This window comes from Pyrus communis, chromosome 4 (assembly GCF_963583255.1).
Source record: "Pyrus communis chromosome 4, drPyrComm1.1, whole genome shotgun sequence".
NCBI lineage: Eukaryota > Viridiplantae > Streptophyta > Magnoliopsida > Rosales > Rosaceae > Pyrus > Pyrus communis.
The window spans coordinates 23,833,097-23,905,185 of NC_084806.1; the positions used below are offsets into that span (position 1 = coordinate 23,833,097).

General features: G+C 38.9%; 1 protein-coding gene and 1 pseudogene across 1 annotated transcript; both read left to right on the forward strand.

Moving 5' to 3' along the window:
- The first annotated feature begins 3,188 nt into the window (after positions 1–3,188).
- Positions 3,189–12,137, forward strand: LOC137732853 (beta-amyrin 28-monooxygenase-like; annotated as a pseudogene).
- A 13,892-nt stretch (positions 12,138–26,029) lies between these two features.
- LOC137730635 (protein REDUCED CHLOROPLAST COVERAGE 2) lies at positions 26,030–51,669 on the forward strand. The gene is made up of 22 exons (XM_068469611.1): positions 26,030–26,619; positions 26,954–27,015; positions 27,502–27,594; positions 28,054–28,126; positions 43,997–44,308; positions 44,399–44,463; positions 44,546–44,677; positions 44,788–44,829; positions 44,926–45,450; positions 45,538–45,695; positions 45,890–46,403; positions 46,489–46,551; positions 46,649–46,750; positions 47,054–47,374; positions 47,489–47,581; positions 47,663–47,764; positions 47,858–48,096; positions 48,179–48,362; positions 48,450–48,581; positions 48,679–48,791; positions 48,953–49,028; positions 49,123–51,669. Exons 1-22 carry the CDS (start codon positions 26,550–26,552, stop codon positions 51,214–51,216), a joined length of 5,565 nt encoding a protein of 1,854 aa, XP_068325712.1. The 5' UTR covers positions 26,030–26,549; the 3' UTR covers positions 51,217–51,669.
- The last annotated feature ends 20,420 nt before the right edge of the window (positions 51,670–72,089 follow it).

The following is a 72,089-nucleotide window of genomic DNA, read 5'->3' on the forward strand; positions in this document are numbered from 1 at the left end:
AATAAAAATCTCAAAATTAGAAAGCTAAATTTTAAATTGTAATGCCAAAAACGAATAATAAAGTAATATCATATCATAAAATACCTTGTGCAGTTGTGTAAGACAAATCCAACCAATAAAATTCTTAGACTCTTAATCCTAGAGTAGACTATACTAATATGCCTAATAACTAATCCAACCAACAATTCAATTAACCAATACCAATAAGCATTCAAATTATTCAACAAATATAAATTTAATTCAATTCGTCATATGAATAAATGTATACCCATATTCATAGAATTCATAATTTCATTCATCAATAATCATAGAATTCATATACGAAACAATAATTTCATAATTTTTACCCTAAACAATAATTTCATTCATCAATAATCATAGAATTCATATCAATAACCAATAACCATATTAGTGCATTACCATATGATTCTATACCAATTAAACAAAAAAATGTCTTAAATAATTAATTAGGGATAGGGATTATAGATTTAGGAATTAAAAAATTTACCTAATATATATATGCCGGCTAGAGAGTGGCTGCACTGGACTGGCTGGGAACAACACCTTTGCTCCTGTTCCATTCCGTTTCAAGCTACTGGGAATTTGGGGGCAGAGCAACACCACGCTGCTCTCTGATTAGCAAAGGCAAAAAAAAAAAAAAAAGGAACAGAGATAGAATTGGTGGCGCGGGGGGGGGGGGGGGGGGGGGGGGACTACATACTTTTTCTTTTTTTTTTGAAACATATACGAAACGATGCCATTTCGTTTACTTTTTTTTTTTTTTTACCAGGACCAAAACGATGTCGTTTTGGCTTGGATTTAAAAAGATATAAAATATGACCCAACTCTGCGTAGCAGAACCATATCAATTTGATTAGAAAAGACAATTTTTTTAAGTTATTTAACTAGTGTTACTCATAGGGAATTGGAATGCATACAGTTTTTTAAAAATTTAAAAAATTCTCAATGGGGGCATCCTACCCCCCCCCCCCCCCCGCCCTAAGCCCACTGTAGCTCTGCCATTGGGTATTTGAACGGAAAAAGATGTACTTCACCAAAAAAGATTCATGTCAAAACCGTTCCTTTCCAATTGCTTGATTTTATTGCAAATCGTCATGTCTCATCCCCTTATTGTCCAAAAGATACAAACCATCTATTTAAGTTGTCTTCTTAAGGGTTTGTGTTTTATTTGAAAACCACAATTTCTTGAAACCAAACCACCTCTATGCCTACACAAAGTCAAAATCCCAGGTTCTTCAACCCAAAAGGCACAAGTTCTTGTCCAAAAGATGAAGAAAGCCAAAACCACCTCAATGCCCATACAATATCTTCCCAACGAACTTCTTCTCCAAAAACTTACAAAGGTTACTTCCTAGTCTTTTAAATACCTGTTTTTAGCAAATATGTTGTGCAAGAAGTTCAACGAAGTCGGCTAAGACGACTGCATATTTGAATACATCAACATTAGGGAATTTGAAGGTTTCAACCCCCTTACTTCATGGACCAATAAGGAAGATGTCTCCCAGTTCTTGAAACGGTGCAAGGAGCGTGACAATTCCAACACCTTGTACATGCTAGGGATAACATACTTCTTCCAAGACAATATGAAAGAAGCCAGAATTGAGGGTATAAAGATGACGATCTCAAATGGTCATGAAGTAGCAACGTACGTCTACAATGTCATCTTGGTGTACTACGGGGGGATTCAAAGCATGAATGCCTTAAGCTTCTATATTCTCTCAATCCTCCCAAACCAGGACAGTTGAGTGTAATGTAATATCGAGAGATAGTTCTCTGGTCTTTGTCGAGTCTTTGGGTGGACAGGGAAGTGATAAGTGACATTCTACAATTTCATGATCACAATGCTACCATGCAAGCATGCAGCAATTGTGGAAGTCCACAAGGTCCTTTCACAATCCGGTAGCATTGGGATTTCTTTGACCATGAAAATTTCAACAACTGTAATTCCTACAAATGGCATCAAGAAGTTAATATTTTTTGTGATAAATTGTGTTAAAGATAGGTAGACTTTATTTTGGTTTCATTTTGTTGTAATAGTTGCGTTTAAATTGCAACACAAAGTTTTCATTTCCTCAACTTTTCTAATGTACTAATTTACTTCCTAATTATATGGCCTTTCTATTTTTCATTTGTTGACAAAAACCATCAAGAACCCTACAAAAAGAAGTCGTCATTGCAAAAAACCATCAATTTATGATAGTAATAGATGACACTCAATGTGTCATCATTACCATGCAAGTTTCGAAATCGAATCTCATCCACTTATTAAGACCCAATATCTACCTTGTCTTATCACTAACCCTATAATCTACCTTGTCTTATCACTAAGTCTCTATGGAGTCATTTTGGCACCAAGTGTTTAAGAGATTCCCTAGGTGGAAATTGTGGAGAAATTGTATGTATCATGTGTATATGTTGTGCATACAACGTGTATCACATGAATGACGTGCATATAATGTGCATGTCAAATTTTGGTAAACCCAATGGTAGGGTTTAGGGGGCAATCCTGACTAATGGTGTGCTTGCATGGTTTGGTTTTTTAAATTATTTCTTTTGGTTATTGTGCCACTTTGTGGTCATGATGAGCCACTCTTATTTTTATTTTGTTAAAATTAAACCCTATTTATATGACAAGACTAAGAATTTGAAAGGCCTAATTTCACATATACGTACGTACTCCAATATGAACCCCTAGTTTCTTGATAATTATTTAATTACGAATTTATGGACAAAATGTACATATTATGAGCATGCCTTTTGTATGACGGACATATAATATGCATATTGTGTGCATGTATGTGTATATAGTAATTTGAAAAGGGACTTTTGGGACATGTTTATGTCATGCACAAGACCTGCACAACATCTGCACTTATCTTGTCAAGGAATCAAAAAAGTACAAATGGATGAGTGTGCTAGGTTTGGTGGTTGGGTTGGTTTCTCTAGGGTTGTGCTAATTATGAAAAGAGGGTTATTGGTTTCTCTAAGGAATAAAAAAAAGTAAAAATAATAGTCAACGTCTATACACAATATGCACTTGTCTTGCTTGGGTGAATTTTAATTAATTCATTTGGTTATTGTGCATGGATGACATTTGTATTACATGAGAGGTGGTGTATTTATTCATGATTCTCAAAGCACAAAACACCTCATCGAGTTGTAGAACGATGAAGAGAGGGACAAGTATGAAGAAAACCAAAGCGATTGATCAAGGCACAACAACCCCAAGTTTCATAGAAGCACTTCCGGATGAGCTTCTTCAAGAACTATTGACGAAGGTAGCTTCCCGGTCATTTCATGACCTCAGTTTAGCCAAAATGGTGTGCAAGAAGTTTAATCATATGGGGCAACACAATCGCATCTTCGAAGAAATCAATATTTGGACATTTGAAAGGGTAAACCCGCTAAGTTCATACAGCATAAATGAATAACTATCCAGGTTCTTCAAATGGTGCAAGAAGTGCAACAATTTCGAGGCACTCTACACCTAAGCCATGGAATGCTACTTCCAAAAATAAAATCCTAAACTTGGAATTGAGTATTTTCAAATGCCGACCTCCAAGGGTCATCAACCATCGACATACGTCTACGATGTGTTCATGGTTTGCCAAGGGGGGATGAAAAACCGAAAGGGCTTGAGCTTTTGCATTCTCTGAACTGTCAGAAATTGGTGACGGTAAATGCAATGTAGGGAAAGAGCTCGTCGATCTTTACACTTAATTTGGATGGACAGGGATGTTAGAGAAAGAGTAATAAAACTGCACAAGGACAATGATGCCGTCAAACCATGCACCGACTGTAGAAGTGCATAGGGTCTATTCACACTCCAATCCCATTGGGATTACTGCCACCACGACAAATTCAATACCTGCAATTCGTACAGATGGCACCAGGAAATGAACACTTTCTTGAGATATGTTAAATGGTTCTAATAGGGACTAAATTTTCTTGATTTCCTTTACTTTTCTTCAAATTAAGTTCTAATGTACTTTTTTGTTAATGAATGGAAAAGGGACAAGTTTTTGTTAACATTAACAATGTTCGCTTTCTCCAAAGCCCGATGTCATAAGTTCAAATCTTACAGCATGCGATTTTATGTTGTTAATCGCGTTAGTTTAAAATTAGACTAAAATAATTGAGTACAAACCAAATTTGACCTTTTTAAAAGCGCAAAACATGATCAAGCAATGCACATAAAATGCACATAACATGCACATAGCATGTACACACCATGCTCACATTATGCGCATAGTATGCACATTTGAGATGTACAAAAATAACACTTTGAAATAACCGAGTAGCAAATTTACAAAATGCTCAACACATGCACATGATAAGCACACTGCATACTCAAAGCATGCACATGGTGAGACAAAATTACACTGCATACTCAAAGCATGCACATGGTGAGACAAAATTAATCTGCTAAGTACTAAAATTATGATAACATTTAAATGAATAAACTGCGAAGTGTATGAAACTTAAAACAAACCGAATTGCAAAATTTAACCAAAAGAATGCAATCAAATAAATGTTATCCAATTTTAGTTAGGACAATTATTGAACGATAGCTCAAGAACAAATCTGTTTCCCTAAAAATCAACTAATGCAACAACAACTACTGATAGTTGTAGGAGTAAAAATATAGCACGAAAGGACTCATGTTGGCACATCCTTGTGCTGGTACATATTCCCATAGGCCTGATAAAACCTACCCTTCTAACTTCTTCAGTCTTCCATCAATTCATCATCAAATTCAAGACTTCGTATAGACAATAGTCAAAGCATTAAACAAAATATTATTAGGGAAAAAAACTAAACTAAGCTTTGATTGGTTCAACATCTTTCTCGTAGTTTTCATCGAAAATGATCTCTCACTTGTTTAATGGCCCATTTGCAGTTACATTTTCAAGAGGCAAAATAGATAATATCACATCACATGGACATGGAGTTGAAATAACAAATTGTACAGAAAAACTGACTCAACAAGAGATGCACTTATAGCAAAGCCAAAAAGGAAGTGGATTAAAATGGTGCAAGACTACATGATGACATAATGATATTCGATTCCACTACCTCGATAAAGGTTGAAATTGGGTTTATTTGAGCTTAGGTTGTTTTTGTAGCTTCTACAGGAATAGACAAGAATAAACTTAGTGAACCATTCGGATAGGGATACAAAGGTGAAGTCCGAGCCTAGTTTTCATCTCGTGAAATGGTTTACACTTACAACTCTCAATGATTCAAAATCATCATAAGTCCATATTGATGAACTATTTTTGTCAAGCAACCATCTTGTTCTAAACAAGATTACAACCTTTCAAGAGTTCTTCAAGGAAACTCTCATTTCTTCACACAACAATTTGTAAGTGAAGAATCATGGCACATAAAGTCTCCATGTCGTTGTGCCTACTTCTCAAGTTCTTTGTTCACTTAACAAAGAAAAAAGCACTAGTGTTTGTGTTAACTAAGAGTTGTTCAAAGCAACTCTTATTTCTTCGTACAACGATTTGTAAGTAAAGAATTATGGCACTTAAAGTATCCATGTCTTTGTGGTAATCTTCTCAAGTTCCTTTGTTCATTCATGTTTGGGCCCAAATTTGCACTATCAGCCCGTGCAATCAAGACTATTGAGTAAGCATAGCTCCACACTATCGGATAAAAAGTGAAGATAATTTTGTTATTGTTAAAGGATAATATTATGATTTTTTATCATAATATTATATATATATATATATATATAATGAATTATCTTGTACAAGATAAATGGGATGCAATGAGATGCAAATCATATCTCCAACTTAAAAGCAAACAGTACGGTTCAGAATGGTCTGGCATATTCGGCATATGGGTGTATAGATTGGAATGATTGAGGTTTTGCTAATAGTGTCTAGCGGTAATACAACTACAAAAGGATTAATTTCATGAGATTAATGCATGCATAGATAGATCATGAAGAAGCCTAGATAGGCTAGGCTTTTGGTGATGATGTGATAAGCCTAGGATTTGATGGCCTTGGATAATGATGAGATAAGAAGCCTAGGTAGGCTAGGCCTTTTTTGCATGGTGATGGGTGTTGTCAAATGAGTTTGAAGTGATAAGAATTGATGATGGGATCACAATATGCATGCTGTGTGAAAGGGTACTTCGAGATTTCAAAAGGACACCTGTTGTTCCTCTTGTAAAAGTCTATATGCATAAGTAGAGTGGGGAGATTTTTGCTGAAATATATTAAGGATAATATCAGTTATTTTGATATTGTCTTTGGGAGTATATTCGAAAAAGGTCTCTATTGGATTGGCGATCAAGGAGACTTACTATAAATTCAAAGCTGCAAATAACAAAAGTCCCTTTAAATCAACACACAAATTGCCCTGCGCAAAGCTTCTCAACAAGCCTAAGATTTTTTTCCTCTCCCTCTTTCTTCCCGCCGACACATCTTCAGCTTGAATAAACAGCACTATGAAGGCAACCGGCAACATCTTTAGTTTGGATAAACAGCATTGGAGCTGTAGAATCAGCCGATGAAGAAGCACCTTCAGTTTGGATAAATAGCACTGCTTCGAGAAACCGACTAGTTATGTATCCAAGTCTTAGTCAACAAGGATTTCTGAGTCCTTGTTGGTAGAGGTCATCTCATCAGCCTTCTCGGTGAGGTGAGGTGTTACCAGGTTACTACATTCGGTACATTGACAGCTGAATTTGATATTGAACTTTATAGAACTAGCAACCTTGTCTTCAGGCTCTAGAACTCGAAGGCCTAGATGTGTTCCTCCCTCGGACATAGTCGCAAGATCAAAAAGTCAGCAACGCGCTTAACACCACATTAACATATTTTACTCCCTGGCCGACGAGTTGGCACGCCCCGCACACAACCGAAATACGTAGTTAACTTATTAGTTACCCGGCCTACACCCCACATAGGCTTGATAGTTTTTAGGGTCAACAATTCAACAAAGGAATAAGAACATGTTGTTTGTGTTGTCCTTTTTATGATAGACTTATCTAACATGTTCTGCCAATGATACATTATCAATAGGAAGATTGTGCGAGTGAGACTATTTAGGTACATATACAATCCATTCAAGACAATCTATGGGATTGTGATACCAAGTACGGACACTAAAGTCTTCGGCTTTTTTTGTCAAGTTTTGGAGCGTTTGCAAATTTATCGGTAAACAAATACATAACGAATATAAATTGATTGATTTTAAGGTCATTTGATCCGGTCTTTAATCAAATAGCATCACCCACTCTTTTGACAAATTTCATATCCCCCCAAGGAATTCGAGAGTTTTGGAGGAAACTCTTTATAAGGTATGGGAGACTCACTATTACCAAGCCCATCTCAGAAGAATATCATATTGGCCTGCTTTAATAATAATGAAAGAGTGCACTTACTCATTTACATCTCATGTAAGTACTTATCATATTTGGCCTCTAGAGAATGATGTCTCAGAAGAATGTTATATTGTTATCATTGCACTTATTTAAATTATTCCCACCATGCCAGTTCGTATAAAGGTTCAAAAATGCTCTCAAAAAAAAAATCATATTGGCCATACTCGCTGCCCACCACCACAATATAAGCCAAAAGGTTGGTACAGTTGTGAAATCTCCCAGACATGCATGAAACAACAGCCCTGACATGAATACATATATTGATTCTCTTGCTTGTTTGTTATATCAAAAGAAAATTGATAGAATAAAGGATAAAACGTGTTGACATATTAAATTAGGATTCTTTTTTTTTTTTTTATGGTTAAAAAATTAGGAACATTATACACACGCATATAGGTGTGCAATTGAGACTGGACTGTTTTTGTTCCAGTTGGCAAATAACAAAATAAAATAATAATAATAATAATAATAATAATAATAATAATAATAATAATAATTCGAAGTGTAACTTCACATTCATCATCATGCCCAAATATGCCTTCTAGCTATCTCACCGAATTCAGAAATTTTTCAATGTATTCGGAATACGGAATGGTGCATCATGTATTACTATACAAGTGATAAAATACTTGTATTAAAAAATTAACAACTTAGAAAATAAAATTTTCCTCATTTATGTATTGACATATAGTGTATCACCCATATTCCCAACCTAATGAAAATTTTCTACACCAAAACATGATTCGATATGTAAGAGCCAGCTTAATTTGACTTTGATATAGCCACTCCCTCTCTCTGTTTCTCTCTCTCTCTCTCCACGCAATTCCCACATTACAAGAAATCTACCTATATAAACGGGCCACAACACATCCAGCTCCATCAATCAAACAAACAAACTCAAGGCAGGTTCCTCACTTCTTAAACAACAAAACGGAGCACAGTACTTCTATCTGACCTTCCTCTTGGGGTTTGTCTCCTTCTTCACTCTCTCTCTCTCCGTGCTCTTTTACTGGCACAAAGCGCAATTCGTCGGCACCAACCTGCCGCCTGGCAAAGCTGGCTACCTAGTGATCGGCGAGACCTACCAGTTCCTAGCCACAGGATGGAAAGGTCACCCGGGCAAGTTCATCTTCGACCTCATGACCAAATACTCCTCCAAAGTGTTCAAGACCTCCCTTATCGGCGGGAAGGCCGCCATCTTCTGCGGTGCAGCCTACAACAAGTTTTTATTCTCTAACGAGAACAAGCTCGTCGCTGGATGGTGGCCCAGCTCCGTGAACAAGCTCTTCCCTTCTTCTATGCAGGGCTGGCGCTGAGGGGTGCAAGTGGTGCTACCGCACAGGCCCTCTAAATCGGAAGGGCCCCCAATTTTTCAATTTTGCATGCATTTACGTATATATAGTAGTATGTGTAGAATATTACAAACATGAGTCTTTAGTGCAAATGGAATTATTACTTCTTTACATTGGCTTAGGGATGGGTTCAAAACTCATCTCCACCATTTTTGCAGTTTATATTTTTATTAAATGCATAAGCTTCCACAAAATAATATAAAAATTCCACATAATAACACGAAAATTCGAACCCTGACGCTCTAAATAGTTAAGGAAAAACAATACACCACATTTCCATTTGTTGATTTGTTATATTTTTATTAAATGCATAAGCTTCCACAAAATAATATAAAAATTCTAAATAATAACATGAAAATTTGAACTTGACCCTCTAAATAGTTAAGGAAAAACAATACATCATCTTTCTATTTGTTGATTTGTTAAATTTGTTTTTGTTATCAGTTTATATTTTTATTAAATGCATAAGCTTCCACAAAATAATATAAAAATTCCACACAATAACATGAAAATTCGAACCCTAACCCTCTAAATAGTTAAAGAAAAACAATACACCACCTTTCCATTTGTTGATTTGTTAAATTTGTTTGTGCTATTAGAATTTATAGAAGCTCAATTGAAAACTAAAATTATTATTTTGAACAAAAAAATTAAATTCTTAGTACTTTTTAAGGCCTCCAATTCACTTTTGCACACGATCCTTGAAATCTCAGGACCGGCTTTGCTTCTATGGAGACTTCCTCCGAGGAGGAGGCCAAGAAGATGAGAAAAGAAGAAGGAAGTTGAGGTTTTTCCCAAGCTCTCCAGCGATACATCGGCATCATGGACACCGTCGCCCAACGCCACTTCGCTGACGGCTGGGAAAAGAAGAAGCAAGTTGAAGTTTTGCCCTTCCCAAGAAGTAAGTTCCCGTCTACTATTTTATTATTAGAAAAGCGATTTATGTTAACATACGTAATGCACCACTATATATTAATTCTGATCACATATGGATATGTTATATCTATATGTTTGAACAAACAGCTACACCTTTCGGCTTGCTGCACGGTCATTTGTGAGCCTGGAGGACTCGGTTGAGATCGCCAAGCTAGGTGATCCGTTCGCCGTTTTGGCCTCGGGAATCATATCGATCCCTCTGGATTTCCCGGGGACTCCGTTTCACAAAGCGATCAAGGCGTCAAACTTCATCAAGGAGGAGCTGACGAAGATCATCAAGCAGAGGAAGATAGACTTGGCGGAGGGCAAAGCGTCGCCGACGCAAGACATATTGTGTCACATGTTGATATTGTGCGACGAGCACAGAAGTCACTTGAAGGAACACGATATCGCCGATAAGATTTTGGGGCAGCTGATCGGTGGCCATGACACCACCAGCGCTACCAGCAATTTTGTTGTCAAGTATCTTGCCGACCTTCCTCACGAAAATTTTTCCAAAGTTCCGGGCTAGCTGACTGAAGTTCCACCAAACCTTGAATTGACACCTATACACATTTTAAAACCAACCCACTGTTTAAAGATATAAAAAATAAAACATATTGGGGTTTGGACCCACTCCTTCCTATATCCTTTCTTTGAGAAACTGATCGGCTTTTTATGAATTGAACACCGGCCAACCTTCTCTCTTCCTTTCCCTTTGCCGTCTCCATGCACCCCGGCAACCAAGCAATCTTCGACAAAAACATTCAAGATTTTTGCATTTACATTATTCAAAATTATAAATCAACAATTAATTTCAAAAATTATGCCGACTCTTTTAAAATCATATTTCAGTTGGGAAAAACTATAGAAGAAGAAGATGGTATCAAATTCATATTTCAGTTGGGTGATAAAGGCTGTAGTTTCGGGTGGGTGTTCATAGTGGTGGGCATGATGTGATTTTTGGGTGGAGGGCATAAACATCGAGTAGCAGACGTTCGGATGCAGGTGGTGGTGAAGCTTTGGTCAGAGATTGCTTGGTTGCCAATGTGCATAGAGACGGCGATGGAGAGGGAAGAGAGAAGGCCGGTGCTGTAGAGATGAAAAGGCCTTTCCCGAATAAGGGAGATAGGAAGAAGAGACTAGTGGGGCCCAAACCCCAATATGTTTTATTTTTTAATTCTTAAACGACATGTTCTGTAAAAATGTTTACAGGTGTCAAGTCATTATAGGTGGAACTCCAGATCAGCTAATGAGCCGAGACCATGGAAAAATTTATCCTTCCTCACATTTATGACAAAGTCTACAAGGGTAATTATTAATTAACCCCCTAACCCTATCTAATTAGGTTTTTTTTCTTTCTTTGTGGGGTAATGAAGATACTTTTTTACCTAATAAATTAATAATTATTAAGGCCTGCAGGTTAAAATTGAGATTTAGCTGACAAACCCTACACTAAATATTGTACATTCAAGTCACCAGCCTTTATGTTATATATTTTCTGATACATTATTTTGTTGTTAGCACATGGGGATCTATAATTGACTAAACATACTTTAATAGATTAACCTATACACTTTAGTAGATTAACCAATATATTACGTAATTAATCTATCATTACCACATATCAAAAGTGTTATCTAGGTATCTTGGTATCTAAGAAATGTACGATCATTCATTATTAAATTGGTTTATTTCTTAAAAGGTGAAAATTTAATAGTCGCCTCCGGCAATTACCTATTTACCCTTGTTAGTTTCAATAACTACTAATATTAGTGTTTTCATTGGATTTTATCTGCCACTGATTACAAGGGATGATAATATCAATTAATTAATATAATGAACAGAGCAAATGGAGATCCTAAGCACAAAATCCCCAGGGGAGTTGCTGAACTGGGATGACCTACATAAGATGAAATACTCATGGAACGTAGCTCAAGAAGTTCTCAGATTGGCTCCACCTCTTCAAGGAGCTTTCAGGGAAGCCTTGTCTGACTTTGTCTTCAATGGTTTCACCATTCAAAAGGGCTGGAAGTTATGCATGTATAATATTTTTTTTTCTTTTCTTATTCAACGAGTGTTGTTCGTGAGATTTGAACTGAAATTTAATATTTAATTTTGTATGGCGTATTGCAGTTATATTGGAGCACAAACTCGACAAACAAGAACGCAGGTTACTTCCCAGAACCATTCAAATTCGACCCTACAAGGTTTAAAGGAAATGGCCCGGCAGCATACACGTTTGTGCCCTTTGGAGGAGGTCCTAGGATGTGCCCCGGCAAAGAGTACGCCCGATTGGAAATCCTAGTGTTCATGCACAACTTGGTGAAGAGGTTCAAATGGGAGAAAGTTCTTCCCAACGAGCAGATCGTAGTTGACCCAATGCCCATGCCCGCCAAGGAACTTCCCGTTTGCCTTTTTCCTCATCCTAAGACCACCGCACCTTAATTTTCTAGCTACGCTTGTACTTAAAACCAAAAAAAACCATCAAACAAGGCTTAATTTGTATTTTTTTTTTTTTTTTAATAAACGATATTGTCTACACTAAGGGAGAGAAGGAATGGGCTAAGCTTTTGGTCTAGCCATAATAATGTGGTTCAAATTTGATTTTGAACAGAATCGAACCTAAGATCTCGCACTTACAAGTGAAGAGGAATACCACTATACCATAATACTAAGTGGCCACTGTTTTTTCTTTGTTATTTATGGGTTATTGTATTCGTTCTTCGTGTTCACTATATGCCCTTATTTTTTTTAATGCAATTGCTTCTTTTGTAACCAAATCTAGACATGTACGTGGCCACATGAAGATCTTGTCTTGAAACATGAGCAAATACACCACGTGTTATAATTCAAATAAGTATATATATAAGAAAAACTTGAAGATAGGAATTAGTTATTAATCTTATCTTTAATTCTCTTATCTTATCTACTTGCCATGGGCAGGGGAGATTGGAGAAATCATAGTCAACATCTATGGTCTTCAAGAGGGTTGAACTGCACATGGAATTTAAGAAGGGCATTCTTGTCAGTTGTAGATAAAAGTCCACGTATTAGCTCTAAGATTTTCCGAATTATTTTTTGTTCCACAATGTCATCTTAGCACATGCATGAGCAAAAAAATCAATAATCAAATTCGGCACTAGAACGGACAACTGTTGCATGCTTTTAGAACACAAGAATATAAGGTTTGTGCCAAGATGTTTTAGTATGTCCTAAAAACCAATCATATGATATAATATTTTAGAATTATTCATTATGTTAAACTTTTATTTTAGTTTAATCAAATGACAAAGTTTATTGTTATTCACCATTAGTTTGATTATGTGAAAAAACAATAATAGACTCAAAAGAATATAATCAGCCTAAGAGACAAGAGGGAATGTCTAAACCGAGGACACAATGAGTTGAAAAGAATAATTATAAGCACCAAGGTAATTTGCCATTGACAAAAGTATAGACTCCTTAATTTCCATATGAAACTAGTTTGAAGCAATGACCACCGAATTAACCCTGAGGGCATGTTTTAAGAATTCAAGCAAAAATCATTCTTGTAGAAAAATTAGCCAAATTCTCTAGGATAACGAAAGAACACATGAGGGGAAGTTAAACAGTCGGTTTCTTGAAACGCAAACTTCTATGTATTATATTCTATGGGCCAAAATATAATTATATAAAATATTTATACCATATCATATCTGAATATGCATTTGTAGCCCACCGTATTTGTGACATCACGTTCCAAATTTAATATTATTTTACTCCTTAACCTCAGAAAATTACAAAAATACCCTAACGGGTGGAAATCCTTTGTGGACACTTGTGTCCATGTCATTATCTGTTTCTTTTCACATTTTGCTAGGTAGTACATGTCCTTACACAGTCACATGAGCGCGAACAAGGCATAAATTAGACGATTTATACACGTTTCCCAATGTGGGGCACAATGGTAATTTTGCACTCTTGGAAACTTATTACTTGTTTATCGAAACAACAATGAGTTGTTGGTATTGCAGACTGTAGACTATAATATCGATGACTTATTCGTTAGGTTCGTTAAGCAAGTAGGCAAGTGGGCAAGTAGGCCAGTTTACGTTAGTATATTATTAATTAGGTCTTGTAGCTAATTAATTATTGGGATTAACCCAAAGGCGCACACACATATTCTTCTAAGTACTCGATGAAACGAACATGTGGGTGCAAGCAGAATCGAATTCGGACCATGTGGGGCCCACCACCCCCTTCTCCGCATCTTTCTCCTCCTACGTAAGATCACCACCTCCAGCCACATATCAACATGGCCACTCTGACAAGTCCTCTAACCACCATCAACCTCATGGTGTGTCACCACCATGAACATGGACCTAGGCCGAAAACCTCACACCCTGCAGTGGCTTACACCACTATTCACCATCGTCCCCAAATGAAATCCAACGAGTTCTTGACTTTTCCAACTAGGGTAAGCCTAGGGAACCCACTATCTCTTACGTTTTCATTGCCTATGAAGGATCTTAAGGTTTTAGACTTGTTTTGGTAGGGTTTAGAGGCAAAAAAGATGCGGGGGAAGAAATTCCTCGATTTTCTAGCAACAAAAGCTGTAGCCGTCGGGCCACTTTCAGGCCTTTTATTTTTTATTTATTTATTTTTTTTCCGGCCAATGGCAACCATGACTTGACCTTACCTTGGTATGGATTTGTTCCTCTCATGCCAAGCTTTCCATATAAATTATGTTGATTTTGGTGGAGAATCGAGCTCGAAATGAGCTCTGAAAGTTGGAGGAAAAACACGAAAAAATTTGGAAAGCTTGCAAAGAAGGCGCGTGGGTGTCAACGCTTGTAGCATGTGACAATTTGGACAACCATCTTGTGGTGACGCGTGGTAGCAGTGCATGGCGAATCCAAATCCGCCATCCGTTTTCTGAAATTTGGCCGTTTGAAAATAATTTCTATATTGACCGTACTTTGTACGAAAACACGTATTTACGTTAGTACGTTATATATTTACATAAATGGTTTCGTTTCTAGATGAAACTCATTGCAAGGATCTTCAATGCCCGAGTGGCGAGTTCGACTCGACGACTTGATTTGTGAGTAGTTCTTTGCTTTTAAATATTATAATAATAATAATAATAATAATAATAATAATAAAAGAATCTTTTACGTTATACCATGATTAAACTAAAGTCTATAAGAATTAGCGTATTGACAGAATTTATGAATTATCATAAATCCTACGGGATGCACAAATATGCGTACTATTATGGGATGCCTTAATTATATTTATGGCCATGAATAGTATTCTATTGACTAGAATTATCGAATTACCATGGCAATAATAATAATAATAATAATAATAATAATAATAATAATAAAAGAATATTTTACGTTATACCATGATTAAACTAAAGTGTGACATCCCGTCCCGGAAATATCGAAACGTATATTTGAAATTACAAATTTTACCCCTAGTTCGTTATTTTACGTGTAGTTTTGTGTTGTGTGGTGTTGTAGGACCACACACACACTCATACACCCCGTCTCACTCTCCCGTGTTTTCCTCTCCCTCTGTCTCTTTTCTGTCACTTCTCTCTCTCTCTCTCCCAAGCTCCGTTCTTCCTCCTTCTTTCTTCAAAAACGTACGGACAACACACAAATCACCCAAACCTTGATGGATCGAAGAAACTAAGGACACCATCGAACTCGTGAAGCTCGTACGAGTGCAACCATACCATTTTCAGGTGAGAAATCCTTCGTTTTCGTGTCGATTCGAGGTATTCCGATTTCGAGTACTGTTCATGAAAGATTAATCTAGTTAGTTTTTGGACTTTTGAAGCTTGTAGATGTGTTAGTGAGGTCCCAAGGAGCCTCGGAGTACTTCGTTGGAGAAGTTTGGACGTCGGGATCGTCGTGTTCAAAGTTGGCCGGAGCTGTCGGGGCTTTTTCCGGCGAAACCACGGCGAGTTAGGGGTCGAGACAGGTATGGATGTGTTCGTCTCGTCAATACCTTCATTTTGATATATAGTACGTTGAAAATGGTTAAGAAATGAAGAAGTTATGACACTTTGAAATTTACCCAGAAATTCCGGCAAAACACTATTTCCGGCGAAACCAGTCCGGCGACGCGAGGAAGAAGACGCGCGCGTGGGCAGCGCGTGAACAGTGCGCGTGGGGGCGCGTGAGAGCTCCAAATTGAGTTCTGAAAATTGTCACGCGTTCGTGACGTCGTGTAGATCACCGTGGTATATTCATACACCCAAATTGAGTAACGTATGAGAAAGTTATGGACGAATGTTTGGTGTATGCGCGTTAAATAACGTCAATTTGGTTACTTTTTGTATAGGTGAAAATTATACAGAGGAAGAATGTAACCAATCTAGGGGAGGCTCAGGGACCTACGAGACGTCGATGTGATCAGTGAGTGGGCAGTTATTTTTCAGTATATATATATATATATATACGTATGCTTGACGTATTTCCCAGAAAACGTATTTTAAAAGAAATACGAATTATATATCATGTCATATATGCATCATATTTTAATATGTGCATTACCATAATTATGCATACTGTTGCATGGTGCTGAGGAGGCCCAGGTAAGCTACGATTGAAATACTATCATCACATGCATTAGTAGTGGCATACATTTATAAGTGTGTATTGGTGCTGTGGACGCACAGGTAAGTGCCAGGTATGTGGTATTCATGTTGTTATGCAGTAGTAGTTTGAGAGGATTAGAGAGCTCATAATCTGCACCCCCGGTGTTAGTGCTCCCGCCCAGGGCCAGGGCACAGTCCTTCACGTGATGTTCACCAGCACCACACGCTCGCCTTGGATCCAAGTTAGGTGCAAGCCTTGTCGTACAGACCACATTAGGTGGTTCCGACTCGTAGGTGACCCGCGATTATTCGCACAGTCTTCACGTGATCGTAGCACTAGAGCGTATATATTACACCCAGTCTTGTCGTACAGACCACGTTAGGTGGTTCCGACTCGTGTGCAGATTCAGATGATGAGTTGAGATTGGAGCTCTATATGCAGCCGTACAGGTCACGTTAGGTGACTCCCGGCTGCTAGATTATATGTTATTGATGTGAATTACGCTTGAGCACTTACATTTGATTATGAGTTTCCGTTGTGGCATATTCTCAAGCATGAATGGCATATTTATGAGCATGAATGATATATCTTTGAGCATGACTGGCATATCTATACATACGTATATATGTTATTTTCTGGGAAATTATACTTGTTTTACGGCGAGGGGTTACAAAGTTTTGAGAAGTGTTTGGATTTGGAAAAGAATTGTTTTGCTGACCCACTCAACTTTGTTTTGCGCCCCTCCAGGTTCAAGAACTGCAAAGGTGTGGTGACTACGAGGAAGTTCAACGGTGTTCTGACAGAATGGACCAAATAAGGACTCACCTTCGGGTGTTTCATTTTAGAAGTTGTATATTTTAAAGCTTCCGAACTGTGCAAATGGTTACGTCACTCTCACGTGACGGCCAGCATGCCCTCCTTCGGGATGGGGTGTGTCAAGTTGGTATCAGAGCCTAAGTTTCAATCTTGGACATCTTGATAAGTTCTAGTGAATTCTGTCAGAACTACACCGCCTCGTAGCAAACCACGTAGTTAGAGGAACTTAGTCTCCCTGATTTAGCTGTTGGGGGAAATTATTATTTTGGTGATTCAGTATATTATCTAAAAGGGACATTTTAAGATGGGTTATGAGTTGAATTTGAATCACCTTATGAAATGAGGAACCTGAGGGAGCAAAGTGATGGATTAACCAATTGGAAAAGATGTTTTGGATTATGCAAGTCAAAGGAATCTTCCTTTTGACAGAAGGGTTGAGACGATTAATTGGTTTGAGTTATGAACTTGTATCCTGGTGGAAACAGGAGTATAATTCGTTGTCACCGAAGGAAACAGCCGATTGAGAATTATTTAAGGATTTGTTTAAAGAAAAGAATTATTTCCTTTGGCATCTTATGATGGTAGAAAGCAAGAGTTTGCAAATGTGAGGCAAGGAAAGCTGACGATCAATGAGTATTATAGAAAGTTTTCAGACTTGCCTCGTCCCATTCAAATATTGCTGCTATTTTGATTGAAGTGTTACATTGTTTTAGGCTGGATGGCATAAGGCAGTGGTACTTTGGGTGACCACTATCCATTGTAATTCTTACCAGGAGTATACAAGATGTTGTTGAGCCTTGAGGACTCTGAGATTATGTTCAGCGAAAGTAAAGAAGAATGATAAAAGAATGGGAATCAAAAGAGGACGATAAAGTTAATGATTCGTCATATCAAGAATATAGAAAGATTCAGATCTTCAAAATAAGTGAAGCTAATTCTAGTTCTTTTGGCAAAGGTTTTAATGCCATTGGTCAAAGTCAAAGTGATAGATTTACTGGAAATTCCAGATTCAGAGTCAAGGTGACTCGAGTAAGGGAAATGTACCTTTGGGTTGTAGGTACAATAATGGACACCTTTGAGAATGTAGGCGAGAAAGCAGTGGACGCTTTACAAGTGGATAGATGGGACATAGAACTACAAATTATGTCCAAAGCCAACAGAAGCCCTAGCAGTCTTCTTTGCCACAACTGGCGCCGATCCAGCAAGTTCCTGGATCTATTAATTATGGTCAGTTAGGCCGTGGTGTACACGAGCGAAGTATTTACACTAATAGAGGTTGTGGGAGACAACAACAAGCCCAGGGATGTGTTAACCACACATAACTGCAAAATACTCAGAATTATTTGGATTGATTAGGGGTACGATAATTATTCTTAATGACTTAGCTAGAGTCTATTTGGTAATAATGTAGAAATTTTACGTTATTATTGTTATTGCCTTGAAAGTAGTAAATAAACGCGGTTGAGATGTGTGTATGTATTTCCTAATGAGTGGCAAAATAGTAATATTACACCCTCGAGAGTTGTTGCTTACTTATCGAGACAACGATGATTTATCAGTATTGCGGGCTGCAGACCGTAATATTAATAACTTATTCGTGGATTCGTTAAGCAAGCAAACCGGTAGGTTATCCTATGTTAGTATCGTACTTATTTAGAGTGCTCAGTAATAGTAGAGTATGTATTGTTGCCAGCTATTTTTGTTTCATTAGATTGTGGATTTCGATGTTATTCTAGAGCATTCTATTATGATACTTGGCATGACATACATTCATATTGTCTAGCATTTTTGAGATATATTACGTATATGAGTATATACTTTAATTCCGGGAAACCAGTTATTTTCCATCGGTCTGGATGACTAGAGATTACTTTTGTAAGTATGCAAAGTGGAGTGAGGCAGGCCGTTATTTATGCTGTGAGAGCAAAGAGATTATTATCAAAAGGCTGCCAAGGATATTTATATCATGTGGTGCTAAGTGATGTTACTTCTAGTAGTGTGGAAGAAGTGGGAGTAGTCAAACATTTACCTGACGTTTTCCCTGAGAATTTACCTGGATTGCCACCAGTCAAAGATGTAGAGTTCACTATGGATTTGTCTCCAGGTACAAACCATATATTATAGAATGTGCCTTTTGAACTAAGAGAATTGGAAATTGGTTGATAAAGGTTTTTATTCAACCTAGTACATTACGTTGGGGGAACCCCAGTTTATTGGTGAGAAAGAAAATGGACGTTAAGGCTGTGCTTTGATTATAGACCATGGAATCGGGTAACGATTGAGAACCGTTATCCAAGATGGTGTACTGATGTTTAATGAATCAGCTTCGAGGTGATTGTATATTTTCTAAGATTGACTTGAGGTCTGGATATTATTAGTTGAAGATTATTGGTGAGGATGCCCTTATGATAACTTTCAGGATTCGTTAAGGTCATTTCAAGTTTGGTGATGCCATTCGGAGTGACGAATGCATCTACTACTTTATGAATTTGATGAATGAAGTATTCCAATGATATCTAGACCGATTTGTTGTTGTTGCTACTGAAAAGATTGATAAGACTAGAGCAAAGTATGCTAAACATTTTAAATTGGTATTGCAAAGATCGAGGGAACGTCGATTGTATGCTAAGTTTAGCAAATGCCAAGGTTGGATGAATCAAGTAGCATTTTTGAGATATATTATATCTGCTTCAGGTATTCAAGTGAATCCATAAAAGGAAGCAGAAATTGAGAATTTAGAACAACCACGAATCGTGATTGGGATTCGGAGTTATCCTAGCTTAACAAGCTATCATGGACGGTTCGTGAAAGATTTTTCAGTCATTGCTTTGTCATTGGCAAGATTGTTGAGAAAAGAGGTTATGTATGAGTGGGAAGGAAATTGTGAGCAAATGATTCAACAACTGAAGCATTTCCTCACTTATGCACGTATTTTAGTATTCCCAGAGAATAGTGGTAATCATAAATTTTAGTGATGTTTCTTGAATGGTATTGGATGCATGTTGATGCAAATGTTAGGGTGATTACATACGTTTCACGACAAAAGGAACCTCATGAAATGAATTACCCTACTGGTGATTTGGAAGTCATGATTACCATTCTTGCTGTGAAGTTATGAAGACATTATATTCGGTAAGAATGCAAGATTTTTACGAATCCAAAAAGTCTCCAATATCCATTACTTGGAAGGATTTTGATATAAGGCAGCGAAGGTGGATTGAATTGTTTAATGAACATGATTGTACGACCAGGGTGATCGTAAAATTGTTCTAGCTGATGCACTTGGTGAAAAGACGGTGGTAAGAGTTGATGTCTGGCATGCTTGCCAAGATTATCTTCTGGTGGATTGGAAATCAACTGAAGTAAAGTCGAGAATGGAAGTTTGAGAAGAAGTTGTAATTGCTAATTTTCAAGTTAAGTCTTTTTAGTAAGGTCGTACTCAAGACTCAAATGGTTAACAAAGGAAATTAAGAATTAACCAAGGCAAAGAAAGAAGGGAAAAAGAAAGATTGCTGAGTTCGAGAATAGGATGGTTATGATTGAACTTGAAGTGATAGTTGATCAATGTACCAAGTTAGTACATTTACTCCAGTGTTGAGTAACAACCACAGTGCAACAGTACTTATATGTTTTATGGAGAAGAGATTTGGGTTACGGAACTGCTGAGTTTCTTAAGTATGTTGGTTGCGCAGTTTCCAAAGTAACGCCATAAGGACCATGAAATGTGTCGATTTTTGTTGATTTGTGGAAGAAATGCTTCTGGATAGAGAAGATTCGATCACGAAAGAGTTTTGGTAGGCCCTGAAACTATGGATGAGTCTTCTCAAAGTATTCAGGTGATTAAGTTTAACCTGAGAGTAGCCAGGAATGGCAAAAGAGATTAATAGTTGAACATGTCACTAATCGAGTGTTTAACGTAGATGATCTTAATTTTGAAGTTTTCACTTTAGAAAAGTATGATTCGGCTGGGAAAGGAAAGCAAATTAAGTCCTAAGTACCTCGGACTTTATGTGATCATCGAAGAGTAAGTGAAGTTGCTTGAATTACTTCCAGAGTTATTGTAAGAGCATGATGTGTTTCATGATTTAACATTTTTAGAAATTTCATCACGAAAAGAAATAGTGAGATTTGGAAAGGAGACAAAATAAGTCTTAAACACATCAGACCGTTTTTGACCACTAAAGGAATCGATGAAGTTGCATACAAGTGGTGATGTCTTCAGAATTGGCTAAGGTGCATAGTGTATTATATTTCAATGCGTTGTCACTAAGTGGCAGATTCGTCACATGGAGTTCCGATGCAACTATTGAAAATTAATCCGGATTAAACTGGTTGAAGAACCAAGGACGACTTTGGATTGGAAAAAGAATGTATTGAGAATTAAGACAGTGTAATTGGTGAAAGTTTTGTGGAGGAATCATTCAGTCGAGGAAGCTACATGGGAGACAGAAGATCGAATGAGGGATTTGTATCCTAGATTGTTCTTCGATCACTAGGGGTTATATGTGGTTGTTTTGAATTTCGGGACGAAATTCTATTAAGGAGGGTAGGTTGTGACATCCCGTCCCGGAAATATCGAAACGTATATTTGAAATTACAAATTTTACCCCTAGTTCGTTATTTTACGTGTAGTTTTGTGTTGTGTGGTGTTGTAGGACCACACACACACTCATACACCCCGTCTCACTCTCCCGTGTTTTCCTCTCCCTCTGTCTCTTTTCTGTCACTTCTCTCTCTCTCTCTCCCAAGCTCCGTTCTTCCTCCTTCTTTCTTCAAAAACGTACGGACAACACACAAATCACCCAAACCTTGATGGATCGAAGAAACTAAGGACACCATCGAACTCGTGAAGCTCGTACGAGTGCAACCATACCATTTTCAGGTGAGAAATCCTTCGTTTTCGTGTCGATTCGAGGTATTCCGATTTCGAGTACTGTTCATGAAAGATTAATCTAGTTAGTTTTTGGACTTTTGAAGCTTGTAGATGTGTTAGTGAGGTCCCAAGGAGCCTCGGAGTACTTCGTTGGAGAAGTTTGGACGTCGGGATCGTCGTGTTCAAAGTTGGCCGGAGCTGTCGGGGCTTTTTCCGGCGAAACCACGGCGAGTTAGGGGTCGAGACAGGTATGGATGTGTTCGTCTCGTCAATACCTTCATTTTGATATATAGTACGTTGAAAATGGTTAAGAAATGAAGAAGTTATGACACTTTGAAATTTACCCAGAAATTCCGGCAAAACACTATTTCCGGCGAAACCAGTCCGGCGACGCGAGGAAGAAGACGCGCGCGTGGGCAGCGCGTGAACAGTGCGCGTGGGGGCGCGTGAGAGCTCCAAATTGAGTTCTGAAAATTGTCACGCGTTCGTGACGTCGTGTAGATCACCGTGGTATATTCATACACCCAAATTGAGTAACGTATGAGAAAGTTATGGACGAATGTTTGGTGTATGCGCGTTAAATAACGTCAATTTGGTTACTTTTTGTATAGGTGAAAATTATACAGAGGAAGAATGTAACCAATCTAGGGGAGGCTCAGGGACCTACGAGACGTCGATGTGATCAGTGAGTGGGCAGTTATTTTTCAGTATATATATATATATATATATACGTATGCTTGACGTATTTCCCAGAAAACGTATTTTAAAAGAAATACGAATTATATATCATGTCATATATGCATCATATTTTAATATGTGCATTACCATAATTATGCATACTGTTGCATGGTGCTGAGGAGGCCCAGGTAAGCTACGATTGAAATACTATCATCACATGCATTAGTAGTGGCATACATTTATAAGTGTGTATTGGTGCTGTGGACGCACAGGTAAGTGCCAGGTATGTGGTATTCATGTTGTTATGCAGTAGTAGTTTGAGAGGATTAGAGAGCTCATAATCTGCACCCCCGGTGTTAGTGCTCCCGCCCAGGGCCAGGGCACAGTCCTTCACGTGATGTTCACCAGCACCACACGCTCGCCTTGGATCCAAGTTAGGTGCAAGCCTTGTCGTACAGACCACATTAGGTGGTTCCGACTCGTAGGTGACCCGCGATTATTCGCACAGTCTTCACGTGATCGTAGCACTAGAGCGTATATATTACACCCAGTCTTGTCGTACAGACCACGTTAGGTGGTTCCGACTCGTGTGCAGATTCAGATGATGAGTTGAGATTGGAGCTCTATATGCAGCCGTACAGGTCACGTTAGGTGACTCCCGGCTGCTAGATTATATGTTATTGATGTGAATTACGCTTGAGCACTTACATTTGATTATGAGTTTCCGTTGTGGCATATTCTCAAGCATGAATGGCATATTTATGAGCATGAATGATATATCTTTGAGCATGACTGGCATATCTATACATACGTATATATGTTATTTTCTGGGAAATTATACTTGTTTTACGGCGAGGGGTTACAAAGTTTTGAGAAGTGTTTGGATTTGGAAAAGAATTGTTTTGCTGACCCACTCAACTTTGTTTTGCGCCCCTCCAGGTTCAAGAACTGCAAAGGTGTGGTGACTACGAGGAAGTTCAACGGTGTTCTGACAGAATGGACCAAATAAGGACTCACCTTCGGGTGTTTCATTTTAGAAGTTGTATATTTTAAAGCTTCCGAACTGTGCAAATGGTTACGTCACTCTCACGTGACGGCCAGCATGCCCTCCTTCGGGATGGGGTGTGTCATAAAGTCTATAAGAATTAGCGTATTGACAAAATTTATGAATTATCATAAATCTTACGGGATGCATAAGTATGTGTACTATTATGGGATGCCTTAATTATATTTATGGCCATGAACATTATTATATTGACTAGAATTATCGAATTACCATGGCATAATCATATTTATGTTAACTGCTTATTGTGCATGCTAGACTGGTGTTAGTACTTACTCGGGCTAGTGCCAGCCTTCATGTGTATGTTCACATCGCACCGATACCCTCACTTTGGATCTATTGTAGGTGTCAGTCTTGTCTTAGATTGCTATAGGCAATTATGACTCGTATGTGATGCGCATAGCACCAATCTTCATGTGATTGTAGTACTAAAGTGTAAATCATTGTTACACCTAGAGCGCAAGTTTTTTTAGTAATTCAAAATGATTTAATAACTTTTTTCTTAACGTGTTGAAATGGGTTACTCGCGTGTAAACTTGTTAAGGACCCGTTATTAACAGGTTCTTATTGTGTGACCTAATAACGATCCAATTAGTTATTGTGTTGATCCAAATCCCGTTATTTTCGTGTCGTGTTAATGGATCGTGTAAGAAATTGCCAGGTCTACTGTTCTTCTTAAACTATGGGTTTTTGTCCTATCTTGAATTTTACCCTAGCCAAATTTTGTGAGTTTTACTACTTATGCATTCTTCTGTTTATTTTTTAGACTCACATTGCTTATTGTGCCGACTACACGAGACAACTTCATCAAATATTTCTATGTAATCACATTAAGACCTGATACGCCATTTACTTGAGTATTTACACAATCAAGGGGAGTGTTCCAGTCCAATTTCATTAAGAGTGTGATTGTGTAAATTCTAGTAATTAGATCTAGAAGATCTTTCCTTGTATAACTTGTATTACTCAGAGAGCAAGTTTTTCTCTCCCTTATTAGTATAAAGAAAGGCACAAGGCATGAGGAATGACATATACAAAATTCCTTAAATCCTTCTCTCCCTTCTCTTCTCTCTGGTCGATCTCCGTCACTAAATTTAAGGGTGTGTTATCCACACACCCTTTTTTACTTCTCACACAACCCTTGTTAATTTATGTCATTTGATCTTCTTCAATTCAACTGATTCGACAGTCGAAAACTCAAAAGATGTGAGAGAAGTAAAAAGGAGTATGTGGATATCACATCCCTAAATTTATACTACAATATTGATTTATAAGTCTTATCTTTATTGTCCCAACGGCTAGCCTTGAACAGTACATTTCTATTTGTTACATTTCTTAGGGTTATACTTTTATTAGAATTTAATACTATGTTTTGTGAATATGAATTAAGTTACAAAGCCAAAGGTTATAAAAAGGGAGGAGGTGCAGCCGATCTTTGAGAGATAAATATATACTTCATTCTATCACTTGTTACTCATCGTGTTCTTATTTTCGTTTTCATTGTTGGGTTCCATTCTTTTGGCTTCGCGTTAACTTTGTTATTATGAGTGCACACCTAGCAAAGTTCTTTGATTGTTTCTACTTCTATAGCTTTATTTGTATGATGGGCGATTCGGTTTGGTTGAAACTATTACATTTTCGTAATTAACGAGCAAGTTTTCTGAGGGAGTTCAGCTTAGATAGATAAGAATGATAAAAGAAAACACATTTATTATAGCAACTTTTTAGTCTCTCTTGACTTTTGAAAATGATTCTTCTTCTTTTAGTAGTATTAGTAAATGCATGAATAAGAATGATATTAGCTATTTGTAAATTTATTAGATTAACCATAAAACTCAATGACTTGTAACCTCTAAAGTATCACTAACTAATGTGTATGTCAAATAGTAATTGGTCTGAAATTTTATCCAACAGGTCCAACTTAGGATGAATTTTTTAGTATGTCCAAAACACAGACACATAAGCTATATATCATTATATCAACGAATGAGCAACCACTTGTATAATAGTATATGATATACCGTCTCGTATTTTGCCACATGTAAAAATCTCTGCCGACTTAGGAAACTAGTCTTGGGCCTTTGAATATCCTACTGCGTGTTTCAAAATACAAGTACAACAAAATCTAACAAATCTAAGGCGAAGAAGACGGAGAGAGAGAGAGAGAGGTGATGAGGTGATAAAATGAGGGAGAAGGAAAACGAGAGGCCCGAAATTAATTGCTTACCCTTACGTTCTCCCTGTGTGCGGGTGTCTAAGGCGCTGCTTTGCTTACCTTATCCTATCCTTCTCTCTCTCTCTCTCTCTCCTCTCTCTCTCTCTCTGTGAGACAAACATACAGACTCACTCTCTGTGTCCCCATCACAGCACTCTCTAATCAAATCACTAAATTACGCTGGAGAATATGCCACTTCAGTACTTGTTCACGCTCTTCAATCCCCACCCACTCTGCCATGCCATGTAAAAGCTCCTCTTTCAGCTAGCCCCTCAAATCCAACACAACGCAATCCAATCCTATCCTATCCTTGTTCATTTGTTAAAAAAGAAAAATATGAGAAAAACATAAATACAAATTTCCAGCTGGTTTTCAACTAAGTACGTTAGAGCCACTAACCCTTTGGATTTCTGTTTGGTTTTGCTGGTTGATTAGTTGAAGGGTGGGCGGACTGACGGAGATTTCATTTTCTTTCAAGAGTTTTGGTTCCAAGAGAGAGAGACTGCAGTTCGATACGTTCAATTTCAAAGTCATAGTTATCATCGCATCGCTAAGGTTATTAATTAGAAGGAAGAAAAAGCAGCAGCAGCCACAGTATAGTAGTTAGTTTTGGTGGACAATGGCTCCCAAGACTGGCAAGGCCAAGCCCCATAAACCCAAGGGAGACAAGAAGAAAAAGGAGGAGAAAGGTTCCTCCTTTTTTTTTCCTTTTCTTTTTATTATTACTTTCAATTTCTTCTCTTCATTTGATACCATATGTTATCTCTTCTGTAACTCTTTTTCTTTGTTTGTATGTTTGTGGTCTAACAGTATCACTTTAATTTTGTTGGTGTTCTTTGCGCTGTGTGTATATATACATATATGTATGCATGTATGGATGTATGTATGTATGTATGTATGCATACAAGTAGTTGACAGTAATTAAGAAACACAAATACACTATTCTTTTCATTTTTCAAATAGAGATTATGTACGTGTTCTCTCTTAATGTTATTTAACTCCATTGTTTACTAATTCTTGCAGTTTTGCCTACCGTAATAGAGATTAGCATCGAAACACCAGATGAGTTACAAGTAACTCTCAAGGTACGTAAATAGGTATTTTGGACTTGTAAATACATAATCTACCTTGATTGCATTTCATCACCTGCTGGCCATTGCATTTTAGGTATATGGTAGTTTGCATATATGCACAGAGTTATATTAGTTGGTTGCTAATATTATAAAACACAACCTCGTTTTAAATCTGCAATGTAATGCATCCACCTGTTTTTAAACATTTTTTGTTTATTTTATATTTAGGTAAACAATGATAGACTGTTCGACAAAATATAATATCACAAACATTTCAACAAAATGTTATAACGGAAGATGATGCCATACGTCTTCATAATCTAAACAATATATTTTCATGAAAAATGTAAAAAAGTAAATTTAATTAGACAACATAAGCAGCCTTTGTGTAACAAAGTAAGTAATTTGGGTTGGAATAATTAGATCTTCTAATTATTATTTTTGTTAAGTTTTTTTATGTGTTTGGTAATTGTAATAAGAATGTATATGCAAACATAGGGCATCTCTACGGACAGGATCCTGGACGTGAGAAAGCTGTTGGGAGTCCACGTGGAGACATGTCATTTGACCAATTTCTCCTTATCACACGAGGTAGCCTCTCCCTCCTGAGTTCCATTTTGCATCCTTTTCACTTGCACTGCGTACAGTACCTGGTGCCACTGGGTCCCACCTTTCATTTATTATGATTGGTGATTGGTGATTGGTGTGATATAGGCAAGCATATCATTTAATTCCCATCTCACCTATTACGGCTTTCATGTTCCTTTTCATTTGAGTCAATTGAGCACAAAATTTAGATTTTTAAAATTTGATTCAACGATTATAAATAAAGAATTTCATTAAAAATTATAATAATTTTAACCGTTGAATCAAATTTCAATAGTCCAAATTTTGTGATCAATTAGCTCAGGTGGAAGGGATGCGGATTGCAAAGAGGATCTCTTTCCATGTTTTAATTCTATTGTGACCGTGGGATGGATGGGACGTGCTCCTCCATTTCCGATCGCCACCGTTCGAAATTGACATCGATTGTGACGAAATCCTAATCAGGTGCGAGGACCCAAACTCAAAGATTCGGTCGACATCCTCTCCCTCAAACCCTGCCACCTCACCATTGTCGAAGGTAGGTCCATCCAACCGCTCTCCATTGCTAGCCTATTATACAAGACTTCCCTATATTTTATCAAAACTAGTAAGTTCCTAAATTTGAAAATTAAATTGTGTATCGATTAAACAGAAGAAATTCTTGCCAAAATAGAAGAAAACCATGTTACAAACCATAAATCACATACCAAGTTTAATTCTTTTAATGCATATTTGGTTTAGATATGACGCTTGGTTTTTCTAATTCACCGCTTATTGAGGTAAAAGAACCAACTTGTACGCTTATAAAGTTGGTACCTACGCCACAGATACACAAATTAATGTGTGGAGATAAAATTTATAATCTAAAATCAAGATATAAAATGTCACACCCGTCCAAAACATCGTATTTTATTTCCTGATATCGAAATATTACGAAAATTCTTTTGGTGGGCTAAGTGGAAACTCTTCGTGGATATCTAAATACTTTTCACCTATCTCTTTCTTGTCTTTCTAGATAGTACGTGTCCTTACGACCACGTGAGCGCAAACAAGACGTAAATTTGATATGCAACGAATTATTTAAACACAATTCACAATCAGGAGGGCAAAATGGTAATTTTACACTCTCATACATCAACAACTTGTTTTTCGAGATAACAACAAGCTCTTAGTGTTGCAAGCTACAAATTGTGATATTATTGCCTTACTTGTTGGACTTATTAACAAATGGGCAAGTGGACCCATTTATTTTAGTTCCTAATTAGGCTAGTGCCTAATAGACTTATTGTTTGACCCACGCACACAGATATTCTTGTAGTGCTCATAACTATGACCAAGTGGGCGCAAGCAAAACAAAATTTGAACTTATGATTTTACGAAACACACAACGCAAGCAAGGGTAAATTGGTCATTTACATTTATTGAAATTATCTTATTGTCATTTTCTTTGGTTGGAGTGGTGCCAAGTGGGGGCCCACAACATTGCCCGTGTACCCTTTCCAATTCCGACACTCTCTCTGACTTCCCTCATCTTTCTCTTTCTCTCTCAGCACTCTCTAACCCTCTCCTCCCTGTGAAAACATAGAAAAAGGGAAACAACCACCACCTCGAACTCGCTCAATTCGGCAATCGTCACCAACATCCCTTGTTTCTTCTCTTCTCCCAAACTGAGAAACAAGGACAAAAACCTCGAGCTAGAGTCCAAACCTGAGGGATCATGATTTCCAATTCAAACTCAGAATTCTCTGGTTACTTTTTACCATTCCCGGCCAAGATAAGCCTCGGGGTAACCACTTTTCTCTTCCTTTCGTTGTGTAGATAAAGATTTGTTTATTGGATGTGAAATAGATGTGTCTTGGTGCAGATGAAGAAATGGAAAACCCACAACTTTTCGGTGAGACTGTAGATTATTGACCTTTTTCAGACCGCCTCTAGCCACCAATTGAACTCCCAATAAGTATAATCGTATTCCTCTCGTTCCAAGCTTCAATTTGATATATAAATTGCTGACTTCAAGATTTGAGCTCGGAATGAGCCATGGAAAATCTGCCCAAATTTCGGCCATTCTCAGGTTTTCAAAGAACTCACGTAGTTATAGTTCGGCATGTGGTGGTAACCTAACTTGGAGGTATAATGCTCTATAGTTGGCGACCTTTTGGCTACCCAACTAGCGCGTGGGAGAACTTGGGGTCCCTCTTTAGGTTTCTCGATGTGCAGAATCCAAATCTACCTTCTGCTTTCCCAAATTCGACTATTTTAATATAGTTTCTCCAATAGTTGTGTTTTGTACAAATACGTGAAATTACTTTTGTCTTTTTTATTTACTTTAGTGGTTTTGTATTTAGGTGAAACATATCTCAAGGACCTCTGAGACCCACACATTGCACACACTTACTTTAGTTACCTTAGATTTTATTTTATTCGAACTTTTCTGCATCACCTTCACTTTATGGCTTCATCACCTTCTAGGTATCGACCATCACAACTCGATTCAAGTGTCCAAGTAGACATTCCAGGTCGGGGTGTGTCAGTTTGGTATCAGAGCATAGGTTCAGCCAGTCTTGCATTCATCACACACTTGTAAACATTCTCAATTCTTGATCTCTAATACCAGAATTATGCCTCCTCGTTGAGCACATACCACACAAGTTTTTCCTAATTTTGCCCAATTCAGAGTGACTATTGCTAATGTTATTCAGACGAATTTCCACCAGTCTTGAAACATCTGGTCTTCAAGTGAATCACTTTTATGAAGACCCCAAGTAGTCGAGAAGATGTTCTGCACCATGCAAAAGTAGGGAAACTTCCCCAGTTGATCAATGGATCATGACAACATCATAGTTCCTACAAGGACTAGCAAAGTCGTGGCGGAGGTATGAGAAGGAACAAATCCCGGAAAACAAAAGAGAAGACTAGGATAAATTGAAGCAATAGTTTGTGAGTAAGTTCTTGCCTCTTTAGTACAAGACCTAGAAGAGGGATGAGTTCATGAACAAGAAGCAGGCAAATTTTGGCAGATAAGTACCACCAGAAGTCTAATGATATGTCCGCTACTGTCAAGCCATCAGTACCAACCCTTCAAAAATACTCCACCAGTTTAAGAAAGGGACTCACAAGTAGCTTCGCTCCTTGGTAGCATCTACACTATGTACCACATACAAGGAATTCTACGAGGCTTTACTTCGTGTCGAGAATTCTGAAAATGGTCTGAGTGACAATATTGGTGTTGAAGATAGTAGGACTCAACGAAAAAATTGGGAAGCGATCTTTTTTTGGTCACCGGCAAAACTTGTATTTCAAAAAAAGCGACTACAATTCCATATCTTCTAAATGGGGATTGGATTCCAGAAAATCCTTTTGTGGGGTAAATCCAACGACAGTTCCTGTTTCCGTCCTCAAGGCAGTTCCAACAACACCAATGCCTAGAATTACTTCTGATGCAACACTCGTCAGTATATTGAGTGTAGGCAAGAAAGTACAAGTTATTACACCTATGGTTAGCAGGAATATCTAGCTAACTAGTGTCCTCATAAACAATAGAATCAACTCATCAAAGCAATTCCCTACCAGCAACCTCATAGGATCCGACCCTTATCACCAGCTAACTTATAATGGTACTATACACTATAAGTACGACACTATTCAATATCCAAAAGCTGTCAACCATTGTCCAAGCAGTATGATTCCTTATAATGGAAACACAAGGCAGTACTAGGTAGTCATGTCTCGGTGCCATAATTCTGGTTTATAGTGGTATGAAGATGGATAATACTATAATACCAAGGAAACGTTAGGTAGGAACGCATTCGTCAGGTAGGCTAATAGAGGCAATTAGGGTCGAGGAAATCAAAATCGTGGAAATAGATGAGAATGTCATGCAGGAGGATAGCAAACTCATGACCATGTCAACGATGTCACTTACTAGGATGCTCAGAATAATCTCGACGTAATCACGGGTACGTTAAAAATTCTTGGCCATTTTCCTGGAGTTTTGATTGCTCTGGGTGCAGCCCACTTAGCCATATCACTCTTATTTATTCAAATGACTCTAACTCAAGGTACTCCTATCAGGTAAGACATGAGAATCGCAATGCCACAAAGGAAAGTCTGTTATGTCCAATAGGAATCCAAATGATTCACCGTTCTAATTGCCAACCAAATGATGCCAGTTAATCTCATTCCATTAGAGATCGTAGGCTTTGACGTGATCCTAAGGATGGATTGGCTACATCAGAATTATGTTTTGGTGGATTGTCGACAATAACTTTCGAACGGATAAGCATGATTGGTCACTTTCACAGACGAACATAGGAAACTAAAGCATAAATTATTATTTGCCATAAACGTAAAACGAATACTAAGAGAAAGTTGTGAAGGCTTCTTAGCTCATGTCATAGTAGAAGAAAACAATCTGATCCGACTCGAAGACATACATTCTTGACGTCCTTCTCAAAGATATATCTGAGATACCTCTAGATCGAGGAGTGGTGTTCACCTCGATCTACTTCTAGGTACAATACATATCCCTCTTATCACCTTATCATATGGCTCATGTAGAATTGTGAGAACTAAAGGCTCAGTTGCAAGAACTCGTAGATAAGGGATTCATCCAACCTATCACTTCATTATGGGGAGCTTCGGTCCTATTTGTGAAGAAGAAAGACAGAATTGTGAGGTTGTGCATCGATTACAGGTAACGATTAAAAACCGTTATCCTTTGCCTTGAATTAATGATCTTTTCAACCAACACTGTGGAGCCCGATTCTCAAAGATCGATCTAAGGTCTGATGTTTATCAATCGAAGATCAAATTTGATGTTCCTAAGGTTGCATTCAAGACTTGATATGGTCGTTATAAGTTCCTTATGATGCCGTTCAGGTTTATAAATGCTCCAATAGCTTTCATGGACATGATGGACCGATTATTCCTCTCTAGCTCGGCAGGTTTGTGATAGTATTTATCAACAACATTCTTGTCTACTCTAAGAGTGAAACCAAACATGCCAAACACCTACGATGGGTTATAAGCAAACTCAAGGAGGATCAACTATACACCAATTTTAGCAAATGCTAGTCCTGGTTCAATCAGGTGTCTTTCTTGGGACACGGGCTCTCAACATATTGTATTCTTGTTAATCCTCAGGCGGTAGTAATAATGGAAAATTTGGAGTGTCCACGAAATGTTACCGAGATACAAAATTTTCTTGGTCTTGCTGGTTATTATTGGTGCTTTGTCAAGGATTTCTCGCCCATAGCCTTACGTTCACAAAGTTGGCCAAGAAAGGAGTCAAATTCGAATGGGACAATGAATGTGAGTAGATTTTTTAGCAGCTGAAGTATTGTCTCACTCAAACCCCTATCCTTACACTTCCTAACAATGGCGGTAACTTTGAATTCTACACTAATGGTTAGCCGAATAGTTAAGGCTGCGTGCTGACACAACATAATGGGGTAAGCGCTTATGCTTCCGTCAGCTGAAGCCGCATGAAGTGATCTACCCTACCCACAATCTGGAGTTAATAACTATTGTCTTTGCACTGAAAATCTTGTGGCACAATCTCTATGAAAAAATGTGTTGAATCTTAACCAATCATAAACATCTCAAGTATATCTTCACCAAGAAATAGCTTAACCCTAGGCAGAATCGATGGATGAAGCTAATCGGGGACTACGATTGCACCATCGGGTACCGCCCCAGTCATACTAATGGAATGGCTGACATCCTCGATAGAAAATCTTATAGATAGTTTAATACTCTTTAGGCCTGTCATATTCCACTTCTAGCAGAACTTAGGAGCATTAGTTGGACGTTTGATACTGATGATCAGGGAGTTTTGTTAGCCAATTTTCAAGTCAGGCCTTTCAACTTTTGGCCTATGATGAAAAAGAAAATTTCTTAGTATGTCAGTAATTGCTTGATTTGTCACTAGATAGAAGCAAAAAGAAAGAAACCGTACAAGTTTGTGCAGTCACTTCCTATATCTGAATGGAAATGGGAGAATATCACCATAAACTTCCTATACAAATTGCCTTGTACACATTGAGATATGGTATTTTGATGATTGTCGACTGACACACTAAGTCAACACACTTTATGCCAGTTCGTGAGAGCTACATTCTAGACCAGTCAACATCTTTTTTTACTATGTCTGCAGTTTCACCTCTAAATTTTAGAAGATATACACATTCTAATCAGCCTTGGCACACATCTACTCTACAACATAGCTGACCATTCTCAGATGGACGGACAATCTGAGAAAGCTATCCAGACACTAGAAGATATACTGAGACCCTCAGTTCTTCAATGTGTAGACACACACTCTACCGAGCGAGTCTACGAAGTTGGTGATTAGGTGTTTTTGAAGCTAACATCATGGTGATTCTGCATATCAGTAAGAGCTATAAAATTAAATCCCTGTTTATCGGTCCTTACTAGATTTCCAAACAAGTTGGAGAAGTTGGGAGATTACGAAAATGCCCGTGGTAGGCTAAGTGAAAATCCTACGTGTACATCTAAGTTGTTTTCACTCTTTGTCCATTTTCTTGTATTTCTAGATAGTACATGTCTTTACAAATAAGTGAGCGTGAGTGAGATGTAAATCGAATGTACAAAGAACTAGACGTAAATCCGACGTGTAGTGAATGATATATGCACATTTGACAATGAGAGAAAACTAGTAATTTTGCACTCTTGGAAGTCGACAACTTTTTTTTCAAGACAACCGTGGACTGTTAGTGTTGTAGGCTGCAGACTGTGATATTGTTGGCTTACTCGTTGGACTTGTTAAACACGTCATCAAGTAGACCCATTTATTTTAGTACCTAATTAGGCCAGTACCTAATGGACATTGTTTGGGCTTGAACCAAACACACACATACACACATTCTTGTATCGTTCTTCACTACATACGCGTGGGCACTAGTGGAATGTAATTTAGACTTATGATGAAGATTTTACGAAACACAGTGTAAGGGCAAATTGGTAATTTCAATAAATGTGAAATTATCTTGTTGTCATTTGCTTTGAAGGTTGAGTGTGTGCCAAGTGGGGTCCACACCTCTGCCACGTACCCTCTCCACTTCCTCACTCTCATTCTCTCTCTTTCTCACTTCCCTTATCTTTCTCTTTCTCTTTCTCTTTCTCTCTCAATGATCTAACCCTCTATGCTCTGTGAAAAGATGAAAAGACAAAAACAAAACAACCACCACCTTTACCACGCTCACATCGGCAAACTTCACCACCATCCTTCATTCCTTCTCTTCTTCCCGAACCTAGAAACAAAGACAAAATATCGACCTAGAGTCCAAACCTGAGGGATCACGACCTCCATTTCAAAACCAGAATTCTTCGGTGAATTTCTACCATTCACGACCAAGATAATTCTCCGGTGCCGGCGTCGACCTTAGTGGCACACATGAAATTACTTTGGTAGTTTCATATTTGTGGTGGCGTGTGGAGAATATAGTTTTTCCAATAATCGCGTTTCGTACAAATACATGAAATTACTTTTGTCCGTTTAATATTTACTTTAGTAGTTTCGTATTTTGGTGAAACATAGCTCAAGGACATCTGAGACCCCCAAACTATGCACTCTTACTTTAATTACTTTAGGTTTTAATTTGCACTTTTCCACATCACCTTCACTTTATGGCATCTTCACCTTCCAGGTGCTGACCAGCATAACTTGATTCAGAGTCCAATTAAACATTCCAAGTCGGACTATGTTTTAACCCACAAAATCTCATGTATACAACTACAAATGATACACAAATTGATTGGTAACTATACCAGAGATACACAAAATTGATAACATAAAATATCAAATATCACATAGATTAACTACATAAAAACACATGTATAAGATTGTACAAGAACATTCATCCTTAGTGAGTACCTTATTTACTAGTTTTTTAATTTGGTCCAATCAAAAGATGTCACGCTTTCCTTGCTTTTCTATGAAAAATTAATTAACTTGTCTATTCCTTTTATACAATGAAATATGTGTTAAAATATCATTGGGCTAAAATAAAAATGTGAGCATATAAAACGCTTACTAGTGAGTACCTAAGTATTATCCAAATAAAGTAGCCAATACAATGAATGAAACAAATAATAATTTCTTTATGAATAGAATTTGTCAACTGACACACCCCGACCGAAATCAAGGCGTGTTGGCCGTCACGTGAGGATGACGTAGCCATGTACACAGTGCGGAAGCAAAAGATAATAATAAAAGTACGAATAAATAAAAACCAAACTACTAAATAAACTAGTTAAAGTAACACACTAGCATGAAACTAAGTGTGCTAAACATAATCAAGGCACAGAAAACCTAAGTGCAATCCAAAAGAAGGAAAACTAATTACACCACACCCAAAGGTGATCCTACATTTGGGATGTTCTGTCAGAACCACCGTCAAGTCCTCATGAACCACCAAAGCTGTTTCTAACTAGAACCTGGAGGGGAGCAAAACAGAAAATGTGAGTGGGCAAAAACAAAGCTTTTCAAAATCATTTCATTATCAAAAATTCTAACCCCTCTCCGTAAAACCTGTATAATTTCCCAAAAAATAAAATATACACATATATAGAAAACATGTTCAGAAATATGCCATGTCGAATGCCTCCACATAAAATGTATGTAACCCAGGTAATGTCAATCAATGCAAGTAACATGTCAGTCGGAGTCACCTAACGTGACCTGTACGGTTGAATCTAGAGCTCAAATCCCCAACTCACTAACTATACCTGCACACGAGTCAGAACCACCTAAAGTGATCTGTACGATAGAACTGGGTGTAAATAAATACGCTCAAGTGCTACGATTATGTGAAGACTGGGCGAATAATCGCGGGTCACCTATGAGTCGGAACCACCTATAGTGGTCTGTACGACAGGACTGTGCACCTAACTTGGATCCAAGATGAGCGTGTGGTGCGGGAGGTGAACATCACGTGAAGGATTGTGCCCTACTCTGGGCAGGAGCACTAACACTGGGGGTGCATGTTATGAGCTCTCTATGCATCTCACATAACCACTAATTCACAATCATAAACCATAAACTTACCTGACACTTACCTGTGCGTCCGCAGCACTAAACATACATATATGCAACTATTAATGCATAAATAAATAGGCAAACGCTATGCATGACATTTAAAACATATAAACATTCCATTTCATTTTTTGGGAAAAACCACAAATATATAGGTATATACGGAAAACCAAAAGCCCACTCACTGATATGTGGAAGGGTCGTAACCCCTTTGCCTCAAGTGATTGCGCTCGTCCTCAGGATAGGTCTCACCTATATGCGAAACAACTATAAAAACGTCAATTTAAAGCACATAACCAAAACTAGGTAACAACTTCTCATACAATGCTCAAATGGGGTGTTTGGATACACCAACATGATCTACTCAACCTCACGAATATCCCCATATTTTTAAAATAATTTTTTGACCTCCCACGCGCCGCCACGCGCGTGCCAAGGCACGGCTAGACGCGCCGGCCATGCACGGGCACGTGCTTGGCACACGTGTGGTAACCCTAACGGCGTTAGGGAATATTCTGTCCAAAAATGGAATATACTATTATATATACTTGACGCCGTTAGTATATTCCGTCAAAATTGACGAAATATTTCTTGTCTTCTCCGGTGAGTCTCGCTAGCCGTCGCTGTCCGCCACCGTCAGCCCCGTCGTCTGCAACTCGAATTCTCGTCGGAAACTGGAAAATTTTCAAAACTTCATATCTTCTTCATTTCTCAACCAAATTCCATGAAATTGGTACCAAAATGAAGCTTACAACAAGTAGAACAAAACCTTACCACTTTCAAGCCCTAAAATTCATGGAATCTCGCTGGAGAAACTTCGCAAAATCCGGCCAACCTTAGAACTTGCTATCCCGACGTCCAAAATCCTTCAAAGTTGTTCCCCGAGCTTCGTGAAAGTATTCTAAAGCTCCCTAAGACCTTAAAATCCACTGAAACCTTCACAATGATTAGTGCATGAACAATGCATGAAAATTAGGTTCTCGGGTTCTAGGGTTTTCGAGGGTTTCAAGTTCTAAAAGTGGTATGGATGAACTCAAGAGCTTGCAAGGAGTTCGAATCTTACCTTCTAGATGTCGATCTGTGCGTGAAAGGTTGGTTTTGAAGTTCATCCGTACACTTGCAAAGGAAATGGAAGAAAATCCGAGAGAAAGAAGAGAGAGGGAGTCACAGGAGTGTATAGTATGGGTGTATGTGTGTGTTCTGTAAAGTCAACCACCAAAACAACAAAACAACACACCAAAATGGCAAATATCCACCAAGGACATTATCGCCATTTCACACCTACTGTACAATTAATTCGGGACGGGCTGTCACATCAACTACATAAATTCAATATATAAAAAATCAAAGCATTAACACGTGCCCATTAAAATCTGCCAATAACTAAAGAAAACAACATTAATAAAATGTACACACAAAAATCCACTTATGGAACTATGCATGAATGGAATTTGTCGACATTAGTAAAATGTGCAAAAAAAGATAAACAAAACAATCAAGATGAAGCCAGAAATTTAACTAAGGGGGGCACCTTAAAAAATTTGAGCTTCTTTTTTGGATAAATAAAGCTAGTTCTTTTACAAATGCTGAAAACATTAATTACAAAATGCCTAATTTTATTACTCTATTGTCTAATTTTTGTCTTTAATTGTTGACAATTTAATGTTCATTTGTACTAATTAACTAAATACATGCAACTCAACAAGGTTTAGACATTAGTGCGTGATAAAAATATATAAGACAGAGAAGCATTTAAAAACTAAAAGAGGATTTTCACTATTTTAATATGATTAATTAATCTGCAAAGTCAAAAAAAAAAATGGCAATGATTAATTGAATAATTTGTAATGAAAAAAAATAGGGATGGGAGGGGGCATGTGGCCCCACTGGGCCTTACCTCCCTCCGTCCATGAAAACAATACAATAGGGGGATTAAATTCATATAATAAATCATGAGCAAATTCTGTGCTTATTAGTTGTGGAGAGGATTAAATAGGTTGTAAAATTCACTCAAATTTTGAATTAGCTCTACTCTTAACTCATCACCTTACAAAAGGAAGGTTTACTTACGTGAAATGTTAGTCAAGGATTTAATTAGAAGATACATGATTCTTGGGTTTATTTCAGTTTGATCCTTTAGGGTCTTCTTGATAACTATTTTAAATAATGCTAGTCTAACTGCAATTTTTTATATTAAGGGTTGGTTTGAAATTATGGTGCTTTGAAAAAATTAAAAAATCTAGAACACTAAATGATGTTACATATTATATGCAATACCACATTAATTATTTATTTTATCTCATTGGATATTATTGAATATATTGCATGTCACACCAGGTCGTCTTAAAATGTCTTACAAATATGTAATTGCCTATCAGTACTCTTTGCTTTTTATTTTACACTTTTTATAATTGAGATAAGAGAAAAAAATATTGGGTGGGGGAGACTAATAAAAATATGAAACAGGGAAGAAGAAATATAGAAAATTGAAAACAAAAGTTTAAAAGTAAAAACATGATTGATTGTTGGTTTTGGGGTTTTAATTTTTTAATGCGTGCCTATATACATTTCTTTACATATTTCTTCCACTCTTCTATATAACCTCAAATCCTAAACAAATTTCATCGGCCCAAGAAATGACGACACATGCACTAAAGTGAAAATAGTTGGCAACCGCCCCTAGGGTTTCGTTTGCTCTTAACCCTTACGTGGGATAGGTAGTAATTGCGAGAGGGGACGCCGCCTATAAATCACGCCTGACAGAGGAGACACCTCTGTTGAGCAAGCGTGCTCTCCATGTCTCACATGATGGACTCACTTTACTCAAGGTATTGGGCCATCCTACCCAGAAGATCGTGGATGTGCTCGGTTGGCCGAGTAAGGTCCATGATGTTCTCCACGATCCCAGAAAGGCTCACAGGTGAGGTTAGCCTAGAAATGGTTGAAAAGGCAAGAAGTCCAACATGATTTTCATAATATAATGATCCCAATAATCATGGTCCGCATACAGGCCATGATCACCGACGGTCATCCCTAATAGGACTTTCAATTGGTGCCCCTTATGACGGCTAACATAGTCAACCGTTGTTCACTAAATCAGCAAGATAACATTGGGTTTAAACCAACTACTTAGGGAGCGCCACATGTACCCTAATGAATCATCTTCAAGCCCATGGTAGTCTCTATATAAAGACATGTTCATTTCTATGAGAAGGTAACTGTGCCTAGACAAAGAACACGTTGGTTGTGATTCATTCTACTCAATTAAGTCTAAGTTAGGCATCAGATAGCCTTTGCTCACACCATATCGGTGTGACAAGGTCTTGTCATTTCTTTCTTGGTTACTAAGACACTGGAGATATTTCTTCCACTTGTGGGAAATTATTTTGTCAAAATTGGTTGTTTCATTGGGAGCTTGTTCATACTCATAGCCATCTCTCAATTCTGAGTATAGAAAACTTCAGGGAAAACAATTTCCAACCCTAGCACTATCGTTATGGTACGTACTCGGAGTAATAACGATTTAGGGAAAAGCTCTCAACTTCCTATGGTCCTACCTAGCAAAAAGAATAAAACCAAACCCCTCTTCCAAATCATGTTCCCATTTTGGAAGTACATGTTATATATCAATTGGGTCGATTCTAAGGCCAGAGGTTTCCCACAACCATGGTTTAGTGGTTTGGGGGACGAAAGTGCTGATGGGATTTGATGTTCGGATAGAACTTCTCATCACCGCCTCCTGCATGCAGAGGTAGGAGCTTAATCAAAACGAAAACAATGGTATTCCTGAGAAGGTGAATCTACTCAAACCTCCTTTGCGAAGGCCCGGTCCAAGGAGAGGCAAATTAGGACCTTAACTTGAGGTTATGAAAAGAACTAGCTCATAACGTTGGGATCTGCGTAGGTTCCCCCTCTGGACGGGCCGCAAGATAGCAGACCTGCAACAAAGGTGCCTTACTCCCTCAATGGGGAAAAGTAAGGGGGCATGAAATGATCCCAATAGTAGAAAAGTTGTAGGGGACCCATGGAACCTCGCACCACAGCTCTTTCCAGAGCTTTTTCAACATATGGGTAACTCAATGAGGAGCTGTAGTGGCAGTAATGTAGGGGCCATTCGCAGCAATAAGGTCTTATTCCGGTGTCAGCCTTTAGTGGAGTTAGTGAAGATGACAAGTCTAACAAGAGGGTTAGCTTCTTTCCCATAGGACTCAGAAGGCTTCTCTACAAAAGATGTAGAGGAAGAATGCAACGTGATCAACACCCAAAAAGGTAGAAAGGCTGATTGAGCAACACCATAGACAGATGCCTACCTTTTCTAATCAACATGAAAAAGAATTGAGAAGGGACATGCGTACGTAGTCCTCCTCTATGTTTACTAACAGGATTCTTAGGACTTATTGACTAGGCATTCTAAGAAGTTTTCTCTCCCTCGCTTCAGGATGTTCTCTGGGAATGATGAACCAATGGTGCATCTAACGCATTATAGAATTGCAATGCTGTTACTGTACCAACATAAATATGCATTGATGTGTAAGATAATCCCTACTACTCCAGAGGGAATGGTTATGCAGTCGTTCAATGACCTGCCTTTTTGAACCATTGACAGTTAACAAGAGCTGAGATCATGTTCTTGACTCAAAATTATGTTCTATAAGGACATAAAGGAGAAGCCAAATCATCTCTACATTGAGGCTCAATGCAGGAGAGAGCCTAAGTAGTTACACTTAGAGGTTCAAAGCCTAAAAGGCTAATATTAAGAACTATGATTGTTGCATTATAGATTGAGCCTTCAAATTGAGGTTACCTACTGGTCATCGTCTTTTTAACACCTAACTAGAAGAGGACATACTTCTTATTGTCCATGCCAGATAGACTTGATAGGACTAAGATCATTAATATTATGATTAATAATCTGCCACATCGTTGTTGTGTAGAAGAGATCAAATTCACCCCAGACAGGACGAAGATCATTCAAATTATGATCAATAAACTTCTCACAGTAAGGTTTAGCGAAGAAGTGATGCATCTGGAGTGGTTGGCTAACGTAGTATTTGTCAGCAAGAAAGGGGGACAAGTGGAGACACTATGTAGATTTCACAAACTTGAACAAGCATTGCCCAAAGGACAACTTTCCTTTGCCAAGGATAAAAACAACTTGTGAATTCTACGTTTGGGAATCACCTCCTAAGCTTTATAGACACATATTCTGGGTACAACCAAATCAAGATGCATGAGAAGGATAAAGAGAAGACCTCTTTTATATTTGAAAGGGGTACATACTGCTACAAAGTCGTATCATTCGATCTAAAAAATGTTGGTGCCACATGCAAGAGGTTGGTGAATCGAATTTTTAAAAATCTCATTGGAAAGAGTATGGAAGTGTATGATAGAAAACTGAAATGAAGTAATGGTATTCATCTTTATGTATTTCAGTTACAACATGAAAAGGAAAAGAACAAGTAAATTAAAACAACTAGCTCTCTCAAACCCAGTACAATGATAAATGAATTATATATACACAAACGTATGAGACCTAAACTATGCTTAATAGTAAGTGTACGACATGCTTGTCAAGAGAAAAAAGAGTAGAGATATTGGATGTCATTATTAAAAGTAGGGTTAAATATTAGAAGAATAACAAGTGGTGTCTAGTGGTGATGGAGAAACAACTCAGCTTGTGTCATTGCCTAGCTGTTATCTTCGGTCCTCCCTCTCACCTAGGGAGGACCGAAGATAACAGCTAGGCAATGACACAAGCTGAGCTGTTTCTCCATCACCACTAGACACCACTTGTTATTCTTCTAATATTTAACCCTACTTTTAATAATGACATCCAATAAGAGACCATATTACTCACCTTATCCTCAGAAAGTACTATATGAAACTCAACCCTTAGAAATGTACTTTTGGAGTGTCTTTTATCAAATTCCTTGGATGCCTAGTTTCATAGAGAGGTATCAAAGCACACCCAAACCAAATAAAGGCAATCTTATAGATGAATTCCCCTTCAACGAAAAAGGAGATTCAAAGTCTTACTAGCATAGCAACAATGCTCAACCAAAAGAGGACCTATAGGGGTGGCACCTTTCCCGTGGCATTTGGAACATAAGTCGAGGTCCTCATACAGCATGTCATCCCCATTATCCACAATAGCGTGACAGATGTGGACTTTAGTACCCTAACCTAGACCTTTTGGATGAGAACAGAGATACAGCTCTGGTCAGGCAAGTCCAGTACGGTAGCTGGGCTCTTAGTTATGAGTCACCACGACTCAACAAAAGATAAAGAAAAGTTGGGACCTAACTAGGAATGAACCTACATAGTTGAGCAAGCTTAGGGCAGATGAAGCTAGCCAGAGAATTTTATAGCTCATTGACATTGTCATGAGCTAGAGGAGAGTGGCTTCTAGACGGAGGTGAACCCATGGGCATTTTAAGGCTCCAGTTTGAATAAGGACCAGCCTCCGTCTATCGACGTGATCTTGTAGAGGAAGATTCGTCAGTTTGCCTGAGGACCAACCTTTGTCTGGTTGTGGGATCTTGCAAAAGAAGAGTTGTCACGACCATCATTCTCATTCTTTGTTTTCAAGTTGTGCATGTGAGGGTGTTGTTACTAGAGTGCCTCTAGTGCCATTTATCCAACATTGGAACTTCTTATTCCTCATTTTATTCTGACTCTCATCTTCTCCAAAGTCATGGACGACCAACATGCTGTTGAGAATGGCCTTGACACGGTCCCACATGCTCTTAACGCCTCACGTGATGGACTCACATTAATCAAGGGTTGGCCATCCTACCTATCAAGGTAGATGTGCTAAACATATATAAGCATGTACATTTCTATGAGAAGGTGACTATTCCTTAACAAGAAATCAGAGGGAATTTGGCTCACACAATATCGTGTGACAATGTCTTACTTATCTTTTCTATCTTGGTTGCAGGAAACCAAATCAATTCTATATATGCTTGTGTGGAATTTATTCTCAACAATTTATTTTGTTTTTAAATGGAATAAACTAAAATTGAGATAATTATCAAACCATCACTTTCACCAAAAAAACAAAAAAAAAAAAACCATTACTTTAATTCGTAGATATGTTTTTGTTTAGTCCGTAAAATTTTTTATTAATGGTCCCTGCATTTATATATGCTATAAGAATAGACTGTGATTTCCATTAGACTCAAAGGCACTCCACCATTAACTCTATAGAATTTTGTAACTCATATTACTCGTTGTTGCCATTTGAGAAGCAAAGTGGAACACCAGTAAAATTTAGAAGGCAAGTTTGTAATTAATTATATAACTTTCTAATAATTATTTTTTTATTTTTTGTTACTTTGGTGATGGCCACAGATGACTACACAGAAGAGCAAGCCGTGGCACACATCCGGCGACTGATGGACATCGTCGCTTGCACGACATCTTTTGGTTCGTCATCCGCTTCTTCACCTAAAACGCCTGGCCGATCAAACTCAAAGGGCGACGTACCGCAGCACCAAAACGACGACGGGCCCAATGCAGATGCAAGGGCCAAAGTTTCGGGTTCAATTTCGATCGTTGATGCCGAGTCAGCTGCTGCCTCAACCGTGTCAATGTATCCTCCTCCAAAGCTCGGGCAGTTCTACGACTTCTTTTCCTTGTCTCACCTTACGCCTCCTCTCCACTGTATGCTTTCCTTCCTCTCTCTCCCTCCCTCTAGAATATGATGGTTTTGTTGAATGTTTATACTTAATGAAGTTGGTGCTTGTTTTGCAGACATAAGAAGATCTACGCGTCCGTTCCTTGAGGATAAGACAGAAGACGACTTGTTTCAAATGGACGTACGCGTTTTGCAACTATATATATATTTTTATTTTAAACTTGGGTTGAGTTGATAATAGTATAGTATTTGGTGAATTGCAGATTCGGGTTTGTAGCGGGAAGCCGACGACAATCGTGGCTTCCAGGAAAGGATTCTACCCTGCTGGAAAACGAGCTCTAATAGTTCACTCTTTGGTTGTTCTTCTTCAGCAAATTAGTAGGCCATTTGATGTTGTATGTTCGAAACTATTTCATGTTTTTAATTAGGTGCTTATTTTTTATTTTTATATTTTACTGTTTTGTTGTTAGTTTAAAATTAATTTTTGTGTGGTTGTTGGTTGCAGGCATACAACGCTGTTATGAAGGCTTTCATTGAGCACAATAGAGTAGGTTTTTAGTGTGACCATTATCAATTCAAACTTACATACGATGAATAGGAGAAGAATATTTTACCAGAGCTTGTTTATTTTTTTTGATCGCAGTTTGGAAATCTTCCCTACGGTTTTCGCGCAAACACATGGGTTGTCCCTCCAATTGCTGCTGATAAACCGTCAGTTTTCCCATCACTTCCTTTGGAAGACGAAAACTGGGGAGGAAGCGGAGGTGGTCAGGGAAGAGACGGTAAACATGATTACAGGCCATGGGCAAAGGAGTTTGCCATTCTAAAAGTAATGCCTTGCTCAACATCAGAGGAGAGGCAAGTGCGAGACCGCAAGGCTTTTTTGCTTCACAGTTTATTTGTGGACGTCTCTGTTCTTAAAGCTGTTACAGCAATTAAGCGTCTAGTTGAGACTAACCGTTGTGCCTTAAATGATCCCACTTTTTCACTTGTTCACGAGGAAAGTGTTGGAGATTTAATCATTAAGGTGACCAGAAATATGCCCGATGCAAGTATAAAGGTAGACTGTAAAAACGATGGCAGCCAAGTTCTTGGAATTCCGCAAGAACAAGTTACTCAGAGAAACCTACTCAAAGGAATAACAGCTGACGAAAGTGCAACTGTTCATGTGAGTATACTGATAGTATTTTTATAGTCCTACTTCTATAATAAAGTCAAGACGAAAAATATCGAATACTGACTTTTGGTCTTGTAGGATACTGCTACACTAGGTGTTGTGGTTGTCAGACTTTGTGGGTTTACGGCTGTTGTGAGGGTTTCAAGTGAGGTGAATTGGGAAGGAAAACCTGTTCCTAAGGACGTTGAAATTGAGGACCAGCTTGAAGGTGGTGCTAATGCTTTGAATGTTAATAGGTAATGCTTTATATTTTGGGCTTGCTAAGTGATTGGTGGAATGCCTTTTGGAAGAGTGTGTAAATGTACATCCAAACCACAAAAACTTAAGGTAGTAGGATGTAGGCCAACATTACTTTGTGCACAACTAAACCACTAAATACTAACAACTACAAATATATGTTTCCTCTAACATTTACATTGCACTATTTCAGCTTGAGGCTGTTATTGCAACAGTCCTCCCTGCCTCAATCATCAAATGCGGTTATACGTACAGATTTTGAAAGTATACTTACTACTAGATCTCTCGTGAAGAAAGTACTTGAAGACAGTCTGTTAAGATTGCAGGATGGACCCACTAATAATACTAAGTCCATTAGATGGGAGCTAGGAGCATGTTGGGTACAACATTTGCAAAATCAAGCTTCGGGAAAAACTGAATCTAAAAAAACTGAACAAGCTAAGATTGAGCCAGTTGTTAAGGGTCTTGGAAAGCAAGGGGGGTTACTAAAGGAAATTAAAAAGAAAATGGATGTCAGGAGCAACAAAACTGACCAGCTGAAGGATGTTGTTGGGGTTAACAACCTTGATATGAATCAGAATTTTGATACCACTACTCAGGAGGAATTAGAAAAGCAAGATGTAGAAAAGGAAACTATTTGGAGAAAGATGCTTCCTGAATCGTCATATTTGCGCCTCAAAGAATCAGAAACTGGTCTTCACCTTCAGGTTTTCTAGATGCTTTCCCTCCTATTGGCGTTGTGCTATGTAGTTTTCATGTTGCAAATGTAATAAATTGTGCTCATATTTGCAGTCACCCAATGAGTTGATTGAAATGGCACATAAATACTATGTTGACACTGCACTTCCAAAACTGGTTAGTTTCTAAACTCTACTTCTCAAACTCCCCTTTCTCACTTTATTTTGTTTGCCTTCAGATGTCTTCATCTTAGTAATTTTTGTCGTTGTGTTAGGTTGCAGATTTTGGCTCCCTTGAACTTTCACCAGTCGATGGAAGGACATTGACAGATTTTATGCATACTAGGGGTTTGCAAATGTCTTCCCTAGGACGTGTGGTAATTATTTTTCGAAGTTTCTTGTACATATTTGATTTGTTACTTCTTCTACTATAATAGTATGTTACCCCAAGAATGTCATTTTGCGCATCACCATGTATATCCTCTCCCTTATGTTTTAGTAAATGAGTAGTGATGGATGACCTTTTTAGAGTGTCGATAATAGCTCTCATCTTCTTTATGTTTAATTATAAAAGTGATCGAGCGAATAAAGATAATATGTAAGTAGTTCTATGTACATATCTTTGTTCATCCTAGATCAGATAGTGTGCAACTTGTCTTATTTTATCCATGTCATTTTAGGTTGAACTTGCAGATAAGCTTCCTCATGTACAATCACTTTGTATCCATGAGATGGTTGTGCGAGCCTACAAACACATACTCCAAGCAGTTGTAGCAGCAGTTGATAATATTGCAGACTTGGCTGCATCAATAGCGGCATGTTTAAATATATTGCTAGGAACACCATCAACTGAAAATGGGGATGTAGATATTACTTATGATGATGCATTAAAATGGAAATGGGTGGAAAGTTTCCTTTTGAAGAGGTTTGGGTGGCAATGGAAACACGAAACTGTTAAGGATCTAAGGAAGTTTGCCATTCTCCGTGGATTGTCCCACAAGGTAAAATATGAGCTGACCATTTGCTACTCTATATATATATATATTTCATGTCTTAATCTTAGCTGCTTGAATCCCTGCATTTTGAATTATTGAAACACAATCACCATTCATCAGGTTGGACTTGAGCTTGTTCCTAGGGACTACGATATGGACAATGTATCTCCTTTTCGGAAATCAGATATAGTAAGCATGGTCCCTGTATATAAGGTAAGCACTTGATTGGAAATTGGACTCTCAAGTTCCATTAGGAGTTTTCTGTTTGTATGAAATTGTTGCTTCTTTGGGCAGCACGTTGCATGTTCATCCGCGGATGGGCGTACACTCTTAGAATCGTCCAAGACTTTGTTGGATAAAGGTAAACTGGAGGAAGCGGTTAATTTTGGCACTAAGGTACGGAGGAAAGCATATTATGTTGTATACATATCTATTAATTTTCGGAAGGTAAGAAAGAATTGACCCAAACTTTGATATGAATTCTGGAAGGCACTCTCAAAACTAGTGTCAGTATGTGGGCCTTATCATCGAATGACAGCGGGAGCATATAGTCTTCTTGCTGTAGTATTGTACCACACTGGGGATTTCAACCAGGCGACCATCTATCAGCAAAAGGCATTGGATATCAACGAGAGGGAGCTTGGACTTGATCATCCTGATACGATGAAAAGTTATGGGGATTTGGCTGTTTTCTATTACAGACTTCAACATACAGAGTTGGCCCTCAAGTATGTATTGTATGCAGTGCTCTTATTATTCAATGTCATCAGATCTCATCCTAGTTATGGATTAACTTGTGATTTGTTTTAGGTACGTCAACCGTGCTTTGTATCTTTTGCATCTAACATGTGGGCCGTCTCATCCAAATACGGCTGCCACCTATATTAACGTGGCAATGATGGAAGAAGGTTTGGGGAATGTCCATGTTGCTCTTAGGTATCTCCATGAAGCTCTAAAGTGCAATCAAAGGCTACTTGGACCTGATCATATACAGGTTCTCTCTCTCTCTCTCTCTCACATTATTATTGCATTATTCTTCTGCTTTATACTAATTGGTAGCACACATTTCTGGTTACTTCAGACCGCTGCTAGCTATCATGCCATTGCTATAGCACTCTCTTTGATGGAAGCTTACACATTAAGTGTTCAGCATGAACAAACTACCTTACAGATACTTCAAGCAAAACTTGGCTCTGAGGATCTACGCACACAGGTAACAACACTTCATAATTCATCTCATATTATTTATTTAGCAAATCTTTCTCCCACCTACAAACACTTCATAATTCATACATTGAATAATATTGTAGGATGCGGCTGCATGGCTTGAGTATTTCGAGTCTAAGGCTTTGGAGCAGCAAGAAGCTGCACGCAATGGTACTCCAAAGCCAGATGCCTCTATCTCCAGCAAAGGACATTTAAGGTAATTAATAACAAATATCATAATAAAATTTAGTTAATTGACGGACCAATGCTCGATCCACATTTCTCTTCAAACCGTCACCCTTCTCCTATTAGCCATCTAATGCTTTCTACTTGTACTTCTTATCGAAAATATCCTCATATTTTGATCACATCAATCAGTGTGTCAGACCTTTTGGATTATATAACACCAGATGCTGATACGAAAGCGAGGGATGCAAGAAAAGCTCGTGCAAAGGTTATAAACATTTTATCTACTTGTAGTTTAATATAGTCTTGCTCATTTAGTGGTTGTTTGCATGAAATATATGACAAGCTCTCTTTCAATTCAGGTTAAAGGAAAACCAGGAAAAAACGAGGCAATAGTCTCAGATGGATACCAGAAGGATGAAATTTTGTTACCAAGTCAGCTTGTTGCCGAGAATTCAGGTGATAAAGAGAACCAGTCTGCACCTCCATTTGCAGAACCTAAGCATGAGAAAGTTGATTCAAGTCTACTGGATCAATCAATAATATTCGAAAAAAAAGATGATGCAGCACAAGATGACGCCTCAGATGAAGGTTGGCACGAAGCAGTTCCTAAAGGTCGTTCACCCATGGGTCGCAAATCCTTTCTGTCAAGGAGACCAAGCCTCGAAAAATTGAATACTAATTTTGTGCATGCATCCCAATTGTCACGATACCATGGAAAGCCTAATAGTTTGACATCTCAAAAAACAAGCCCAATTGAGCCTGCTGCTTTGCCTGGACCTGCTCTTCCCGTCTCAAAAAAGTTTGTTAAGAGTGCAAGCTTCAGTCCTAAGCCAAGAAACTCTAGCATGTCAGTTAGTGGAGGGACAGAGAAGCTCTCAAACCCAAAGTCAGCACCTTCTACTCCAGCTTCTATTGATAAAGTTACCAAGTCATCTTCTGTGACAAATCCAACCAGTGTTCAGTCAGCTGGAAAACTTTTCTCTTATAAAGAAGTTGCGTTGGCTCCTCCTGGAACAATTGTGAAGGCAGTGGCAGAGCAATTACCAAAAGGAAATGTTCCTCTTGTACAACTTTCTAAGGTTGGCCAGGAGAAAACTGCAACAGATGTTACCGGTGAAGTGATAGTAGTTAAAGATGTCGAGGAAGAGGAAAAGCAAAAACTTGTGGGAGAGAAAGTGGATTTGACTCTTGAGGAAAATAGTATTGATGTAAAACATACAAAAGTGCAGAACTCTGTGGCAAAGAAATCTCTGGGAGTTGTAAAGCATGGTAGTGCTGGAGTACAAGTGGAAACTGAGATCATAGAACTGAAAACCACTGCTTATGAAGAAGGACAAGTTGAAAATGCTGAAGTCATGGTTTCAAACGTTGAGATTTCTATTACTTCCCAACCCCCAAACGCTACTCAAAATGGACAATTGCAAACTCAAGCGCTGGACAGTTCGACCAAGGTTTGCCCTGATTCAGAACCTTCATTTGTTTTAACTGAAAGCACAACTCACTTTATGGAAGAAAATTCTTCCCTTTCGGAAGCAAAGGTTGAAGAAGATGGAAGTCCACATGATTTCTCTGATGGTGGGATAGTTAAGCAAGGGCCAACTGATGGAGAAAAGTTAGATGAACCAGAAACTAGAAAAGAGACCACCAAGAAACTTTCTGCAGCCGCACCACCATTCAATCCATCCCTAATACCAGTTTTTGGTTCAGTTCCAGTGGCAGGTTCCAAAGATCATGGAGGGATTTTGCCCTCACCAGTAAATATTCCTCCTATGCTTACGATCAGTTCTGTTCGTAGATCACCTCATCAGTCAGCAACAGCAAGGGTTCCGTATGGTCCACGATTGGCTGGTGGATATAATAGATCTGGAAGTCGGGCTTCACGTAATAAACATGTCTTCCACAATGGTGAGAACACGGGGGATGGAAATCACTTTAGTCCACCTAGAGTCATGAACCCACATGCGGCAGAGTTTGTACCTGGCCAACCTTGGATTCCCAATGGCTATCCAGTATCTCCTAGTGATTTTTTGCCTTCCCCAAGTGGTTATCCCATGTCCCCAAATGGATATCCATTGTCGCCTAATGATATTCCAGTGACTCAAAATGCGTTCCCAACATCTCCAATTGGTTCAGAAGAGTCGTTAACAATTATAAATGCTCCACTTGGTGTTGAAACAAATATTAAAGGTGAAGCAAAAGAGAATAATGACATGTCTTCATTAGAAGTTGGATGCGAGATGCAAAAAATTGAAGAAGAGTTGCAGAAAGAAGAGTATGTTGATAATGTAGTCTCGCATTCTAATCTTGAAGCAAAGCCTATTGAAACATATACGGTTGTTGATATTGATGTAGCAAAAGAGATCAGCAGCAAATTAGTGGTTGAGGAAAATCCAAGTAAATGTTGGGGAGATTATAGTGACAATGAAGCTGAGGTCATTCAAGTTTCTAGTTGAAGAGATGGATCGTCTGAAGAGATTTTTCCCACGAAGCATGTGGTATAACTGACTGAAACCTGTCGACTGTGAATACTTGTGATACAGTTTTCTTTCTACAAAGTTGAAGGATAATTTTAAATGAAACTGAGTTCGTAAGCTGAAAGGTGAAAGAAACATGACATGACTACGGAAGTGTATGTAGAGTACGTAATTCAGTAGTGGATCATATTAATCTTCCAGTTCATTCAATAATTTCTTTTTCTTTTGATTTAACCGTTGTCTGTTGTCAATGGAATCAACCCATCGAATGTGAATCCTCATGATCGTGTATTCCTTGGGTGATGATTGCTTTCAACTTGTAAGACAATAAAGTTCAAATTCTCTCATGTATTAAGATTTTCCAGATATTCCAAATTTTTCGTTTTGTACTCAATTATTTGTTTTCAATTTCATGTATTATATGAATTTACATTCCATGAGTTTATTTTTTTATGCTTCTTCTCTTGAAATTGTATGCCAGCAACAAAATTGGAAAACAAGTAGTCACTAGTAGTCTAGTATAAAAAAGGTAATAAATGTGTACCGTCGTCTGGTATGAAAGAAAAAAGTCACGTGAGGGTCATCATATAGCATTTGCCTTCTTCCCGAGGTCTGTGCATGACCGATTTCTTGGCCATTTTTTCAGAGCGTTTTTTAATCTCAATCCTCAACCAAAAACCACAATCTACCTATCAAAATAAATCTCAGGACTAGAGGGGTCGAAATATACCTACAAGGAGTCAAACCGTGGTCGGAGATGGCCGGAAATGGCCTAGAAGATCACGGGAGACGCTGGAAAAACTGGGAAGTTTTCCCCCTGTAGGATTTACCTCCTATGATAAATACCATGCATAAGGTGAAGAGTCCACCCACGTGAGAATATTAACCTCCTAATACTTATGTAGCCTGTTGAATAAAAAGAGTATTCAAGATAACTCTAATGATCCCAAGAAGAAGAAAATAGAGCACACTCTTAAAGAAAGCTCACAAAACAAACTAATTAGCAAAGCTTTTCTTATTTAGCTCTAGGCTTTGTTTTTCCTTGGATGATATACAATGCTTGAGGACTTGGGTATTTATAGCAAACCAAATGAAAGCTACACCATACACTTACTTCACCTACAACATCCACCTACTTCACCTACAACCTCCACTTACTTCACCAACCTCACACACTTACTTCACCAACCTCACACACTTACTTCACCAACCTCACACACTTACTTCACCTACAACATCCACCTACTTCACCTACAATTGACATTGATTTTCAACACTCCCCCTCAATGTCAGCTCTCATTCTTTGCACTGTGCTGAGCAGACAGCGAAAATTTTCGAGCTTGCCTGTACTTAAACTTTTTGTGAACAAGTCCGCAACTTGATCATTCGTCTTGACCTGTCTCATCTCAATCTCTTCTTGTAGAACCTTTTCTCTGATAAAGTGGTAGTGCACTTCCACATGTTTAGTTCTTGCATGAAAGACTGGATTTTCCGCCAAGCGAATTGCCGATTGGTTATCACAGTACAATGGTACTGGATAATCTACTGGTTGATGTAGATCACTCATCAACTGTACTAGCCATGCATTCTCTTGAGCTGCCATTGCTGCTGCTCTATACTCTGCTTCTGTGGTTGACAAAGATACCGTTGGCTGTCTCTTGCTACACCAAGAGATGGTTCCAGAACCAAGCTTAAACACATACCCAGTTGTTGATCTCCTGGTGTCATGATCTCCCGCATAGTCAGCATCACAGTAACCAACTAACTTGCAGTCTTCACCTTTCTTGTACAAAAGACCATAGTCAATTGTACTCTTCACATATCTCAGTATTCGTCGAACTGCTTCCAAGTGAGGCTTCTTTGGATTTTGCATGTACCGACTCATCACACCAACTGCATAAGAAATGTCAGGTCGAGTCAAGGTTAAGTAGATCAGACTACCTACCAATTGTCGATACATCGTCGCATCTTCCAAATCTTTTCCTTCATGTGCACTCATTTTGACATTTGGCTCCATCGACGTAGAGATCAGCTTGCATTCGAGCATTCCGAACCTCTTCAATAAATCTTTGAAATATTTTTGCTGACAGAGAAATATTCCTTCTTGTGTGCGATCAATCTCTAGACCAAGGAAGTGCTTGAGTTGGCCAAGTTCCTTCATCTGGAAACGGACTGATAGATTCTCCTTCGTCTGAAGAATTTCTGCCTCATCATCACCGGTTATGATTAAGTCATCCACATACACTAACACAATAGCTAGCTTTCCTTCATTGGCTTTGACAAACAAGCTGGAATCTGCAGGTGTTACTGAATAACCACTTTGTGTTAGAAATTCAGCAATCTTACAATACCACGCCCTGGGTGCTTGTTTCAATCCGTAGAGTGCTTTCCGCAGTTTACACACATATTCAGGATGACCTTGGTTCTGAAATCCCATTGGTTGGATCATGTAGATCTCCCGATCCAGCTCTCCATGAAGAAAAGCATTCTTCACATCCATCTGCCACAGATTCCAGTCTTTGTTGGCTGCAAGTGCAAGTAAGACTCGTACTGTTGTAAGCTTCGCCACTGGACTAAACGTTTCATCATAGTCTACTCCGTACTGTTGAGAAAAACCACGAGCTACTAGTCGTGCCTTGTACCTCTCGATTGACCCATCTGGACGGCGCTTTATCTTGTAAACCCACTTGCAGGATATGGGTTTCACATCTCTTGACTTTGGCACGAGATCCCAAGTCTGATTTTGCTGAAGTGCATCAAGCTCTTCTTTCATAGCTGTCATCCACTCAGAACTCTGCAATGCTTCTTCAAACGTCTCAGGTTCTGTTGCAGTTGTTTCTTCAATTATGGCTGCATTGGCGTATTTGGGATTTGATAGGAGCATATTCATGCGACTTAAATGGCTTGTTCTCGTGCATTTACGTTATGTTTCTCTCGTTATTTTAGTCCTTTATGCTTCTTTTGTGTGTTTTCAGGTTCTAAGGGCCTAGGGAGCAAGAAAGTGCATTTTGAGGCCATTTGGAGCATTTTTGGGCATGGATTGGATAGCTTATCCATGGAGCCAAAGTTTGGACGAATTTGAAGGCCTTATTTTCACTTTGGACATAAAACAAAGGGCCTAGCCCATTCTCTCTTAAACCAACCCCAAGGCCATGCATTTCCTTCCAATTCCAAGACCCACAATCACTTCAAAGGCCATGCAAATCCATATTCAACACCTTAAACTACAACCATGCATCATTACACCACCTTCTCCATCTTTATTCCACATATAATTCACCTTAGCTATCACATTCACACACATGCAATTACAAAACACCATCAAAGCCGTGCTTCCCCCTTTGTTCCCACCAAACACATGCACTCAAACAAAGCCAACCTAGCTAACCCTACATGCATTTTTTATTCACTCTTCATCATTGCATACATCACCAAACACTTCCATTGTTGCCGTGCCTTTCCCTTCCATTTTCTGCACCTTTCCTCCTTGCAATTCCACATGCTTTCATCATCATAACCCACCTACAATCCACCTAATTCACAAAGCTTTTCCCAACAAACAATTTCACCAAACACATGCACCAAAACCTTCATTGCCGTGGGTTCCCTTGCCTTTCCAGCATTCCCCTTGTGCAATTCCAGCTTTCCACCCACCTTCCTAGCTATTTTTCACATGCATTGCAGCCACATTCTCACCCACTCTCTCCCTATATAAACCACACACACTTCATTCATTTGTCATTCATTCACTCCCCATTCAATTCACATCTCATTTTCATACACAACACACCACAAATACCTCCATTCTTGCCGTGCATATCCCTTCATTTTCTGCATATTTTCTCTTCATTCCAACCACTCCTCATCCCCCAAAAAACTCACCTTAGACCTTGTGCTACAACAACGAAGAAGAGAAGAGTGCCTAAACGTTCATACAATTCAAGTTTGAGTTGTTGGAATGTTTAGGTGTTTCTTTGATTTCAATGTTTAAATTCAATTTTCTTTGTTTTGTAATGGAAGAGAAGAGTGCCTAAACGTTCATACAATTCAAGTTTGAGTTGTTGGAATGTTTAGATGTTTCTTTGATTTCAAAGTTATGAGGAACTAAACCCCCTTTAGCTAGGGGGTGATTCAAAATACATGTTTATGCTTGCAATATGAATTGATTACTTTTGGTTGGAATTTCATAAATTGTGGATTCAATTTGTTTAACCATTTGAATGAATATGACGCTAGAATATAAGTGAGTTTCACCTAATAGTTACGAACTTATATTCACAATAGTGGAGGTTGCTTATAAACAATCGCGTTAAACGAATTCTTGGCATAAGTTTCATGCGTATTCCATAGTAACGAATGCCTCGTCAACACTTATAATTTTCATTGAACTTAATGATCTTTGTTGAACGTCTCTATCATGCGTATTCCATAGTTAGGGACTTTGATTAAGAATAACTTGGTTGAAATGCGTATTCCATTCAATCCAACGAATCTAGGGAAATCTAAAAGTTAATATAAGCGGACCTAATTAACTTGGAGCATTGAGTTTCATAATTTATCGAAAGACCAACCGAAAATCAATCTTGTATGCAAGTGTAACATGTGTGGAGAAAAACCCCTTAGCTATTCCATCATCCATATTTTCATCACATTCATCTTTACTATCTGTTTTAAATTATAATCTGTCCGTTTAGTTTAATCTCGTCCAACCACAATCCCCCCCTATTTTGTTAAGTCTTAATCATTTGATTTGTCTTATTTTATGTTTTTAAGTATTTGGAGTCTTTTGAACTTGTTTTGAGTCTTTTAGTTTGTCTTAGTGTTTTAAAAGTTAGTTTTATTTATTTGAGTCAAGTGTTTAGCATCCCTAGTTAATCCCCGGTTAGAACGATCCCTACTTACATCATTACTACAATTGTCACAAATAGGGTTTAGTTTGTGTGCGTATAAATATCGCACCAAATTTTGGCGCCGTTGCCGGGGATTGGCAAAGTTGCTAATCCCTTGTCTTGAGTCTTGTTTAAATTGTTTAGTTTCTGTTTTGTTTTAATTTGTTTTGCACCGTGTGTGTGTTTTATTTTCTTACTTGTGTGCAGGTACTAGTTTATGACCCGTATCTCACAACCTGTTCGTGAGCAAATCTCCGACTTTGACGGTGATTTCGAGAGGACTTTGAGAAGGAACAAGAAATTGCAAGAGTCTAATCCTCCTAGTCCCGAACCTGAAGTAGAAGAGGAAGCCACGGATTGGGTTAAAGAGGAAGTACCAACCATGGCCGTGGACAATCGAACCATTAAAGAGCTTTCTGCCTCAGGTTTGGCCAATGCAACCCCTCTTTGCATTCAATACCCCGCGGCTGCCCAAGACAAGACCGATGAATTTGAACTCAAATCCAGTTTGTTACACCATATTCCAAAGTTCCATGGCTTGTCTATGGAAGACCCCAACAAACACTTGAAGGAGTTCGAGGTGGTTTGTTCGAGCATGACCCCCGTCAATGTGGATGGGAGTATATTGAAGATGAAGGCCTTTCCATTTTCACTTATGGACAAGGCCAAAGATTGGCTCTACGAACTAGCCCCGGGAACTGTGACTTCGTGGGAGAGTATGAAGCGTGCTTTCTTGGAGAAATTCTTCCCTACTTCGAGAGTGATTCTCCTACGGAAGAAAATTAGTGGTATTCAACAGAATCATGGTGAGACATTCCCGGCTTATTATGAGCGCTTCAAGGGCCTTGTAGCTTCATGTCCTCAACATCAAATGAAGGAGGAACTTCTCCTTCAATATTTCTATGAGGGCCTCCTTCCTATCGAACGTCAAATGCTTGATGCATCAGCGGGAGGAGCATTGGTGGACAAAACACCAAGGGATGCCAAGATTCTCATAGCCAACCGAGCGCTCAACGCTCAACAATATGAAGGAGTGGGTCAAAGGGAAGCCCCACGGCAACAAAGTGTAAATGAGGTGAGTGCTATTTCTGAAATTCAATCACAACTTGCTAATCTTACTTCTCTTGTTTCTCAGGTTGTGATTGGTCCAAAAGCACAAGAACACCAAGTTTGTGGCGTGTGCTCAATTCAAGGGCATCCATCCGACAAGTGCCCTCAACTAATCGAGAATGGTGGGTGGGAATCTGCCAATGCAATTGGTTTCCAAGGACAAAATCAAAACAACCCATACTCGAACACTTACAATGTCGGATGGAGGGACCATCCAAACTTCAAATGGAGGGAGCCACAACAAGCGGCCCAACAAGGAGGATTTAGGCCAAACCCCCCTGGTTTTTATTCCAAGCCGTATGCACCCCAACAACCCCAACAACCTTCGGCATCATCTCATTCAGGTACGTCCTTGGAAAGTGATCAAGCTATGCAATTACTAACCTCTATTTCGCAGGGATTACAAAATCAAAACAACCGGATAGCAAATAACGAGAAGGAGATGATGGATATGAAGAAACAAATAGGGCAGATTTCTGAGTTCCTTGGACAGATTAGAGAGTAAGGAAAGCTTCCTAGCTCAACCACAGTCAATCCAAAGGGAGGATTCGAATCCGCCAAGGCCATCACCCTAAGGGGTGGAAAAGAAGTTGGGACCGAGCCAAACAATCCCAAATCTACCCAGAAAGTAGATGAAGAGACGACACAACCTGAGGCAGATCACCCTAACTCGGCCAAATCAGGTAATTTAAGTTCAAATTCATGTACTTCACGTGCTAATCTGCCCAATGTACCTTTTCCTAGCAGGTTCATGCAAGAAAAAAAGGAAGAAAGCGAGAAGGACATTCTTGAAATGTTCCGGAAGGTGCAAGTGAACATACCGCTTCTCGATGCAATCAAACAGGTTCCAAAGTATGCTAAATTCCTCAAGGACCTATGCAATACAAGGAGAAGAAGGGCAAACAAAGAGGTAGTGAAGGTAAGCGAGAATGTGTCCGCTGTTTTGCAACGTAAACTGCCTACCAAGTGCAAAGACCCCGGTAGTTTCACGATTCCTTGTGTGATTGGACATAATCGTTTTGAACATGCCATGCTTGATTTAGGTGCATCCATAAATGTCATGCCTTATTCTATTTATGCATCTATGAATTTGGGTGAATTAAAACAAGATGGTGTAATTATACAATTGGCCGATCGTTCTAACGCGTATCCAAAAGGAGTTTTGGAAGATGTGCTTGTGCAGGTGAACCATTTAATTTTTCCGGCTGATTTCTACGTCCTAGACATGGAGGATTCAGCCCATTCTACATCTTTGCCGATTCTCCTTGGTAGGCCATTCATGAAGACGGCCCGAACAAAGATTGATGTATACAAAGGCACCTTGACAATGGAATTCGATGGGGAAGTGATTGATTTTAATATTTCTGAAACTATGAGATATCCCGTTGATGACCATTCTTGTTTTTCCATTGATGTTATCGATTCTTTGGCGCAGGTATACCTTGAAGAATTGAACGAGGACGCCCTGGAAACAACCATCACTAAGGCCATAGAGCGCAAAAATGAAGGATTTGGGCCAATGCAAGGCCACGGCAAGGAGGAGGAATTCTTTGCAATGGGTTCTAGTGAAGAAATAATTGAGGTTGTGGCAGCCCTTGAGTCATTGCCACAACAATATGGTAAGGTTCCACTCTCACTTTCAAATTCAGTTTCCACTAAGATGCTACCTTCTGTTGTTCAGGCACCATTGCTTGAACTTAAGTCGTTGCCGGACCATTTGAAGTATGTGTTTTTGGGAAAAGGCGAAACATTGCCCGTCATCATTTCATCAAGTCTCACGGCAATGGAGGAGGAGAAACTTGTGAGGGTGCTGCGAGAGCACAAAACGGCCATAGGGTGGACTTTGGCCGACATTAAAGGAATAAGCCCTACCACATGCATGCACCGTATACTTCTTGAGGAGGGGGCTAAACCAACTCGAGAGGCTCAGCGCCGTCTCAACCCTCCAATGATGGAAGTTGTGAAAAAGGAGATTATCAAACTTCTTGATTGTGGAGTGATTTATCCGATCTCTGATAGTCGTTGGGTGTCACCGGTGCAATGTGTTCCAAAGAAGTCCGGAGTGACAGTGGTGAAGAATGCTGAGAATGAGCTTGTGCCAACCCGCATTCAAACAGGTTGGCGAGTATGTATCGATTACCGGAAGCTAAATGCCATGACTAGGAAAGATCACTTTCCTTTGCCATTCATCGACCAGATGCTCGAAAGGTTAGCCGGTCATGCTTTTTACTGTTTTCTTGATGGATACTCTGGATATAACCAAATTGTGATAGCCCCGGATGATCAAGAGAAGACCACATTCACAAGTCCCTTTGGAACATTTGCTTATCGTCGCATGCCATTTGGCTTATGCAACGCACCGGCCACTTTCCAAAGGTGTATGGTAAGTATATTTTCCGATTTTGTTGAAAAGATCATTGAGGTTTTCATGGATGATTTCAGTGTATTTGGGAGTTCATTTGATAATTGCTTGGATAATCTGACCTTAATTTTGAAACGATGTGTTGAAACTAACCTTGTCTTGAATTGGGAGAAATGTCATTTTATGGTGAAACAAGGTATAGTTTTAGGACATATTGTTTCAGAAAAAGGAATTGAAGTAGATAAATCGAAAATAGACCTTGTACGTCACTTACCCTCTCCGACTTCGGTTAGAGAGGTACGTTCGTTTCTTGGCCATGCAGGGTTCTATAGGCGTTTTATCAAGGACTTCTCCAAGATGTCCAACCCTCTTTGCCGATTGCTTCAAAAAGATGTGCCATTCAAATTTGATGAAGAGTGTAATTCGGCATTTAACCAACTCAAGGAGAAGCTAGTCTCGGCCCCCATTATTGTACCTCCAGATTGGAGCCTTCCGTTCGAGCTCATGTGCGATGCATCCGACTATGCATTAGGAGCTGTTCTAGGACAAAGAAGAGACAAGCGGCCGCATGTCATATACTATGCCTCTCGGACTCTCAATGATGCCCAATTGAACTACTCCACGACGGAAAAAGAACTTCTAGCTGTGGTTTTTGCTTTAGATAAATTCCGTTCATATTTAATTGGAACTAAAGTAATCGTTTATTCTGATCATGCAGCTTTGAGGTACTTGCTCACGAAAAAGAAAGCAAAGCCGAGGCTTATCCGATGGATGCTTCTTCTCCAAGAATTCGATATCAAAATCCGGGACAAGAAAGGAAGTGAAAACGTGGTGGCTGACCACTTGAGCCGTATGGTGCATGAAGAGGATGTCGTGCCTATCATAGAGACATTCCCAGATGAGCAACTGATGTCTGTCAAGGTAAGTGAACCCTGGTATGCTGATTTGGTGAATTATTTAGTGTCTAAACATGTTCCTAGTAAATTACTTAAACACCAATGTGATAAATTGAAGAAAGAGGCACGGTTTTATGTGTGGGATGACCCGTATTTGTGGAAATATTGCCCTGACCAGGTTATACGTAGGTGTGTGCACGATTCTGAGTTTAATGCTATTCTAACCTTTTGTCACACTTATGCTTGTGGGGGACACTTTGGCACTCAAAGAACAGCACTTAAGGTGTTAGAATGTGGTTTCTATTGGCCTACCATCTTTAGGGATGCTAGAACATTTTGCATGTCTTGTGATAGATGCCAAAGAACGGGCAATATTGGTCCTAAACAACAAATGCCACAAACCCCCATTTTTAGTGTTGAAATCTTTGACGTTTGGGGTATTGATTTTATGGGTCCGTTTCCTTTGTCACATGGGTTTCTATATATATTGCTTGCTGTGGACTATGTGTCGAAATGGGTGGAAGCAAAAGCCACCCGAACTAATGATTCTCGAGTGGTTGCAGATTTTGTGAAAACTAACATTTTTGCAAGGTTTGGAATGCCACGAGTGCTAATCAGTGATGGAGGTTCCCATTTTTGCAATCGAACCATCGAAGCGTTGCTCAAGAAATACAATGTCATGCATAAGGTGGCCACACCTTATCATCCTCAAACGAGCGGGCAAGCCGAGGTTTCGAATAGGGAAATCAAGCAGATTCTTGAGAAGACCGTGGGGCCTACAAGGAAGGATTGGAGTTTGCGCTTAAACGATGTATTGTGGGCGTATCGCACTGCCTACAAAACCCCCATTGGGATGTCACCTTTTCGGCTCATCTATGGGAAGCCATGCCATCTTCCCGTCGAACTAGAGCATCGTGCACATTGGGCCGTCAAAACGTTCAATATGGACCTTGATGCCGCAGGTTTACATAGGAAGCTTCAATTATGTGAGCTTGATGAAATCCGAAATGAAGCATATGAGAATGCCCGGATTTACAAGGAGAAAACAAAGGCATTTCATGACAAGATGATTCGTGCCAAGACGTTCTCTATTGGGCAGAAAGTGTTGTTGTTCAATTCTCGCCTTCGGTTGTTTCCGGGTAAGTTGCGTTCCAAATGGGTTGGTCCTTTTATTGTCACTAATGTTTTCCCTCATGGTGCAGTGCAAATCAAAAGTTCAAGGACGCAGCAAGAATTCAAAGTGAATGGGCATCGATTGAAGCCCTATTACGAAATGTTTGAGGAGCATGTCGTGGAGGAGGTACCCCTCCATGCCGTGGAACCTAGTCAAGCTTAAACGGAGGTACCGTCCGGCTGCAAGACGTAAAAGCAAGCGCTACTTGGGAGGCAACCCATGCATTCAACAAAGGAAGACTTAGAAAGCACTCCAAATCCAGATTCCTAAAAAAAAAAAAACTCTTCTCTTTGTTGCTATTTCGTTTCTGCCTTGTTAGGTTGTTTAGTTGTTATTGTTTGTTTGTTTATTAATTGTGTGAGTCTATGATTGTAACATTGAGAAAATGTTTGATTTATTGATAGGCACTGCTAAACAAAGAAAGATGGTGCTTCACAAAGGTTGTTTGCTTGAGGCCCCACTACGTGGCTTTACTCTTGAAGCGGATGGCGTAGGAACAGAAGGCATCGGAACAGAAGGCATCGGAGCGGAAGGCATAGGAGCAGAAGGCATCAGAGCGGGAGGCATCGGAGCTAGAGCATTCCAGGCCTCAATACTTGGCCAAGCGCTGGTTGAGCCAGGAAAAAGGTGCCTCTGGAGGAAAGATGAAAACCTTTGACGGTCACTGTGAATCCGACCTTCAGACTCTTGCAGCTCATCAAGCTTCCTCTTCATGCCCGTCGAATAGTTGTTGGCAAGCACATGCAAGCTTCTATTCTCGTACTTGAGCTGCTGGATCTCCTGCTTGAGACTTTCCACCTCTGCCATCAATGATTCTACCTGACGGGAGCGGGCAAGCAAGCGTTGGCCCATGTTGGACACAGAACTCGCACACTGAACACTAAGTGCGAGGGACTCTTGAACAGCCAACTCATCGGACCGTCCTGACAGCAGCCTACTATCTTTTGGAGTGAGGAGGTTCCTAGCTACTATTGTAGCTGTTGTGGCGTCCTGCATCACGGAGTCTTCACCTGTGAGAGGACCGTTAGAAGAAAAGAAAGAAGGGCGCCATACGTTACCTTGATGCGGCGCGCCCGTATCACTGCTAAGGCTCAATTCCAAGCTAAGGTTCGATGAGTTTGCCATTTTTTCAAAAGTGTTCAAAGAGAAGGGATGGAGTTAAATTTCAAAGGGCCGGAGTCGATTTTCAAGATGGGAAATCTTCAGAGTGTGTTTGTTGTGGTGATCGATAGCTCAATAAAAAAGCCAAGGCGACGCGTCCACCAATTCAAAAAGCCGGAATTTCCGGAGTAATTTAGGCGACGCTTTCTCGGCTTTTCAGAAGGCGCGTTCAACTTTGTCAAAAGATTTCTTCTTTTCAGACAACACGTGGAGGCCATCATCACAACTACACATCTTTAGCCGACAAGCGCAAAGTTCGGCGACGCTTTCTCTGCTTTTCAGAAGACGCGTGCAGCTTTGTCAAAAGGAGCCGCATCTGCACTACCACGTGTCGCTCAGAAATCGAAGAGGCGTATTCAAAAATCGAAGAGGCGCCACTATTTCAAAAAGCCGGAGTTGCGGGATCAAAACGTTTTTCGACAAAGGTAAAAAGTACCACCACTTGCTATTATCTCTATATATGTCGACCTTCGTCTTTTATGGCAGGGCAAACCTGAAGAAAATGCCCAACTCTCCCTCACCTCTGAGGGTGCACTCCCAGCAAAGCCTTTCAAAATACTAAATTCTTTCTTCTTCCCTAAAGATGATACCAGATGTCTGGAGTACAGATGACCCAGGAGGAAACAGCACAACAAATACATGTGCTGATTCATTCACCGCTTCTTCAAAAGCAAAGGTATCTCATATCATCAAGGTCAAAAGCAAAAGTATCTCATATCATGCTCTTTCCCTGTCTTTTTCTTTGTCCTTGTTCTTACTCGCATGGCAAAGTAAAAGAAGCAATCAGCCGGCACTTGGAGTCAGTCTTCCGTTCTGGAGTCAACTGCCTGGAATCTATTCCTGATTGCTTACCTAGCGTTGCTCTCGAGTAGTCATCTTCAACGGTTGATACACTTCCGGAGAAGGGACCACTTCTGCAAAGGGGAGCGAGTAAGGCAAGTGAAAATGATACATTGAAGCATGTGGAGACAAACATAGGCTGAGTTATCCTCCAACCCTTTTCATTACGAATTGGAAAGATTGAACAAAGAAACAGACCAAAGGGGTAAGCTCAGACCTTCGGGGAAGACCAAAAGAATCCTCCAGCCCAGTAGCACAAAGGAAAATCAATGATGGGCGGAAACCAGTTCGAGAGTAAGCCTGTGGAATCATCAAGATCAAGCCTCAATGCAATCAACAAAGAGAAGAGGGAATTTACACTCCATAACCAGATTTGCGTCCCTAAACTCTTCTCTTTGTTAATTACATTCTGCCATGTTTAGTATGTTTAGTTGTTGTTTGTGTGTTTACTTATGTTTTGTGTGAATCTATGCTTAAAACATTGAGGACAATGTTTGATTTAAGTGTGGGAGGGTAACTAATGTTGTTAATGCAAATTCGTGGGATTTTATCACCCATAACTTCAAATGTTGTTCCTTGCTGTTTTAAGGTGTTTTTAAGTTGTTTTAGAGTGTTTTAGTATGTTTTGTTTTTATAACTCCGAAAAGCACATAAAAATTTGAAAAATTGTTTTGAAAAGCCTAAAAAGAGTGTTTTGAGTCGTTTTTGTGAGTTTGTGTCTTAGGGTACCTTCCAACACAATGATAAGGATTTGGTTTATAATTGCATGACGGTTAGAAAGAGTTATAAACATAGAGAAAAGTTTGATTTACTCTTGGTATATGCTTGGTTATGGTTATAATGTATGACTTCACATGCAATCATAAAAGAAAAAAATTCGTTTTTGTAACATGCTTGAAGGAAGGAACTCAAACAAAGGCTACAACCCTGAGAGACTTGAGCCTATAACGTTCTTTGGAGAGTATAATCTGTGATTTCTTGTTTTCTAAAGTCGTTGCATGATCTCATTATTCTTTGCTTGGTTACTACTTAGAAGGCGTTTCATCATATAGTTCCAAATGCTAGAACTCATGCCCATTTCATTCAAAGCATGTTATTGATTTGCATAACACATATTCAAGATGAAGTTGTGTAGTTGCCACCATAGCCAAATAGCCTCGCTTCCCATATTTCGTATATGTTGTAAGTTGTACCCCCGTTGAGCCGTGTTAGCCCATGTTCTTTGTTAACCCACTTTTTCCTCACCTAGCCTAGCTTAGGACAATCCCCACCCTTGTTCTTAAAAGATAGTGAGCATGACTTAATTGAATTCCTTTTGAGTTACATTATGAAAGAAAATAAGTGTGGGGGAGAGAATGTTTAAGTATTTATGTTTTGAGATTCAAAAGAAAAGAAAAAAAAAAAAAAAAAAAAAAAAAAGAGAGAAAAGAATAAGTGATTGAATAAAGGTTCCAAAACACCAATTCTGGGCGTAAATTGTCTAAATTCTCCCTTTTTGTTCAAAAGTTGAGTTTTCATTCAAAAGTGAATTCTAAGTTGATTCAAATGCTTTGCTCACTATTTCTTTAAGAACCTTTGTTTTCCATATCCCTTCTTTGTTATCCACATACCCCAAGCCCCGTTACAACTCTCGACTTCTATCTTGAGTGTTGTGTATTTCAATTTGTGGAGTTTGAACTTGGTATGAGCTTATGGTGTCACTGGTTCTCGCGTCTAAGTAGTAGCATTCCATTCATGAGATCATATCTAAACATGCTTATTAACTCCAGAAATTGCGTTCTTTGTGATACTTATATGTGAGTGTTCGTTTTCATGTTACATCAATCTTCTCACATATGACTAGATTAGGGTGTGTAGTTAGAAATTTTGAGTGAAAATCGAGTGCATATCTTGTAAGGAATTGAGCAAATTCTCTAAGGCATGTTACTACATTCAAAACATGGTTTTAAATGCTTAATTGTGAACTAGTATATGGTGACTATGATTAAGAATGTACTTAAGTGTGAAGATGACTAAAATCTGTGAGAATGATGATTTTTAACATGTCATGTGCATTGGAAATCCCTAAGACGATTGTTGGAAGGTTTAGGTTTTGTTTTGTTTTTCTGTTTTGCTCGAGGACTAGCAAAAGATAAGTGTGGGGGAGTTTGATAGGAGCATATTCATGCGACTTAAATGGCTTGTTCTCGTGCATTTACGTTATGTTTCTCTCGTTATTTTAGTCCTTTATGCTTCTTTTGTGTGTTTTCAGGTTCTAAGGGCCTAGGGAGCAAGAAAGTGCATTTTGAGGCCATTTGGAGCATTTTTGGGCATGGATTGGATAGCTTATCCATGGAGCCAAAGTTTGGACGAATTTGAAGGCCTTATTTTCACTTTGGACATAAAACAAAGGGCCTAGCCCATTCTCTCTTAAACCAACCCCAAGGCCATGCATTTCCTTCCAATTCCAAGACCCACAATCACTTCAAAGGCCATGCAAATCCATATTCAACACCTTAAACTACAACCATGCATCACTACACCACCTTCTCCATCTTTATTCCACATATAATTCACCTTAGCTATCACATTCACACACATGCAATTACAAAACACCATCAAAGCCGTGCTTCCCCCTTTGTTCCCACCAAACACATGCACTCAAACAAAGCCAACCTAGCTAACCCTACATGCATTTTTTATTCACTCTTCATCATTGCATACATCACCAAACACTTCCATTGTTGCCGTGCCTTTCCCTTCCATTTTCTGCACCTTTCCTCCTTGCAATTCCACATGCTTTCATCATCATAACCCACCTACAATCCACCTAATTCACAAAGCTTTTCCCAACAAACAATTTCACCAAACACATGCACCAAAACCTTCATTGCCGTGGGTTCCCTTGCCTTTCCAGCATTCCCCTTGTGCAATTCCAGCTTTCCACCCACTTTCCTAGCTATTTTTCACATGCATTGCAGCCACATTCTCACCCACTCTCTCCCTATATAAACCACACACACTTCATTCATTTGTCATTCATTCACTCCCCATTCAATTCACATCTCATTTTCATACACAACACACCACAAATACCTCCATTCTTGCCGTGCATATCCCTTCATTTTCTGCATATTTTCTCTTCATTCCAACCACTCCAACCACTCCTCATCCCCCAAAAAACTCACCTTAGACCTTGTGCTACAACAACGAAGAAGAGAAGAGTGCCTAAACGTTCATACAATTCAAGTTTGAGTTGTTGGAATGTTTAGGTGTTTCTTTGATTTCAATGTTTAAATTCAATTTTCTTTGTTTTGTAATGGAAGAGAAGAGTGCCTAAACGTTCATACAATTCAAGTTTGAGTTGTTGGAATGTTTAGATGTTTCTTTGATTTCAAAGTTATGAGGAACTAAACCCCCCTTTAGCTAGGGGGTGATTCAAAATACATGTTTATGCTTGCAATATGAATTGATTACTTTTGGTTGGAATTTCATAAATTGTGGATTCAATTTGTTTAACCATTTGAATGAATATGACGCTAGAATATAAGTGAGTTTCACCTAATAGTTACGAACTTATATTCACAAGTAGTGGAGGTTGCTTATAAACAATCGCGTTAAACGAATTCTTGGCATAAGTTTCATGCGTATTCCATAGTAACGAATGCCTCGTCAACACTTATAATTTTCATTGAACTTAATGATCTTTGTTGAACGTCTCTATCATGCGTATTCCATAGTTAGGGACTTTGATTAAGAATAACTTGGTTGAAATGCGTATTCCATTCAATCCAACGAATCTAGGGAAATCTAAAAGTTAATATAAGCGGACCTAATTAACTTGGAGCATTGAGTTTCATAATTTATCGAAAGACCAACCGAAAATCAATCTTGTATGCAAGTGTAACATGTGTGGAGAAAAACCCCTTAGCTATTCCATCATCCATATTTTCATCACATTCATCTTTACTATCTGTTTTAAATTATAATCTGTCCGTTTAGTTTAATCTCGTCCAACCACAATCCCCCCCCTATTTTGTTAAGTCTTAATCATTTGATTTGTCTTATTTTATGTTTTTAAGTATTTGGAGTCTTTTGAACTTGTTTTGAGTCTTTTAGTTTGTCTTAGTGTTTTAAAAGTTAGTTTTATTTATTTGAGTCAAGTGTTTAGCATCCCTAGTTAATCCCCGGTTAGAACGATCCCTACTTACATCATTACTACAATTGTCACAAATAGGGTTTAGTTTGTGTGCGTATAAATATCGCACCAGGATTTGGCCTTCGTGTTCTTGTTGACCTTCGGAGTTGAGATTGTGGAGTTGATTCTTCCGTTTCACTTGGCCCACCTTCTTCGTTTGGTTGTTGATACACGCCAGTTTGCCAAGGATTCTGAGCTACGCTTTGTTCGACATCATCGCCATTTGGATCTCCTGATTCATCTGAACTTGGTTGGAGTTGAATAGTATGCTGCCCCATCTTCTGTTGCAGCTTTTCTCCAAATTCTATGGAGTCTGGTAGCACCTCCTTCTCTGAGGACCACCAAGAAGATGCTTCATCAAACACCACATCTCGTGAAGTGTAACATCTTCCACTTGTTGGATCACAACATTTCCATCCCTTGTATTCAGATAGATTTTGCAGCTTTTGTTTATCATCCGTCATATGATTTGAGCAGCCCAAATCTACGATCCAATCATTTTTGTAGTCAATGCGTTCTGGTGTTGTTACTGTGAGGGCTAATTCTTCTTCTTCCTCCGTAGCGAATAATGCTTCAGCATCCCAGCCATCTTCACTATTCTCCTTCGAACTGGAAGTAGCAGTATTACTTTCAACAGGCTCTTTCTTGGTCCAACAATCTTTCGCCATGTGGCCCATCTTCCCGCAGTTGTAACACTTGCCACTAAACTTTTTACTATTACCGCGATTCTTCCAAGCTCCCCCAGAACGAGAGCCTCCATTTCCTTGGTGACTTTGCACGTTTTCTCCATCCTTTTTAGATCCACTACCAGTGTACCGCTTGAAGGTGCCTTTGCTTTTGTTGGTGTAGAGCGCTTCCTCTTCACTCTTCAGCGAGACTCCTCCCATTTGCTTGGCCATAGCTTCTTGACTTGCAAGCAAATTTTCAAACTCAACAAGCGATGGTTGTGTCGGCCATCCTTGTATAGCGGCAATGAACCCTCGATATTCGGGTCTCAAACCATGGATAATTAGTCTCTTCATCCTGGTTTCCCCAATAGGAGCTGTTGGATCTAATTCTGAAATTTCGCGGCATATCGACTTCACCTTGTGAAAGTACTGGGCAATCGTCATGTCGCGTTGTACCATCGATATCAGCTCATTCTCGAGAAGTTGCAATTTTGTATCGTTCCTCTTCGAAAAGAGTGTAACAAAAGTGTCCCATGCTTCCTTTGGCGTTTTAGCATCCCGAATGTGCTCCAACATTTCTTCTTCTATTGTGGTCTTTAAGGCAAACATTGATTTGCCTGCTTTAATTTTCCACTTCCGCAAGACGCCGTTAACATCTTCCGCTGCCAGTTGTGTAACTTCACTACCACCGACAACCTCCCACAAGTCTTGACCTTGAAGGTAAGACTCTATACACGTTGCCCACGTGTTATAGTTTTGGTTGTTGAGCTTCTTGATTCCTCCAACAACTTGAAGATCACCCATCGTATCGGCAAGACTTTGACTACACCGAACAAGCTTGAGTGACTACCGTGCAGAGTAATACACTACTCTCGACACAAAGAAGCTCCCTCTCAAGGTTTGTGATAACCCCAGCAATAATCTCAAGAAATTTTTTCTGATGTGGAAGATCAGTCAAAACTGCAACCACAGAGCATACTCGGAATTTCAAGAGACTTTACAACCAATGCTCTACCAAGAACGATCCCTGACCGACTTGGCTCTGATACCAATTGTTGAATAAGAAGAGTATCCAAGATAACTCTAATGATCCCAAGAAGAAGAAAATAGAGCACACTCTTAAAGAAAGCTCACAAAACAAACTAATTAGCAAAGCTTTTCTTATTTAGCTCTAGGCTTTGTTTTTCCTTGGATGATATACAATGCTTGAGGACTTGGGTATTTATAGCAAACCAAATGAAAGCTACACCACACACTTACTTCACCTACAACATCCACCTACTTCACCTACAACCTCCACTTACTTCACCAACCTCACACACTTACTTCACCAACCTCACACACTTACTTCACCTACAACATCCACCTACTTCACCTACAATTGACATTGATTTTCAACATAGCCAACCCGACAACCTTTGAGGTTCTAGACGAGCACCAAAGCACTTGTTCGTATTTGTAGGAGCGTGTCAAGATTCAAGCTTCCGCATAAAGGTACGTACGTTCTTCCTACAGTGGTATTAGAGCCACTCACACACTCCTCGCATGATTACATTGTTGAGAATCAATGTCAAGCCCAAAACCATAAGTAATCCACAACCCAATCTAAAGTCCAAGTTCATATCTAGTTTGATGATGTAATTGCTTACAAATGCAAAGTTAGGTAAGGTTGTGTGGAAAACAACATAATTAGGTGCAATTAATGTGTTTGGTGTGGTAGTTGGAAATCTTAGTTTAATTAAGTGTGTGGTGTAGCTTTCATTTGGTTTGCTATAAATACCCAAGTCCCTAAGCATTGTAAATCATCCAAGGAGAAACAAAGCCTAGAGCTAAATAAGAAAAGCTTTGCTAATTAGTTTGTTTTGTGAGCTTTCTTTAAGAGTGTGCTCTATTTTCTTCTTCTTGGGATCACTAGAGTTATCTTGGATACTCTTCTTATTCAACATACATGAGATATTTATGAATATGCCATGTTAGGAATGTTGAAAAACCATGGATGCTAGGGATATGTTCTTTACATTCATTTGAAATTTTGTTTAAAATTTGGCAAAGAAAAACCAAGCGGTTAGAGAGAAAATTGAAACTTTAGTCTCGGATTAGCATGAAAAACGAATTTTTCCAAGGTTTTTGTGAGCTTTTTTTTAATGCACTTAGAGTTGTTTTTGGAATTCACCCAATAAGACTTAATTGTAGACAATAATCAGAACTTTCTAACGACATAGAATATTCATATTGACAAAGTTATGGCCTCTGTGAACAGACTTCATGAGAACACGAAATTGGAAGTTCTAGATTTCATGAGGAAGAAGACGAACAATGGTTTGTTCTCTTCGACTCTCAGCCTAGGCGAGTACACCGGTACCGCTAGATATACGGGGATATTGTTTACACCTTTGAACTCGTCTCAAGGGGTCGAATCTAATGGGATATAGTGACACACCCCGACCCGAAATGTCCACTAGGACTTTGAATCGAGCTATGTTGGCTGACACCTGGAAAGTGACGAAGCCATAAAGTGTAATGATGTGGAAAAATGTGAGTAAATTTAAACCTATAAGTGCCTAAGTATAAGAGTGCACTGTGAGCGGGAATGAACCCATTTCACACATGACGACAGAGGATAAGTAAAGTACAGTAAGGTAGATTGAGAATCATACCATCGAAGGTAATCTCCAATATCAAGATTTGCCACAAATCCTCGTCGATAAGAAAGCTCAGCTATTAAAACCTAGAGGGGCGAAAAACAAGGGTGAGTGGGCCTGAAAATAAAGTTTTATAAAAACCTTTTGAAAACGATATAACCCCTAGCCGTAAAACACGTATAGTTTCCAGATACTACGTATAGGTAAGAAATCAAATGCAAAACAACAGTAAATCCAGAAGTATGCCACATCACAATATCTCAACAGTAATATAAGTAAAATCAAGTGTTCAATCAATCTATACTAGCACATAAGTCGCAGTCACCTAATGCGACCTGTACGATAGAACATAGCTCATCAATCTATACTAGCACACGAGTCGGAGTTGCCTAATGCGACCTGTACAACAGGACTGGGTGTAATCATAATATACACTCTAGTGCTACAATCACGTGAAGATTGGCGTTATTCGCGGTCACCTTTGAGTTGGAGTTGCCTAATACAACCTGTACGACAAGATTGGCACCTAATTGGATCCAAGGCGAGCATGCGGTGTGGAGGTGAACATACACGTGAAAGACTGGCCTTGGCCCTAGGTGAGCACTAACACCGGGGTGCAGCAATGATGAGCATACTACATAAATATAAGCATGCCATAGTGATTCGATAGTTCTAATCATCATACTAACATTCATAGCCATGGATATAATTATGGCATCAAAGATTATAAGCATACCTGTGCATCCCGTAGAATGTAGCATATTTCATAAATTCCGTTACTTCGCTAATTCTTATAAACTTTAGTTTGATCCAGGCATACGAAGAAGATTCTTTGTCAAATATTGATAGGAGCATATTTATGCAATTTTGTTAGCTTATTTCTTTGCATTTACCTAGTTAGTTTCTATTTATTATAGTAATTTAAGCTATTTT

Excerpts from the sequence above, each read along its gene's own strand:
- LOC137730635 (XM_068469611.1), top strand. The coding sequence starts at position 26,550 with ATGGCTCCCAAGACTGGCAAGGCCAAGCCCCATAAACCCAAGGGAGAC. Across the intron at positions 46,552-46,648 it reads ACACTGCACTTCCAAAACTG|GTTGCAGATTTTGGCTCCCT; the intron begins GTTAGTTTCTAA and ends TCGTTGTGTTAG. Across the intron at positions 47,765-47,857 it reads CGGTTAATTTTGGCACTAAG|GCACTCTCAAAACTAGTGTC; the intron begins GTACGGAGGAAA and ends GAATTCTGGAAG.